The sequence below is a fragment of the Nomascus leucogenys genome, chromosome 13, assembly GCF_006542625.1.
Source record: "Nomascus leucogenys isolate Asia chromosome 13, Asia_NLE_v1, whole genome shotgun sequence".
NCBI lineage: Eukaryota > Metazoa > Chordata > Mammalia > Primates > Hylobatidae > Nomascus > Nomascus leucogenys.
The window spans coordinates 31,694,482-31,764,548 of record NC_044393.1 but is presented as its reverse complement, the minus strand read 5'-3'; the positions used below and the strand labels follow the sequence as shown (position 1 = coordinate 31,764,548).

The following is a 70,067-nucleotide window of genomic DNA, read 5'->3' as shown; positions in this document are numbered from 1 at the left end:
GTTGCCCGGGCTGATCTCAAATCCCTGGGCTCAAGCAATCCTTTTGCCTCAGCCTCCCAAGTAGCTGGGATTATAGGCTCAAGCCAAAATGCACCTGGCTCGAATGTCTCTCTTTATTTTATTTTTATTTATTTATTTGAGACAGGATCTCAATCTGTCACTCAGGCTGGAGCGCAGTGGCAGTGGCATAATCATGGCTCACTGCTGCCTTGACCTCCTGGGTTCACAGTCCTCCCCACTCAGCCTCCCAGGTAGCTGGGACTATAGGCATGCACTGCCATGCCCAGCTAGTTATTTTTGGTCGAGACAGGTCTCCCTATGTGGCCCAGGCTGTTCTCAAACTTCTGGGCTCAAGCAGTCCTCCTGCCTTGGCCTCCCAAATTGCTAGAATTACAGGCATGAGCCTCTGTGCCCAGCTGTGGAGTTGATATCTTAACAATATTAAGTCTTCCAACCCATGAACAAATTCTACCTCTCAATTTAGGTCATCTTTAATTTCTCTCAGCAGTGTTTTGTATCTTCAGTGTCTAGGTCTTTCACTTCTTTTGTCAGATTTATTCCTCAGTGTTTCATATTTTTGATGTTATTGTAAATGGTAATTTTTTATTTTTATTTTTTGAGACAGAGTTTCGCTCTTGTTGCCCAGGCTGGAGTGCAATGGTGTGATCTCGGCTCACTGCAACCTCCGCCTCCCAGGTTCAAGCGATTCTCCTGCCTCAGCTGGGATTACAGGCATGTGCCACCACGCCTGGCTAATTTTGTATTTTTAGTAGAGATGTGGTTTCTCCATGTTGGTCAGGCTGGTCTTGAACTCCCAACCTCAGGTGATCTGCCTGCCTCAGCCTCCCAAAGTGCTGGGATTACAGGCATGAGCCACTACACCCGGTGTAAATGGTGTGTTTTTAAATTTTTATTTATTTATTTATTTAGAGATGGAGTCTTGCTCTGTCACCCATGCTGGAGTGTAGTGGCGGGATCTTGGCCCACTGCAACCTCTGCCTCCTGGGTTCAAGCAATTCTCGTGCCTCAGCCTCCCAAGCAGCTGGGACCACAGGTGCATGCCACCACACCCAGCTAATTTTTACATTTTTCAGTAGAGATGAGATTTCACCATGTTAGCCAGGCTGGTCTCAGACTCCTGACCTCAAGTAATCTGCCTGCTTCAACTTCCAAAAGTGCTGGGATTACAGGTGTGAGTCACCGTGCCTGGCTTGTAAATAGTATGTTTTTATTTCTGATTTTTCATTGCTAGTGTTGAACAGAAATAACAGTTGATTTTTAAAATATTGATCTTATACCCTAAAACCTTGCTAACTTATTAGTTCTAGTAGCTTTTTTAGATCTCATTGGATTTCCTCCATAGATGATCATGTTGTCTGTGAATAAAGACAGTTTTACTTCTTTCTTTCCAATCTGGATGCCTTTCATTTCTGTTTCTTGCCTGATTGCACTGGCTACAATATCCAATACAATACCTGAATGGTGAAAGTAGACATACCTGTCTTTATTTTTGGGGGTTTTTTGTTTATTTGTTTGTTTGTTTGTTTTTTGAGAGAGAGTCTCTCTCTGTCACCCAGGCTGGAGTGCAGTGGTGTGATCTCGGCTCACTGCAACCTCCGCCTCCTGGGTTCAAGTGATTCTCCTGCCTCAGCCTCCCGAGTAGCTGGGGTTATAGGTGCCTGCCACCAGACTTGGCTAATTTTTGTATTTTTAGTAGAGACAGGGTTTTGCCATGTTGTCCAGGCTGGTCTCGAACTCCTGACCTCAGGTGATCCACCTGCTTCAGCCTCCCAAAGTGTGGGATTACAGGCATAAGCCACCACACCCAGCCCATCCCTGTCATTAATTTGCTCTTTTCTAGTGTTTTAAGGTGGAAGCTAGCGCATTTATTTGAGAGCTTTTCTAATGTAGGTGTTTAGTGCTATAAACTTCTTTTAAAGTCTCACTGTAATGGCATCCCAGAAATTCTGCTATGTTGTGTTTTCATTGTCGTTCCATTCAAAATACTTTCTAATTTTCATTTGATTTCTTTTTTTGAGTCATGTGTTATTTAGAAGTGTGTTATTTAGTTCCCAAATATTGGGGAATTTTTTTCAAGGATCCTTAGGTTATTTATGTCTAATTTCTAATTCTATTGTGGGCAGAGACTTTGTATGACTTAGGTCCTTTTGACTTTATTGAGACTTGTTTTATGGCTCAAAATATGATCTATCTTGATAAAGGTTCACGCACAATTGAAAAGAATGGTATTCCGTGTTCTTGGGTACAGCGTTCTATAAATATCAGTCAGGTCAAGTTGATTGATAGTGGTGTTCAAGTATATGATATCTTTACTGATTTTCTGCCTGCGTATTCTATCAATGATTGAGAAAGGGGTACTAAAATCTCTGCCCGTAATTATAGATTTTTATATTTCTCTTTGCAGTTCTATTTTTTGCTATAGGTATTTTGTTAGGTACATACTATCTTTTGGATTAATTTATCCCTAGTAATTTATGTAATTTATCTATTTTGTCACATATTGATATAGCCAATCCCACTTGCTTCTTACTGTTAGCATGGTATATCTTTTCCATCCTTTTACTTTTAACCTATTTCCATTTGTATAGTTAAAATGTGTTTCTTATAGGCAGCATATAGTTTGGTCTTTCTTTCTTTTTTCCAATGATACAATCTCTGCTTTTTAATTGGTATGTTTAGACCGCTTAATTTTTTTTTTTTTTTTTTTTTTAAGACAGAGTCTTGTTCTGTAGCTCAGGCTGGAGTACAGTGGCGCGACCTTGACTCACTGCAACCTTCACCTCCTGGGTTCTGGTTCAAGCAATTCTGCCTCAGCCTCCTGAGTAGCTGGGATTACAGGCATGCACCACCATGCCCAGCTATTTTTGTATTTTTAGTAGAGACGGGATTTCACCATGTTGGCCAGGCTGGTCTTGAACTCCTGACCTTGTGATCTGCCCGTCTTGGCCTCCCAAAGTGCTGGGATTACAGGCGTGAGCCACTGCGCCCGGTTGTCCACCTACATTTAATGTGATCATTGATTTGTCTAGGTTGAAGTCTATAGTCTTGCTGTTTGCTTCCTATCTATTTGTCCCATTATTGTTTCCTTTTTCTTCCTCTTTTGGATAAATCAAGTATGCTTTGTGATCCCATTGTAATCTCTTCCATTTGCTTATTTGCTGTAACCTTTTTTTTTTTTTTTTTTTTTTTGAGACGGAGTCTCACTCTCACCCAGGCTGGAGTGCAGTGGCGTGATCTCGGCTCATTGCAACCTCTGCTGTCCGAGTTCAAGCGATTCTCTTGCCTCAGCCTCCTGAGTAGCTAGGATTACAGGCATGCACCACCAGGCCTGGCTAATTTTTCTATTTTTAGTAGAGACGGGGTTTCACCATCTTGGCCAGACTGGTCTTGAACTCCTGACCTCGTCATCCACCCGCCTCAGCCTCCCAAAGTGCTGGGATTACAGATGTGAGCCACTGTGCCTGGCCCTAACTTTTTGTTTTGTTACTTTAGCATTTGCTTTAGGGTTTATAGTATATAACTTTAACTTATCATAGTCTATCTTCAAGTGATATTATACCACTTCACATATAGTATAAGAACCTCTGCCAGGCGCGCTGGCTCACGCCTGTAATCCCAGCACTTTCGGAAGCCAAGGTGGGCAGATCACCAGGTCAGGAGTTCGAGACCAGCCTGGCCAATATGGTGAAACCCCATCTCTACTAAAAATACTAAAGTTAGCCAGGTGTGGTGGCAGCCGCCAGTAGTCCCAGCTACTCGGGAAGCTGAGGCAGGAGAATTGTTTGAAGTGGGGAGGCGGAGGTTGCAGTGAGCCAAGATCACGCCATTGCACTCCAGCCTGGGCACAGTGGTACCATTTTCCATCTGCCTGAAAGACGTCCCTTAACATTTCTTGTAGTGGGGATCTGATGATGATGAATGCTCTCAGCTTCTGTACATCTAAAATGTTGCCTTCATTATTAAAATATATTTTTGCTGGATAAAAAATTCTAGGTTGATAGTTTTCTGGTACTTTAAAGATGTTACTCCACTGTATTTTTGCTGGATACAGAATTCTAGGTTGATAGTTTTCTGGTACTTTAAAGCTGTTACTCCACTGTCTTCTTACATTGCTTCCAATAGCGAATTTGATATTGTCTTTATCTTTGTTCCCTTTGTATCTAGCAGTCTTTTCTCTCTGGTTGCTTTTAAGGTTTTCTCTGTGTTATTGGTTTTAAGCCATTTGATTATGAGATGATTTAGTGTGGTTTTCTTCATTTCTTGTGCTTAAAATTTGTTGAGCTTCTTGGATATGTGCATTTATAGTTTTCATTAAGCTTGGAAAGTTTTAGGCTATTTCAATTCAAATATTTTTTCTGTCCTTCATCTCTCTTCTTTCCTTCGGGAATCCTGATTACCCATATGTGAGCCTGCTTGAAACTGTCCAGCCGTTGAAGTCCTGCCTACAGATACACTCTTTTCTTTTCCTTTGTTTTGATTCTTTCATCTGTTTTTCATTTTGGATAGTTTCTATTGCTATGCCTTTGCATTCACTAATCTTCTGCCATGTCTAATCTGCCATTAATCCCAACCAGTATATTTTTCTTTTTTTTTTTTTTTTTTTTGAGACAGAGTCTCACTGTCGCCCAGGCTGAAGTGCAGTGGCGCAATCTCAGCTCACTGCAACCCCTGCCTCCTGGGTTCAAGCGATTCTCCTGCCTCAGCCTCCCTAATAGCTGGGACTACAGGCACGTGCCACCACAGCTGGCTAATTTTTGTATTTTTAGTAGAGGCGTGGTTTCACCATGTTGGCCAGGCTGGTCTCGAACTCCTGACTTCAGATGATCCGTCCACCTCGGCCTCCCAAAGTGCTGGGCTTACAGGCGTGAGCCACCGCGCCCGGCCTCCAGTGTATTTTTCATCTCAGACATTGTCTTTTTTTAAAATCTCTACATATTTGATTTGGATCTTTTTTCATATTGTCCATATCTCTACTTTATTTTATGGTGGTAAAATATGTACAACATAAAATTGACTGTGTTAATATTTGTAAGTATACAATTCAGTGGCATCAGGTACAGTCTCAGTGTTGTGCAACTATCACCACTATCTATCTCCAGAATATTTTCATCATCTCAAATTGAAACTGGGCTGGATGTGGTGGCTCACGCCTGTAATCCCAGCACTTTGGGAGGCCGAGGCAGGCAGATCAACTGAGGTCAGGAGTTCGAGACCAGCCTGGCAAACATGGTGAAACCCCATCTCTGCTAAAAATGGAAAAATTAGCTGGGTGTTGTGGCACGTGCCTATAATCCCAGCTCCTCAGGAGGCTGAGGCAGAATTGCTTGAACTCCCGGGAGGGGGAGGTTGCAAGTGAGCTGAGATCACACCACTGCACTCCAGCCTGGGCAACAGAGCAAGACTCTGTCTTAAAAAAAAAAAAAAATTGAAACTGTATACTCATTACACATTAACTCTCCATTCTCCCCTCCCCCAACCCCTGGTAACCACCATTCTACTTTTTGTCTCTGAATTTGACTACTCTAGGTGCCTCATATTAGTGGAATCATACAATATTTGGCCTTTTTGCCTGCCTTATTTTACTTAACATAATGTCTTCCAAGTTGACCCATGTTGTAGCATGTGTCAGAATCTCATTCCAGCCAGGCACGGTGGCTCACACCTGTAATCCCAGCATTTTGGAGGCCAAGGCAGCTGGATCACCTGAAGTCAGGGGTTCGAGACCAGCCTGGCCAACATGGCAGAGACCACCCGGTCTCAACCAAAAAGACAAAAATTAGCCAGGCGTGGTGGCATGCGCCTGTAATCCCAGCTACTTGGGAGGCTGAGGCACAAGAATCACTTGAACCCGGGAGGCAGAGGTTGCAGTGAGCTGAGATCGAGCCCAGCCTGGCCGATAGAGGACAGAGCAAGACTCCATCTCAATTAAAAAAAAAAACTCATTCCTTTTGTAAGGCTAAATTATATTCTGTCATATTTTGTTTATTCATCCATCAATGGACATGTGGGTTGCTTTCACCTTTTTGCTATCGTGAATAATGCTGCACTGGTATAAAAATACCTATTTCAGCCCCTGATTTCAGTTCTTCTAGGTACATACCCAGGTGTAGAATTGTTGAATCATATGGTGATTCTTTGATTTTTTGAGGAACTGCCATATTGTTTTCCACAGTGGCTGTGCCATTTTACATTCCCATCAGCAATGCACAAAGGCTCCGATTTCTCCAAGGCCTTGCCAATACTTATTTTCTTTTTTTTTTTTGATAATACCTATCCTACGGGCGGATCACGAGGTCAGGAGATCGAGACCACGGTGAAATCCCGTCTCTACTAAAAAAAATACAAAAAATTAGCCGGGCGTGGTGGTGGGCGCCTGTAGTCCCAGCTACTCGGAGAGGCTGAGGCAGGAGAATGGCGTGAACCCAGGAGGCGGAGCTTGCAGTGAGCCGAGATTGCGCCACTGCACTCCAGCCTGGGCGACACAGCGAGACTCCATCTCAAAAAAAATAAAATAAAATAAAAAATAATAATAATACCTATCCTAGTGTAGATGAAGTGGTATCTCACTGTGATTTTGATTTGCATTTATCTACTTATTAGTGATGTTGAGCATCTTTTCATGTGCTTATTGAATATTTGTATATCTTCTTTGAATAAATGTCTAATCAAGTTCTTTGCCTGTTCTTTTAATGGAGTTGTTTTCTTGTTGCACTATAGAAGCTATTTGTATACTGTGTATATTAAACCCATATCATGTATCTGATTTGCAAATATTTTCTCCCATTTTGTGGGTTGCCTTTTTACTCTCTTGATAGTGTCCTGTTATGAACAAAAGTTTAATTAATGTATTTAGAGACAGGGCCTTGCTATGTTGCCCAGACTGGAGTACAGTGGCTGTTCACAGATGCAGTGATTGCACACTGCAGCCTCAAACTCCTGAGCTCAAGGGAACCTCTCACCTCAGCCTCCCAAGTAGCTGCAACTGTAGACATGGGCCACCAAGCCTAGCCAAAAGTTTAATTTTGATTAATTCTAATTTATCTATTTTTTCCTCTGTTGCCTGTGCTGTTGGTGTCATATCCAAAAGATCATCACCAAACCCACTGTTATGAAACTTTTCTCCTATGTCTTCTAAGAATATTGTAGTTTTAGCTCTTACATTTAGGTCTTTGATCCATTTTGAGTTGATGTTTGTATGTGGTATATGGTCCAAATTCATTCTTTTGCATGTGGATATTCAGTTCTCCCAACACCATTTGTTAAAAAAGACTGTCCTTTTTCCATTGAATGGTTTTGGCACTCCTGTCAAAAATCTTTTAACCATATATATGAGGGTCTATTTAATTTGTTGAACATGTGGAATCAAATTAGAGTAACTTGTACTTACCTGCCCGTTTTAACATCGGTTTCAGTTGTGGGTTATGCTTGCTTATCTCCCTCATTATGGACTGCATTGCCTGCTACTTTGTAGGACTGATAATCTTTGATCGGGTGTCAGACATTGTGAGTTTCACCTTGTTGGGTGCTGGATATATTTGCAATCTGTAAATCCTCTTGGGCTTTCTTCTGGGACATTTGAGTTACTTGGAAACGGTTTAATCCATTTGGGTCTTGCTCACACAAGATTTTTTTTAGGCAAATCCAACCAGTGCTCATTCTAAAGCTAATTATTTGCCATTAGTGAGGCAAGGCCTCCCTGAGTCCTCTCAACACCCCATGATACTCAGCATGGCTGGTGGGAACAGACACAGTCCCCACCCAGTGAGCAGCGGGCACTGTTCCCTAGATCCTTCCTGATGGGCCTTTCCTTGGCCTTGAGTCCTTCTCTCACACACATGTGCTCATCAGTATCCTGCTGGGTTTCGGGGGTGCCTCCACAGTTCTCCAGGAGTTTCTCTCTAGGCAGCTGTCTCCTCTCTGGCAGTCTGTCCTACACACTTCTGTCCTACACACTTTGGTTACCTTGCCCTGACATTTAGCGCCATCTCCTCAACTCATGGTGTTCCCTGGCTCCACTTTAATTCCCCCTCCCTGTGTTGCAGCCTGAAAACTCTCTCAAAGCTGGGAGCAATCACAGGGCTCACCTTTGTTTCCCATCTGTCTGGAATCTCTGTCCTTTATCGTTCAATGCCCAGAGCCTTGAAAACCACTATTTCATATATTTTGTCTAGTTTTACTTTTGTTTCAGGCGGACGGATATATCTGATCTCTGTTACTCCACCTTGCCTAGAAACAGAAATCTCTGCACTGCCTTTTTTTTTTTTTTTTTTTTTTTGTGAGACAGAGTTTCACTCTTGTTGCCCAGGCTGGAGTGCAATGGCATCATCTCAGCTCACTGCAACCTCCACCTTCTGTGTTCAAGCGATTCTCCTGCCTCAGCCTCACGAGTAGCTGGGATTACAGGCGCCTGCCACCATGCCCAGCTAATTTTTTTTGTATTTTTAGTAAAGACAGGGTTTCGCCAAGTTGGCCAGGCTGGTCTCAAACTCCTGACTTGAGGTGATCCTCCCACCTTGGCCTCCCAAAGTGCTGGGATTACAGGCGTGAGCCACTGCGCCCGGTCTGCACCACCTTTTTTTTTACCTGTAAGATCACAGGGCCTCTGCGAAGCACTGTATGAGGGATTTTTTGTTTTGTTTTGTTTTGAGACAGGGTCTTGCTCTGTTGCCCAGGTCAGAGTGGCACAATCTCAGCTCACTTCAACCTCCACCTCCCAGGTTCAAGCAATCTTCCCACCTCAGCCTCCAAATAGCTGGGACTACAGGCGCCCACGACCACACTCAGATAATTTTTTTTTTTTTTTTGAGAAGGAGTCTCACTCTGTCACCCAGGCTGGAGTGCAGTGGCGCGATCTCAGCTCACTGCAAGCTCCGCCTCCCAGGTTCACGCCATTCTCCTGCCTCAGTCTCCTGAGTAGCTGGGACTACAGGTGCCCGCCACCATGCCCAGCTAATTTTTTTTTTTTTTTTTTGTATTTTCAGTAGAGACGGGGTTTCACCGTGTTAGCCAGGATGGTCTTGATCTTCTGACCTCGTAATCCGCCACCTCGGCCTCCCAAAGTGCTGGGATTACAGGCGTGAGCCACCACACCTGGCCACACTCAGCTAATTTTTATATGTTTTTTGTAGAGACAGGGTTTCACAATGTTGCCCAGGCTGGTCTCGAACTCTTTGACTCAAGCGATGTGCCTGCCTTGGCCTCCCAAAGTGCTGGGATTACAGGTGTCAGCCACCACACCCAGCCAAGTTCTTTGAAGTGAAAGAGACACACAATAGATGCTCAATCCCTCCTCACTCACCAAAGGAGAGTCTAAAGGGCCTGCCTCCTAGGAATCTTAGTTTGGCAGTGACTTGGCTCAACTTAAGGAACTTTCTAGGTCCAGAACCCTTGCAATTGGACCTGTGCTAGCCTAGAAGTCAGCACCCTCTAACCCTGAGGGCCATCATGGGGTGAAAGGGCCAGCTGTGGGGTCTCACGGAAAAGCCAAAGTGTGACTGTGAGCACCTAGAGGCAGTGGTCTTAGCTTGCCTCTAGGCACTGGACATTATGAGCAGACATCCATTCCCCGTCAATGTTTGGTCTACCACTACTCTGCTCCCCCTTGCCAATAACTAATTCAGGACGGGGCATGTGACCCAGTTCTTCAGTAAGGTATAGGACCAGGAAAATCTACAGTGGCTTCTGGGAAAGGCTTCCTCCATCTTAAGAGGAGCCATGGTAAGACACAGTCTCCCTTCTCTGGAGTTGCCATACTCCAGTGTGGACACTTGGGGCTGCTGCCACCATCTTGGCACCAACCTGAGGATGGAACTAACAAGAAGGATGGCAGATCAGAGAAAGCCCGAGCCTGGACGCATCATTGAGGTGATGGATCAAATAGCCCCACTGCCTCGATTCCCCTCTGAATATTCATATAAGGAAAAAAGACTTAATTAGTGGTTCAGTTAGATGCCACCAAAAGCAAAAGCACTGTCACTGAGCTAGCCACCTGGAGGGCTGGAGGTGCATGTGGAGGGGAGCACCTTAAAGGTACTCTTACCTCCTGCTAAGGAGTTCTTTCTCCTTTGGATGAGAAAAGGGCCAATAGCTGTGAAAAGACATGCCCAAGGCCATGTGGGGGGAAGTGGCAAGAGCAGCCCCGCACAGGCTTATCAGCCTTCCATCGGGTGCCTGATGCACTACAGCCCTGTGCCCCAAGATCCTGAGTCAGCTTTGATGGTGGGGCTTGTGGGTGGAGGCCTCAGAGTTCACCGACTCCAGTCAACGTTTAGTTCTCCTGCTGAGCAAGAGCAAGCAAGCACTGGGGACTTCCTTGAATTTTTGTGCTGACATGGTATCCTTGGAGGAAAATATCAAAGTCCCCCGAGCTGTAATCAAGGCAGTTGCAGATTACAAGTAATTGCCATAGTTTCGGGACAGATTTTTCTCGGATTTAAAAGTGCCTGTCCAAAGTTCCTTCCCAGGCCAACAGAACAGAACAGGGCAGGCACCTGAGACAGAGGGGAGCAGAACCCTGGGATCCAAGGCTTGTGTTTGCTCTCCACGCCAGAGCAGGAAGCCCCCTCTGTACCCTGGCCTCCTTCCTCCACGCTTCGAGCATGCGTAGGCCACGTGGCCATCTCTCTGTAGTAGGGGTCGGGAATGGGCTCCGGGACATTTACTGCCTCAATTCCAAGACTGCCTGGAAAAGGGCGGTACTGCCTTGGGCAGTAGAGAGTTCCTATCCCTAGAGATACGAACCCCGGCAGGGCCTTCAGCAGGCATCTGATGCCTTCATACGTGCTGTCGCCTCGCCCGCCAGGAAGACCCTCCTGAACCTCAAAGATGTGACGCATGCATTCATTTCACAAAGAACTACTTGTGCTAGGTGCTGCTCTAGGTAAGGGGGATTTAGCAGTGAATAAAACAAAGTGCCGCTGGGTGTGGTGGCTCACACCTATAATCCCAGCACTTTGGGAGGCCACGATCCCCAGAGGTCAGGAGTTTGAGACCCAGCCCTGGCCCAACATGGAGGGAAACCCCCATCTCTGACTAAAAACTGTGGACGACAGAGAATTAGCCAGGTATGGTGGTGCAGCCTGTAATCCCAGCTACACGGGAGGCCGAGGCACAAGAATCGCTTGAACCCAGGAGGAGGGGGTTGCAGTGAGCTGAGATTATGCCACTGCACTCCAACCTGGGCGACAGATCCAGACTCTGTCTCAAAAAAAAAAAAAAAAAAAAAAAAAAAAAAAAAAAATTCCCGAAGAGTGTAGAGAAAAAAACATAAATAAAATGAATATACAATGTGATATCAGGTGGTCATTAAGTGCTATAACAGAAAGGGGACAGAGAGTGACACGGTGAGTTTTAGAAAGGGTGGTCGGGGAGGGCTTCCCTGGAAGAGGTGTAACTAATGTTTGAACTGATAAACCTTAATGAAGGCAGGAGCCGGCCACGCAAACATCTGGAAAAGCAGCGTCTAGGCAGAGGGAAGAGGAAGCAAGGTCTTCAGCCAGGTTCGAAGACTAGCAAGAGGCTGGTGTAGACCGGGCATGGTGGCTCACGCCTGAAATCCTGCACTTTGAGAGGCCAAGGTGGGCAAATCGCCTGAGCCCAGGAGTTCAAGACCAACCTGGGCAACATGGTGAAACCCTATCTCTACAAAAAATACAAAAATTAGCTGGGCATGGTGGCACACACCTGTAGTTCAGCTACTCAGGAGGCTGAGGTGGGAGGATCACCTGAGCCCTGGGAGGTTGAGGCTGCAGTGAACTTTGATCATGCCACTGCACTCCAGCTTGGGCAACAGAGTGAGACTCTGTCTCAAAAAAAAAAAAAAAGAGGCTTCTGGAGCTGGACAGTGGTCTGGAGGCGGAGAAGCATAGGAGATGAAGTTGGATTGGTGACTGGAAGTCAGATCAGGAGGGTCTTGCAGGCCAGGCAGAGCATGTTGGCTTTTCCTCTATATATCGCAGCCATTGGGTTTGGAGCAGAAGGGCATGGTCTGACTCAGGCTTAGACAGCCACACTCTGCCTGCTGCACCCATATAAAGCCCTGGCACATGGTAGGTGGTTAATAAACATTGGTGATTATTATCAATGTTCTTCAGCTGCAGCATTGGACCCCGGAGCTCACTGAGGGCGGGGACCAGAATGGTCATCTCATGCCTATTATAGTTGGTGCTAAGATGTGTGGATATATCAGTGACTCAGGGCATGAATGAGTGAGCAAGCTTGGAGTGGGTTCTGAGGAGGAGACTCATGCCCCCAGGGCAGGTGGGACATGCCGTCGGTGCCATGTAAAGGAAGCAAGCCACTGGCTATGCCACAGAGAGAACAGGTAAGCAGGTAAGTGCCCATTTTAGAAAAGAACCATTGCCTGGGCCCTAGGGGAATGCAGGATGCAGCTGGGCCCAAGTATGGCTGCAGGAGCCAACGCAGCCTGCAAACCAGCAGGCAAGAGTCAGGCAAACCACATGGGGCACCACCTCCTAGAATCACCAGGATGCTTACAGGCTCACCCTGATCCCCCCGGGAGCATTAGAGGCAGTCATCTGGCACAAAACAGCACCCAGAGGGTGCAGCCTAGACAGGCACTGGTGCCTAGATTCTGGTTTTACGCTGTACATGGGAGGTGGCAGACACTGTTGTGGGCTGGGGCAATCATGGAGGGCTTCCTAGAAGAGCTATAGCCTAGATGGACAGATAAGCTTCAAACTGAAGACACTAGGGGTCTATAACTGCAGACACTCCTCCAGATGTGCCTTGTGAGATCACTCCACCTCTGAACCATGCCTGATACCCCTCCCCACTATCCACAGGATAATGCCTTGGCTTGGCATTCAAGAGTTCCTATCTTCAGAAAGTGGCCTCTTCAGGTATTGCTCTTGAAAAAAATAAGAAAAGATAAATAAAAGAAAAAAAGTGGCCTCAATCTACCCATTCAGCTTTGCCTCTCCCAAGCAGCCAAACCCACGGCACATGCTATACATTAACAACGCCGCACATTTTCCCATCCAGTGCCTTTGCTCACGTTGTTCGCTCTGCCAGGAATTCCCTTCTCTGGCTCCACTTTCTAAACTACTGCCTATTCCTTAACACCCAGCTCGTGACCCAACTTCAGAGAAGTCTCCGCCCTCTGGTCCCACATCATCACATACCTGGTGAACTATAAGCCACGTTGAACGCAGTTGGGTTTTGTCTCCTTGGATGACCATTGGGTACCAGTTACACCTCTTGCCCCAGTGTAATTGTTAGTCGTGACCTTTTCACTCCCAGATATGTTCCAGCTGGATGGCAAATTAAACAGTCACCTTTCATCACCTACACCTTTCTCCACCTAACTCAAATCCTTTGGGCAGGAACCACGCCTTTGTCAGAGCCCAGCACAGTACTCTGTATGCTGGAATAAAGTCAGTCACTCATACCAGTAATCTTTGAGACACTGGACACTAAACTATGGGGAAGCAAAGCAGCAGAAACATGTGTCCCTGTTCTCCTGCCACATGTGAAAGGAGGTGGAAGAAGGTAAGAAAAGATCATTTCAGAGAGGCCGGGTGCGGTGGCTCACGCCTGTAATACCAGCGCTTTGGGAGGCGGAGGCGGTTGGATCACTTGAGGTCAGGAGTTTGGGACCAGCCTGGCCAATGTGGTGAAACCCTGTTTCTACTAAAAATACAAAAATTAGCCGGGTGTGGTGGTGGGCGCCTGTAGTCCCAGCTGCTAGGGAGGCTAAGGCAGGAGAATCGCTTGAACCCGGGAGGCAGAGGCTGCAGTGAGCCAAGATAGCACCACTGCACTCCAGCCTGGGTGACAGAGTGAGACCCTGTCTCAAAAAGGAAAAAAAATCATTTCAGAGAGTTACAAGTGACATGGAAAAAATCATGAAGGGAGGGGTAGAGGCTAATTTTGGACAGGCTGGGCAGGGAAGGCCTCTGAAGTGGCGTTTGAGGTCTGAATGAATTGAGGGAGCCATGAGAAGAGAATATCTGCAGGAGGAAAATCCTAGCTAGGAGACGGAAAAAGGCAAGTGCTAAAATCCTGAGGCTGGAACATGCTTAGTGTGTTTAAAGAACAGGAGAGAGGCCAGTGTTGGGGGAGCAGAGAGAGCAAAGCAGAAGTGGATGGGAGATGCTGGGAGGGACCAGCAAATGCAGGGCTTTGTTGCCTGCAATAAGGAATTTTATATATACACACACACACACACACACACATATATATACATATATATACACACATATATATATATAAATTTTTTTTTTTTTTTTGAGACAGAGTCTTACTCTGTCACCCAGGCTGGAGCGCAATGGCGAATGGCATGGTCTCAGCTTACTGCAACCTCCGCCTCCCGGGCTCAAGCGATTCTCCTGCCTCAGCCTCCTGAGTAGCTGGGACTACAGGCACCCGCCACCATACCCAGCACATTTTTGTATTTTTAGTAGGGACGGGGTTTCACTATGTTGGCCAGGCTGGTCTCGAAATCCTGACCTCGTGATCCACCCGCCTCGGCCTCCCAAAGTGCTGGGATTACGGGCGTGAGCCACCATGCCCAGCCTAGAGATACATATTTTTAACCAGTGTAGGGTTTTGGATGGGGAAGTAACATGATCTAAGTTATTTTTTCCCCAGACAGGCAATTTTTTATTTTTTATCATGCATATAGAAAACAAAAGTGTCACTGATCCCCTTGTAACTGGACAAAGCCACCTCAGGAATATTTCTCTGCTTAAAAGAAGCGTTGTCAGTTACAGTGATGTCAATTACAACCTGGCACAAAATCATCAAGACCATCAGGGTCACAGAATTCTTTCTGGAGGTTATCCTTGCAGAACATGGTCGCAGCTTCCAGTCTGAAGTCCAACAAAACCGGAACTCTGCTTCTAAGTACAAGGTTATGGTAAAGGCCCCAACAACCTGATAACAATTGTGAATAGTCACATAAGTTTCCAAGTGGCATAAAAAATGTACACTGACAATCTTGCAAAAGTTCTCAACTAAAAGCAACAAGCAAGCCTTTACAGCATAATGCCCCAGTGGGCTGAAACACAGGAAAGGATGCATAGGGTCTTACTTAAAAGCAGCAGAAGAAAAGCTTACATTAACTTTCTACACACACAAGGTAGGACCAAGAGAGAAAACCTCTAAAGTTGCAGTGTTCTGTTATTCTTCTAGTTTACAAAACATATTGTTGAATCAAAAATGTTAGCAAGGGCTCACACTTATAATCCCAGCATTTTGGGAGGCCAAGGTGGGAGGATCCCTTGAGCCCAGGAATTAAGACCATCCTGGGCAAGACAGTGAGACCCCCGTCTCTACGAAAATGTTTTAAAAAAAAGCTGGGCATGGTGGCATACACCTGTAGTCCCAGCTACTTGGGAGGCTGAGATGGGAGAATTACTTGAGCCCAGGAGTTCGAGGCTATGATGCAGCACTGCACTCCAGCCTGGGCAACAGAGTGAGACCCTGTCTTGAAGAAAAAAAAAAAAACTGAATGGGCACAGTGGCTCACACCTGTAATTTTAGCACCTTGGGAGGCCAAGGTGGGCAGATCGCTTGAACCCAGGAGTTCAAGACCAGCCTGGGCAACATAGTGAGACCCTGTCTCTATTTATTAATCAAAATCAAGGGCTCTCCTCCTTCCACCATCTCTCAGCCATTCTGTCTTTTCAGCTGGCTCTGGCTCCTTTTGTACTTTCCTGCCAAAAGCACCCTCCACATTATTTTGTGATAAGGCCTCCCCAGGTCCTAGGGAACAGAAGATAAGGCCTTCCATGGGAAGAGGCCTGGGTATGGTCACCACCACCCCTTCCCCTAAAATGAAATGGAGACAGACAGCTCTGCAAGCAGGGGGAGGAGGGGGTGGGCAGCTCAGCTCTTATACCTAGAGGGGTTTGGACTTGGTGGAAGGGTAAGAAAGAGTTGGGGCTAGTGTAAAAGAACACAGCATAGAATGGAATATTAACTATTCCTGCCCTGGGGACTTCCTGGTCTCTCTGTTCAGCAGCCTTGGACTGTCCCCTTTGGAAGATTCTAGGCCTTGCTAAAGAGGGTAAGGTATGGGGGAAGAGAGAATGCTGGCAGTCTACAGGGCAAACCCTCCCTCTCTGGAGATGAAGAGAGGCAAACTCAACACGAAAGGCTTTCTTGTTGAGTTTAAGAAAAAATCTTTTTCTTCAGTTGTTATTGTTTCTAAGCCATCATTTAAAGAAAAAAGTGGTGTGAGATCTGGGTATGGATAGACAGGCCCCAAGACCGGGAAGACCCCCTCCCCAGCACCCACAGCCTGGCAGCCCAACAGGTAGAGGCAGGGGGGCTGGCAGAGCACCTGGATTCTGTGGGGTCCAGTAACCGGGGCTCAGGAGGGGATCCCATCCTTGCCCCTGCCTCACTCACATGCCCAGATAGGCCAGTTTGGCAGAGTTCCTGGGGATTAGGGGCTGTCCTGTGCATTGGCGGGTGGCCCACCTGGGTCCACAAGCGGCTATGGAGGTTCCTGTAGACCTGGGAGCAGGCAACAGGGCTCATGGTGATCTGGGCAAAACTCATGGGAAAGGAGATGGCTAGGCATTGGTGGGGCACGGCACAGACCCTCATAAGCTAGCAGCAGGCGGTGATGTCAGGCCACCGTGGGGCAGGAGGAGCAGTATGATCACAAAGAATGTGCTGTCCACTGCTTCATGCCCTTGACCTCAACCATGCCCAGCAGCCAGCTGTGTGCTCATCCTGCCAGATACCCAAGAGTCCACTTGGTGGTAGCCTGTGGTCTTGAGGCCATGGAATGTCCAAGTCTGGGTGGCACCCGGCACCAAATGAAGCCACTTCATCTTGGGTGATGAGACTCAGTTTGCCACAGCCAGGGTGTAGAGCTACTGTAAGCACGACCAGCACGCATGTGAAGGCCGGCAGGCTGGAGTCTTGAAGCATAGGCCTCAAAGAGGCACTGTCCTCCAAGTAGTGACTTGTGGGTACCCTTGTCAAAAATGGCTGGGATGGCCACGGTCACAGGTCCATGCCATAAAGATTATGGCAGTGCACATCCACAGCACTGGGTGCTTAGTGTAGACGCAGCGGCATGTGACAGCCATGTGATGTTAACACAGAACAGCATGAGGCCATATGGAAACAGTAGAGACTGGCCACGAGGGCCACAATCTGAGAGCTGAGTCCACCGAACATGCAGAGCTGGAGTGCACAGAACAGACAGCAGACAGCAGACAGCAGAGCGCCCACCATGGGCCTGAGCCCAGATCCACCACCCATAGGAGGCACGAGGAAGCCTTATGTAGGCCCCACGTCCCAAGGCAGCACTTAGCCAGACTGGAACCCGTAGGGCCTAGAAGGGGTCTCCGTGGGCCACCTTGCGAGGCCTCCCCTGGCTCTGCAGGGCCTATCCCCCAGCAGGTAGTACTGCAGGGGGTTGGGCCACAGGTCATCTTTAATAATCTGGGCAACTCTGTCGGCCTCTGGGAGGCTGTGCTGTGAAAACCAGCTGAAGAAGCTTCGGACAGTGTCCCGGTTCCTGTGTACGAGGGCCGGGGGTTCCTGGCCCCGGTGCCATCGGATGCGAGTCGCAATAGACACCACTCGGCCTGAGGCTCTGCATTCATACTCCTTCACTATCACCTTGTTCTGGAAGTAGGGGTTGCTCCAAAAGCGGAACTTGAATTTGCAACCTGTCCTGGAGTGCCTGAGCTCCCTCACCTCCAAATTCATCAGGTAGCAGAGCATGTCTTCATCTCGAGGGCTGATCATGGCTGACAGCTGCGGGTGGTTCAGGAAGGCGGTGACCCAGAAGCCCGGAATATTCTGGATGATGAAGCTCCTACGGGCGAGGTGCAACCTGTGCATCCACCCAAACCTGCGCTCGAGCCGGAGGTGGGCCCTGTCGGCCTGGGTGCTCACGGCCTCCGCCTCCCACTGGATGGCCTCCAGTGGGTCCACAATTAGGACACCAAGGTTCAGGAGCCGCGGGCCCTCCTGGGCCTCCGCTCCCACCTCCTGCTTCTCCTCCCCCACCAGCTTCTCTCCCACCTGCTGCTTCTCCACCTCCTCCGCTGGCTCCTTGAAGATGGCGCCCTCCTCCGTGGTCGCGTCGTCTGCCTTCTCGCTGGCTCCCGCCCGAGTCCATAGCCCCTCTGCACCACAGGTTTCTGGGGCTTCGTCCTGGACCGGGCCGTTTTCCAGGCTCGGAGTAGTCCCCGCGGAGGCCGCTTCCCCGCGCCCGGGGGAAGGGAAGGCGGTCCCGGGGTCCGCTGCGGGGTGGAGGGACCCGCGCCCCCCAGCTTCTCGGGCCCGGGCCGCGGGAGCCGTGCGCGCGTCCCCCTCCCGGGCAGGGCCGGGCGGCGGGCGCGCCGCGGCTTCTGGGGTCCCCGCCTTCTTGTCCGCCATCGCCTGCGGAAGCCTCTGGCCTGGAGGGGCTCGGGGCGCGAGGGCGACTGCGGGCTCGGCGACAGGGGCGGCTGGTGGCAGGAGGACAGCGGGCGGAAGGCTCCGCCCCACGCGCCCCCTTCTAGGACGTGATTCGCCGGGGTGTCCCGCAGCCGGGGCGAGCGGCTTGCAGGCCCGGAGGAGGGGTACGGGACTGCCCGATGGGGATGCGACCGCGGGCGCCAGACGAACTGTCCCCAGACTCGTTGGCGCTGGCGGTGGAGGTGGGGAGAAGTGTGTACCAAGCAAGGGTCAGCTCGGAGCAAACACCAGGGCACAGGCCCAGTCGCTGGTCCTGGACAATTAAAACTTTCCCATCACAATCACCACGCCAGGCGATTGCTCAATGTTCCCCATCTGCGGTGGGCAGGCAGGAGTCGCCCGGCTTCCACACTCGAGTGGCGCTTTGGGGCAGTTGTAGGACACTCTCAGCCTTGCACTGGATAAATTACTCAGGCACATGCAGAGGGCTTAAGAGGTATCTCCTGCAAAGACTGACCAGACTCAAACTGGGAGCGGCGGATAATGGTAATCTTCTGACACACAAAGGTGATCAACGCATTCATGTAGGGAAAGCAGGTGCTTGAAATATTCATGTGAGGAAAATAAGCAAGGTCCGAGTGGAAGGATCTGGGGTGAGAAAGGGTCTTAAATGCTACAAACCAGGGAGCGAGTGGGCATCTGCCTGGTTTCTCCAACAGGAGTTGCTTCCTCCTGGGCTGGTTGGCACAAGCGAGGTGGACCTTGCTTCACTTTGTCCTAGGCCCAAATGCTACCCTTCCAAAGGTGGACTCCAGCCTGAAGTGCAGGGACTGTACCTAGCAGACTAAGAGCTGGATTGGCCAGCCCTCTCAGTCCTTGATCCTGCCAATCTGTGTTCCTGTGGTCTCAGCTCCCAAACTGTGGCCTATGGAGGTCAGTACCTCTAATCCCCCCCACCTCTGCCTGGAAGTCCTTGCCACCTCTTCCAGAAAGCTTTCAGCCTTTTCCTGACCAATGGATACAACAGCTCCCTCATCTGAGCCCTCAGACCTATACTGTGGTATACACTCCCCAGGGAACAAGGTGGATTTCCTTAGGGTACTAGCTAGGGTTTTAACCTATTGGGGTGTACAGTGAACATTTGTCAAGTGGAAGGCCAAAGATGAAGGGTCAGCCCACTTCCTCTGTACACAAAACACCTGCACTTGTTAATGGCCCCATAGGCTCTTGGCTGGACTCCAAGTGACTTGCACTGCTTGGCCATAGACACTGGCTCCAGACCACAGAAAAGCCAGTTCAGTATGAGCCCCGATGGGAGGATCTCAGCACAAGGGTTGGCGCCCAGGATGGTGGTAACGACCTTCATTAGAGACCACCAAAGTCATGTGAAGCTATGTAAGCCTCTCAGCAGTCTGCCTGAACCCGGTGGTTGGGCACAAGTATAGGTAAGGTCAGGTCCTAGCTGTCACCAGCTGTGCACTTCGGGCAGTGACTAGGGTGAACATTTGTCCTTTCTTGGACAACCAGCATCAATTCCTCATCTTAAGAGTGCCCCAAATTTCCTTTGAGAAACCACTCCTCCTGTCTCAGCCTTGTTGTCACTGGCATATGGTAACTGGTTTGGGGATGGCACAGAATCCCATCAAGGCCAATGAAACAGGATGCTTATTGGGGCTTCTGTGGCGAGTCCTCTCCTGACAGCCCGGAAAGGGTTGCTTCCTTCTGGTCAGCAATGTGTGAGAATGACAGGTCTGGAATCCAGGCAGCATTCTGCTCACTCCCACACAGAGGGGAAATCTACTTTGTAGGGCCTGTGGATGAAGTCACAACTGCACAAGACAGAGCAGAGAGAAATAGGAATGCTGAGGCCAACCATGTTGGAGCCACTAGATCAAGCCTAACCCAAAGACTGCTCTACATCTGGCATTTTCGTTACATGCAATTTCAGTGTTATTTTGGCTGTCTGACCCTTGCATCCAAGATGATTAACTGATAGAATTATGCCACTTACTTCAAAGACATGCAAATAAGATATTTAACTTAAAAGTACAAAGCTTGTAGGTGCTGATGGGAGGGGTTTTTACTGTCTGCCCTACATTCACCATCATCCTGGATGCTAAAGATGTCTGGAGACTCCAATTCTTCCCAATTCGAGGCTCTCTGCAACCCTTTCCCAATCAGACAGGTTCATAACTCCCAAACACATCATTCAGAAGTTTTTAATAAACAACTTCATTATAAAACCTTTTTTTGAAAATGTAATTCTGTAAAACATTGAAAAATCTACTTTAACAAAGATATGCCCTGTGCATTTTCTAATGGCACTTATACTTTACAATTAAAAACCTTGTTTTATATAAAGCCAAAAATACTCCAAGAGGTTATTCACTGTGTTTACAAAGTGCTAGAAGATTTCTGTCTTGTATTTTTCTCTTTAAATAATCTGGAGTTACAAAAGAGTGGCTCCAAAGCCTTGACCGCTGGTAGGGAGGGAGAAGCATGAGAAGTGGTGTCTCAGGAGTTCTAGTGCCAAATATGCAGAGGTGGAGAGGTGCAAGTGGGAACAATCAGCTAAGGAAGTCAGCTGACACACAAAGAAATCAGACTGAAATTTTTCCAAACCCCTCTATGGAGGCACTAGATTATCATGGTGAACACCCTTTTCCCTCGCCATAGACCCTACTCTCCAGAGGTGAAGGTCACGGCCAATTCCTTCCACAGCAGGTTCAGAGCTCCAGGAGAGGCCAGGGTGGGATCCCAGAGGAATCTGGACTTTTCTGGCCAACACCTGCCTAAGGCAAAGTTTCTTATTACATAAATATCCTTGTTAAAAAGCAAAATATTGATCCTGTACAATATAACCTGTTAAAAAATCGTGCTTACAAACAGCTCCTAGATAAGAGGGGAGGTGGAGAGCGGACGGAGAAAACAGCTACCAAAAAGGGAGGGGGGAATTTAAAGGACTACTAGGGAAAGTTTTAGGGCAGTGGGAGAATTCCAACTTAGGACAATATCTACGAGCAAAAAAGTAATCACACCTGCTTCCCAGATTTCAATTAAGAAAATGCCATTTGTAAAAGGTGGGGCGGGGGTGGGGGTGAGGGGGGTGGTGGTGCAGGGAACCTCATTGGTGCTCCTTTCCCTGCCTCCCACCTCAAGATGATGCAGAGATCCTTTGAGCTGACACCTGGGCATGTCATCCCCTTACCCCCAGGACTGCACTCAGCCCTGACCAGCTACTGTGTAGGGTGGGAGGGGGACAGCTCATTGCTGGCAGAGGCTGGAGGTGACAGGGAAAGGGGACATCACCACTTTTTTTCCTGGTCCCTCACTGGTCTTTGTCATATGCCATGGCTCCTGTCCTGGGCAGATGCCCCTCAGGTTCTCATGGCCTCAGTAAGCATACTGAAGTGAGTTTGGGTACTGAGTGCAGGATAAAGCTATTCTTATCCTTTGAACAACCAGGCCACTAAGGCTTTTCTTTCCCCTCGACCCCCCAGATTTTAGGAAGGGAGGTTTAAGAAATGACTGGCTAGCTATGGTCCAAAAAAAAAAGGTGAAGGCAGATATTATTCCTCTGTACCAGCAAAGTTCACAGTGATAGGAAAATTCCTTGTGGGTGCCGAGGACACTGAGAGAGGAGGAAAGGAAAGACAGGATAGATGGGAGGACACAGGAGTGGGGAAGGCAAGGAGAAAAGGCAGGAGGTGGGGGCAAGGCCCCAGTTACAAGGGTTTAAACAGTTGCTTTGCCAGTCCTATGACTTTCCCAGCATCACTTATGGGGAGAGAGAATTCGAGGGAGGGACAGGAAAGGGCAGGCAGAGAGGAAAGGACCCCTCTAACAGCCCAGGACTTTGTATTCTGCAGCCAGAGGCCCAATGGTCTCTGTAAACTGGGGTGTAGGGAAGGTGGCAGTTAAGGTTGAGAAGGGTTGCTGGGTCTAGTGATGAAAATCAGATACAACAAGGAGGATGGCAACAGCAAGTCCCAACTGGATTCTCACATACCATCGCCTATAATACAAGTCCCAATAACATGCACAGCATGCAGGAGGTGGCTGGGTACCAAGGTAGACACTTTTTAAAATAAACCTTAATTAGTCCCTGGGACTCACTGAAACTAATTTTTAGAAGCAAATCATCTAGTCTGATTCTAACCTTGCCAGACATTTTAATATCTAGTTTTGTTTTTTTAAAAGGTATCCCAAGCTACCCTGCCTAAATCGAAACACACTTACTCCAAATTGCATCCAATCAAGAGCTAGGGAGCTAAATTTTAAGGCTTTTACCTCAAACAAGGAGTACTGGCTTGGGCTGAAGCAGAAGCCTGAGTCCTGGACCTGCTCAGTTCCTGATGACAAACCAAGTGAACCTAGACAGAAGGTGGGTGAGGGAGGACTGGTAGGAGGCTGAGGCAATTCCTTGGTAGTTTGTCCTGAAACCCTAGTGGAGAAGTCAGCACCAGGCACCTACTCAGAGAAGTGCCCAGAAACTGCTGACTGCATCTGTTAAGAGTTAACAGTAAAGAGGTAGAAGTGTGTTTCTGAATCAGAGTGGAAGCATCTCAAGGGTCCCACAATGGAGGTCCCTGAGCTACCTCCCTTCCATGAGTGGGAAGAGTGAAGCCCATGAAGAACTGAGATGAAACAAGGATGGGGTTCCTGGGCTCTGAGCAAGGGCTGTGCTCTCTGCGGCAGGGAGCCCCACGAGTCAGAAGAGAAGAACTAATCATTTGTTGCAAGAAACCTTGCCGGATACTAGCGGAAAACTGGAGGCGGGGGTGGGGGCACAGGAAAGTGGAAGTGATTTGATGGAGAGCAGAGAAGCCTATGCACAGTGGCCGAGTCCACTGTAAAGTGGAAGAGACAGAGGGGACATTGTGGATAAAGAAAATTTTGGTTTGAGACACAACAATGTACCCATAGATTAGGACTTGGCTATCTACCCATTCCTAACTTTCTGCAAACTCTTGCAACAATTCCACAAAACTCTTGCAACAATTCCACAACTTCCCAGAAAAGGGACAGGTGGGAGGAAGACAAATGAGGGGCTCAGACTTCCTCCTTTGCTATCCACACCAACCCAGACTCTGCTTCCAAGACTAATAACAACAGCTCATGATGTTCAAGGTGGGAACTAGGGGATGGGGAGGTGATGGATGTGGGCATGCCTTTCATTTCTTCCCCTCTCCAGTTCAAGAGAAGGATGAGGGGGTCATAATGTACTTGGAGAAAAACAGAATTGCAGACCTGTGAGAAAACTGCTCCAATCTTCTTGCCTGTCTTCTGTGGATACCGCCGAGGCAGGCACGAACAGATGCAGTCATGGAAGATGGCAGACACTGAAGCAGTCCAAAGTCAGTTTATTTCCCCACGGGGGAAAAATGTGACCTCAAATGAAGAGAAGTCAGCAAGACCCGACTCCGCCTTGTAAACAGGACTCCAGTTAACACCAGGTACCAAATGGTTCAGGCTGGTGCCAACTGGAACGGACTGATGGGAATGGATTCACGGTGTGTAAACAGCGTTCACTGCAATCACTCTAAGGCTAACAACTTGGCAAGGGAGGTGAAATGGTGTGTCTGAGGCGACTGTGTAAACGGTACCGTTACTGGACAACACTGACTGAAAACAGAGGTGCTGGTACAGGAGGAATGGGTGAGTGACAAATAAAGGCCTTCTCTCCTGCCCATTGGTTGGAAGCAGGCGATGGAGCCAAGTGACCTTCTACAGCAGGGCCTGACCAACTGACTGCTGTGGGGTCTGCAGGTTGGGACCAGAAGGTGGGCTTCTTGGGCAATTTCTCTTGAGGTCATCCAAGGTGAAACCCTCTGTGTCTCCAAGAGGCCTCCCCATTCTCCAAAGAGGAGGTTCTGGCGCTTTGGAGAGGAAGAGGGCTAAGTGTGGCTCCCGATTCAGGTCAAAAAAATAAAAGTAAAAAATACCTGAAGTCCTACGGTATGAGATCTTTTCACGGGGATGGGGCTCAAGGCTCCTTCTGGAATCGATCCTGGAGCCTGAACCCCCAAACCAAGTGCTCCTGTATACAGACACTGGAATTTTCTTTTTTTTTGAACCCAGCTCTGAAAGCTCAGCTGCCTTCATGGGGGACACGGACGGGGTGGATACTAAGGCTCCCTAACAGAGCCAAAAACTGAGCTGAGGGCCTCTGTGGGGGCTACTGGAATGCTTGGTGGAAACGAGGCAGGGTGGTGCTACTCAGGCCAGACGTGAAGACAGGAGGCAAGGAGTGCAGAGGCCCGAAGTTCAGTGGTCCCCCAGCTCCTGGGGAATCTTGAGGCTGAGCTTGCAAAGTGGTGAGCAGGGGCTGTGCCTCAGCCTGGGAGTAGCCCATGACCAGGCCTCCTGTGGCCCCAGGTGGGTTACACGGGGGCAGGTTGAGTGGAAGAAAGCCCAGCAGGTGGGAGAAGTCCACATTAGCAGCGCAGAGGGCCTCAGAGAGGTTGGCGGGGCTCTTGGCAAGCAGTGCTTCATCTAGGAGGGCCGCAGCTGCCGCCGGCTGAGGTGAGGCGGGCTGGGGTTCAGCGGATGAGAGAGACAGGCTTCCAGGAAGCTCTGCCAGAAAACTATCCACCTCCACTTTGGGCAATTTGTCGGGCAAGTATGAGGTAGATCCAAGCTGGTATTTTGGAGGGAGCTGAGCTGGGGAAGAGATAGGTGAGGATTCCAGAGGGTAGCTCATACCCATGGGCAGCGTGTTGTGCACCAGGGAGTGTGGCACGCCCGTGCTGGGCATGGTAGGGATGTGGGCACCATACATGCCCATGGGCAACATGCCAGGGAAGGCCTTGGTCCCCATTACGTCCCGAGAGGCCATGCACAGCACAGGGCTCAGCTCTTCCTTCACACTGACTGTGGAGCTGCAGCTGAGTAGGCCTAACATGTCCACGGGCTCTGTCTTGATTTTGAGCAGCTCCTGCGAGTGGCTCTTCTTGACATGACGTGTCAGGTGGTCCTTACGGCCAAACCGCTGGGCACAGTACTGGCACAGGAAGTCCTTACGGCCTGTGTGCACCACTAGGTGCCGCCGTACATCCTTGCGAGTATAGAACCGCCGGTCGCAGTGGTCACAGGGGTGCTTCTTCTCCTTGGCACCGCCTGCTACCCGGCGTGAGTGGGCCTTCAGGTGCTCTAGCAGGGCCTGGGTACTCTCAAAGGTCTGCAGGCACACCTTGCAGCTGAGGTCACCGCTGCTGGCAGCATGCATGGCCAGGTGGCGCCGGTAGCCCAGCTTCGTATTGTAATTCTTACCGCACTCAGAGCAGTGGAGGGCCTCTTTGTTAGGATCATGGGTCTGTAGATGGTTCCGCAGATGGTCCTTGCGGTGAAACATCTTATCACAGTACATACACTGGTGGGGTTTCTGGGCTGAGTGGGTGGCCATGTGCCTGGGGGTAGAGACAGGGGAGAGGGGAGAAAGCAGAAAGAGGGGAGATCACAAGGGATGACTGGACAACCAAGGTGTCCATTAACAGGAAACTAGATATAAAAACTATGGTAAAGGCTTGCAATGCAATACCAAACCAATTATATTCTACAGATTTCCTTGCCTATCTGCAAAATAATGTGTACCGATATTCTTTGCAGCATTGCTTGTAGTAGCAAAAAAATCAGAAACAATCTGAATGTCCAATCTATCAATAGGGAACTGGTTACGTAAATTATGATAAGTCCATAAAATGACTCAACTTTTCAAAAATGAGGCTTTTTGTGTACTTACAGGGAACATGCTCCTAAGAGACAGGAAGTAGAAAAAAAGCAAGGAGGCAGAATAGTGGATGTAGAATAGGACTCTATGTGAAAAGGGGAAAAATATATGTACGTTTGCTTGTATATGGCTAAAATACTTCTGGAAGGACATACAAGAAACTGAGGCCAGTGGCTGCCTATGCGAAAAAGAACCGAACAGCTTATGGATGGGTGTCATGGAGAATTTTCATCATTTAAGTTTTGGTACTTTTTGAATTTTGAATTACATGAATGTATTTCGTTTTTTAAACATTACATTTAAATAATTTTAAATGATACGATAAAGGGAAAATGAAATATATCTAAACGTCCAGTCTGGGCACAGTGGTGCATGCCTGTAATCACAGCACTATGGGAGGGCGAGGCAGGAGGATCATTTGAGCCCAGGAGTTTGAGACCAGCCTGAACAACATAGCGAGACCTTGTCTCTACAAATTCTTAAACATTAGATGGGCATGGCAGCACACACCTATAGTCCCAGCTACTCAAGAGGCTAAGGCAGGATTACCTGAGCCCAGGAATTCGAAGTTGCAGTGAGCTATGATTGCACCACTGCACTCCATCCTGGGTGACCGAGCGAGACTCCGTCTCTAAATAAATAAATAAACTTCCTTATCTAGAACAAATTTCCAAGATACATAGGGCTAAGTCAAAAAAGGAAGTTCAATACAGTGCATGTAATACAATCTGTTTTGAAAATAAAAAAGAAAGAGAATATACATGTTTGAATGTCTTAGGAAGGATATACAAAAACCAACCCACCAGCTGCCTTTGGGGAGAGGAATAGTGACTTCGAGTGTGAGGACCATTCATTCTTCACTGCATGCCAGTTTGTACCACTTGAATTGCTTGTCATATAAACCAGTAACACTTCAATAAATGTTTTAATGGTATGGCACTTCAGTGTCCCTTGGTTTACCTGATCCTGTATGGTTGAAAAGTGGCTCAGAATCCAGGAACTGCAATTCACAGCTCCACAGCATATTCAGAATCAACTCAGCACCCACTGCCAGGCTCTGCGTAAGTTGTGTCATTAACCTTGATCTCCAGACAAGGAAAGTAGTCTAAAAAATAAGGCAGCCCCCTCACCCACCAGTTGGTAAGTAGCAAAGGCTGGATTTAAACAGGCCTTCGGAAGACCTATGTTCAGTCAGGTATGCAACAGCTGTCTCTCTCTCATACAGCACTCTGTGATCCTTTCTACCTGGAGGGTATCAAACACACCCACTGCCCACATCCCACATATGCATGCTCAAGAGTGCTCATGACTGTGTGGGTTACTGTCAACCTCCTGTGATGGAACTGATGTGGTAATGTAGAGAGGGAGGTGCTGAGTGATCCACTTTTCATTTCCCTCATTTTGCAGGTGAGGAAACTGAGGCCCAAAGAGGTCTAGTAACTCACCTAAGATCACACAGTAAATTATATGTGATGAGTCAGGGCTCCTGCCTCCTGACCCAGGACCTTTCCTGCAGCCACCCACTGGCATCCAGATCATCATTAAGAAAGTCTAAGAAGGCTGGGTACAGTGGCTCATGCCAGTAATCCCAATACTTCGGGAGGCTAAGGTGGGGGGACTGCTTGAGGCCAGGAGTTTGAGATCACCTTGCACAACACAGGGAAGAGACCCTGTCTCTAGAAAATATACAAAAATTAGCGGGCGTGGTGGTGGTACATGCCTGTGATCCTAGCTACTCAGGAGGCTGAGGCAGGAGGATCACTTGAGCCCAGGAGTTTGAGGCTGCAGTTAGTTATGATCACGCCACTATACTCCAGCTTAGGCAAAAGTGAGCTGTCTCAAAAAAAAAAAAAAGAAAAAAAAGAAAGCCTAAGAGTATGGCCTTGACTGGAGTTCCCTTAACTTATAGGAGCATACAGAGAATCTAAGCACTCCTGAGGACCACAGAACTGTCAAGAGGGCAATCCTGACTACCACACTACCCTGTTGCCTATTTTAGTCCCTTCCTATTAACTGTTTTCCAGACGAGGAACTGAGGCTTTGTGGTCATCTTGTTCATGTATTTACTTGTTTACTGTCTGTACCCACTATTAAGACCATAAACCCAAGGAGGGCCAGCACTCCCATCTGTCTGGCTCACTACTCCGCCCCTTGCACCGACCACTGTGCCCAGTACACAGCAAGAGCTCAATAACGCTGGGTAGATGAATGGATGGTCGGATGACTGTGCATCAGGCCGATCTATCACATTTTTTTTTTTTTGAGACAGAGTCTCGCTCTGTCGCCCAGACTGGAGTGCAGTGGCGCGATCTTGGCTCACTGCAAGCTCCGCCTCCTGGGTTCACACCATTCTCCTGCCTCAGCCTCCTGGTAGCTGGGACTACAGGCGCCTGCCACCGCGCCCGGCTAATTTTTTTTTTGTATTTTTAGTAGAGACGGGGTTTCACCGTGGTTTCGATCTCCTGACCTCGTGATCTGCCCGCCTTGGCCTCCCAAAGTGCTGGGATTACAGGCGTGAGCCACCGCACCCGGCCGATCTATCTCACTTCTAAAGGGCAAGTTCATGGTTCCTCTAATGTGAAAAGGATAAAATCAAAATTGCCCCCCCCCTTTTTTTTTTTTGAGACAGTCTCGCTCTGTCACCCAGGCTGGAGTACAGTGGCACAATCTCAGTTCACTGCAACCTCCTTCTCCTGGGTTCAAGTGATTCTCCTGCCACAGCATCCCAAGTAGCTGAGACTACAGGCACGCACCACCACACCCAGCTAATTTTTTTAAATTTTTAGTAGAGACGGGGTTTCACCATGTTGGCCGGGCTTGCCTCAAACTCCTGGCCTCAAGCGATCCGCCCGCCTCAGCCTCCCAAAGTGCTGGGATTACAAGTGCGAGCCACCACGCCTGGCCCAAAATTGCTTTTGACCATGCCTCCCCATCCTCACCAAAGCAACCAAAGCTGCTCTTCTCTATCTGCCTTATGTCAGGGCTTTTACGTTTAATTTCACTTTAAGTAGGGGTTCTTGGGCTTACAAGTTTCAGAAAAGCAGCTGCTCCAGTGGGCAACAGGGAGACAGACAGAGTTAAGTGAGTAAGTAGCAGCCTGATTTAGTAGAAGAGGCACTGCAGGACTTCTGAAGCTGTGTGACCTTGGGTAAGTTACGTCCCTACTCTGAACTTCTACTTTAAAATTTACAGACTGGGCCAGAAGGTCTACTTTTCCTTCTAAAGTTCAAATACTGATTCCTAACTTCTAGCTAAAATGCTGACCATCACCTGACAAAGGTGAGGAAAGCAATATTTTAAAAAATATGTTCAGGGCTAAGTGCGGTGGCTCATGCCTGTAATCTCACTGCTTTGGGAAGCCAAGGCAGGAGGATCACTTGAGCCCAGGAGTTTGAGACCAGCCTGGGCAACATAGCCAGACCCCTATCTCTACAAAAAATTAAAAACAATCAGGTGCGGTGGTTCAAGCCTGTAATCCTAGTTACCTGGGAGAATGAGTCAAGAGGATCACTTGAGCCCAGGAATTGCAGGCTGCAGTGAGCTGACTGCACCACTGCACTCTAGCCTGGATGACAGAGCAAGACTCCCATCTATTAAAAATAAAAAAATAAAAAAACTCAAGGCTGCCTGACATCGGCACCCAGATCGTCACTAAGAAGGTCTAAGAAGGCCAGGTGCAGTGGCTCACGCCAGCAATCCCAATACTTTGGGAGGCAACCCATCAGATTCTAGTGTCTGAATCAAGCAATCTGAATCATTTTTTAGTGAGTGACTTCAACTGTTTGGCATTCGGGGTGTACTTGTAGGACAAATTAACCTCCACTCTTCTGCCACAGATTAAAAACCCACACTAGGCAGAGTCTCTCTGCTTTTTTCCTCTGGGAACCTCAGGGCAGGAAGAGATATGAGAGTGTCACCTACCTATACAGCTTGTATTTGGAAGCAAAAGCCTTGCCACAGTGCAGCTGAGGGCAGCTATATGGTCTTTGCTCTGGTTGCGGGAGGCTGTGAGGCCTCAGCTTCTCCCCATTTGAGAAAGGTGTCCCCGAAATTTCACATTGGCACTTCACTTGACTCTCCGCCTCCCGGCCCCGAGGCCTGGGAACTAGTTTCCAGCCCACTTCCTCCTCCTGCTTTGCATCTTGAATCCAGGGGGGGACGCTGGTGAAAAATGTGGTCATGGCAAGGCTAATGGCAAAGGGCCATGTTATTGAGAAAGCCTCCCCATCCGCTCCACACAGGCTCTCAGCTCTGTCACAGCCTCCAACGCAGCTTTCAGAAAACAATCTCTTCACCTGAAACATCAGAACACCTGGTGTTAGGGAGCCCAATACCATGAGAACATGGGCTCTGGAGGCAGACAGATCCCGTTCCAATCCCAGCCCTTCCACTTAGAAGCTGTGTGACTTTCAGCCAATTACTTATTTCCCTGAGCTGTTTCCTCATTTATAAAATGGGCATAATAATCTCCTAAATTATAAAAATGTTTTGAGGATTAAATGAGATCATGAATAGAAAGCATTCAGCAGAAGGCTGGGCATCCATTAAGTGCTTAGTGGTAGCTACTATTACTAGTAGCATCTAGGCTAATAAGAAACAAGATAAATTGAGGAACCAAAAGCCCCAAAACTTCAAACTTTTTCTTCTGGACCTCACTTTTATATCCTTTCCATTGAACCTAGAGATAGCGGTTCCTCCTCCTCATTACCCTGGCACCTCCTCGTCCACTACTTTCCACAATTCTCCTCCTCATGGAGGTGCTAAGGAGCAATAAAATGCCCAAAAGGCAAGAGAGGAGGAAGGGGAAGCCTCTACTTAGGAAATTTACATCCTAGATAGTCAGTCCTGGTACCAGATGTGTTTCTTAGCAGTGCATCAACATCAGGAGGATCTGTCTGGGAAGGCAACAGCAGATTCTTAGCATTTCCCCTAAACCAGGACTGGTCCCATCCTGACCACCACCACTTCTCTGGATCACTGTGTCTCAGGGCCCAGACCATCCCTCTTTAGCAAAGCCTGTCCAACACCCCTAGGTGCTGAGGGGCCCCTCCTACAAGCCCTCAGAGTATATATGCACATCTCCTTTAGAAGACGGTAGCGAGCTCGCATTGGAATTTACTCCCCTCCATCAGCCTGATTGTCTGAGGGCTTGCATCATCTCTCTTTCATCTCTATATACCTAATATCTAGAAAAGGAAACTCAACTTTATTTCAGATAGGTAAACTAGTCACTGAATGCAGGTTGATTCTCAGGGACCAACCTAGGCCCAGGTAGTTCTGGTTTAAACTGGGTTCATAGCCATTCCCAAGTGGGGAGCCAAAATCTTAAAGTCTGATTCCTTCTCTTGTTGAATAGAAGGGGAGATGTGCAAGAATGACACAACTCTTTTCCGGATACTAATTCAGAGGAAGAGGATGGGAGTTACCACACTGACTCTCAAAAGGGGACAAGAGACCCACATTCATACTCCCAAGCTTACCACAGATTACCAACCACGATGCAACCTGCTACAACAGGGGGATTCCCTTTGAAGAGATCGTGCCAAAATTTGATCATGAGGCTTTTCCATGTGAAGAGAGAAAAGGGGGTATCTGGGGATTATCCACGAGAATCTGGGGAGGGCTCCAACTGCACAAACTAGCTGTGGGCCACAGAATGCTTGCTCAGCTCATTAGCACCTGCTGCTTACAGTGACCATTCATCCAACAGACTGGCCGTGAACAAGATGATGGGATCAGCGGGTTCATGCCCCAGAGAGCTTTGCTCATCATTAACATGAGCTACGTCCTGTTCAGGAACCATTCCTCTTGTTGAAGAAACACTGCGATATAATATGATAAACACATCCCCATCACGAGTGTAGATTTGTCTAGAAAGATCTGCATTAAGGTGGCTGCATTTTGCATGAATCACATGCTGGGGAGGGGTAGGTAGCACTAAAAACCAGTCCCACTTGAGCCTTCGAGTCATTATGGCATATGTGCCTGATTCACTATAAACCTCAAAGGCCTGTGACGTCTGGCTTTCATTGTTTAAGTCCCCTCCTCCTTTGCAAGGGTGGAATTACCTGTTTGTAATACCAGCGATTACTATGCACCTTGGAATTGAGCAGAGAGTGTGCTCGAGTGTGCACGTTTAGATTGGAGGGAATTACCCCTACCTTCAAAGTCAAATTCTACTCCCCCTTCATTTTGAAATCACGCACCTCAGCCTCTGGAAAGTTGGGAATGGCAGCCAGAAGGAAACAAGTCACATCAGTTTGGCTGATGTGAGAAAGGAGCCTAGCCCTGGAAACTCCACAAAACTCAGAAAGAGAACATTACGTCCCCACCTCCCACACGTCCACCTCATCTGTTCTCCTGAACAAGCACAAACAAGACACAATAGTTTAGTAGGCTGCTACTGAAAGAGTGAGTAATGGGCTTCTAGGAAAGAGGCTGGTGGTGGCTAAGGAGCTTGTACTGATAGAACCAAAGGAGGACAGCAGCAGCCATGTGCTCACCTTGATCTGCTTTTAATGGGGCTATGTCTTCACAAAGAAAAGAGCCAACACCCTGATCCTACTCTCCTACACTTTTCAAAAGGCACAGGAAGTCCCTACCTACAGTCACCAGCAGCCTCTTGGATAATCAAAGCTGCTAGTGTTACCTAGGAACCCTTTTGGGGATCTAGTCTCTCTCTCTCTCTGCCCTTTGTCTGAAAACTTCTCTGATCCAGAAAGATTCCTGGGTTTGTCTTACATGATCAGAAGGCCTGTTCCTTTGGACTTGTCTTTCCTCAGCAAAACTGTGAAAGAATTCTACTTCTCCTTCAAAGCTGCTCTTCTGGTCTCACATTTTAATCTTAACTATAGACTATAGCTGACAGAACCTGTTTCCATAAAACAAACACAATCCTTCCCAGTTACTGGCATAACTCAGTATATTTTCAGCCTAAGATTCTTTCTAGTGCCTGATCTGAAAGGGGAAAGAACCTTGGACTTGCTATCGGAAGAGCTGCCACTTACTGGCTGGGAAACCATAGGCAGGTTACTTTATTTCTCTGAACCTGTTTCCTCAATTTCTAAAATAGGGATTTATTTTCCTTACCTGTAAGATTCGTATAGAGGATTAAGTGAAATAATACTCTTGAAAGTGGCTGATACAAAATGTGTGCTGAATACATGCAGTGCCTTCTCTGAGGTCTCAGCTGTGTCTGCCTCTTTTTCCGCGTGAGGCCTGAATAGTACTTCTTTTTTTTCCTCTTTAATGTTACTTCTCAGGCCTCAGAGTGAGTTTCCTTCCTTTCCCAACATCTCCCCCAGAATGCAGTCTTCCCCTTTTCCCTCACAACTAACCCTCGGCACATCCCCTTTAAAGAGCCCCTTACTTTACCTCCCACCAGGCACCATCTCCTGGGCCAGAGTTCTCTCTTAAGCAGATAGCCACTTTCCTATACTCTCTTCTATTATTAGGGCTCCATATCCCAAACAGGAATGCTTGCTAAAAACTCTGTATGGTCCTCTTTGGAAGCTGAAACTGAGACATATTTCTCCCCAGTCTGTCCATCCCCTGTTATGGGCCATGATGCCTGCTGCCCTCTGATGAAACTATAGTTTTTATGGTGTTACATCATCTCTATAGAAACTGCGTTCTTTCTCCATTATTAGCCTGTTTCCTCATCTGTAAAGCTAAAAATACTTACCTCACAGGCTTGCTGTAAGGATTATTTTAGTGAGGTATGCAAAGGGCTCAGCACAGGGCTTGGTCTGCTAGAAGTACCCAACAAAAGAGAGCTATTATCTTTGTCTTTGTATTGAGTTGCATGTTTCCACCTTCTGCTGCCACATTCAAATTCTCCTCACTCCTCCCTAAAAAACTGTTGAGAGATAACACCCCTGCACAAGGAAAGGGTTAATCTTTGAGTGTTCTTAACTAAAGAGACCCACAGAGGATTAACAGCTCCACTTCAGTGACTACCCTAAAATAGCTTTTATCCTCCTGCCCAAGAGTTACTTGGGGATCTGAAGAACTCAGTTCAACACCTGCCGGAGGAAATAGACCCGGAACGTTCCTTGGGGTAGAATCTTCCCTTAAGCAGAACCCAAAATAGCAACTGGGAAATTATAAATAGACTTAGAGGAAAGAAAAAAAAAAAAAACAACAGATCCTGATCTCGGAACCAGAAACAAATCCTAAAGACACACTGGTTGGCTGGAAAACAGTGAGAAGAGGGGAAATGGGAATGCTGTCGCCCCCTTCCTCCCCCCGCCCACTCCAGAGTTGTGAGAGAATTAAATTACAGGGAGGCTGGAGAGTCTCAATGACTTGCATCATTCCAAGAAACATCAAACAGGATTAACAGAGGTTGGATTTACTCTCGGGCTGCTAATTCTTCTGTCAGTGTAGATGGGCCCTCTTTGGAGTCTCTTTGATTCACTATTTCCTCAGATTCCTGCTGCCTCCCACTCCTGGGGAGGCCTTGAACAAATGGCTGCAACTCATCATAACCCCATTTTCATGGGGAGAAAACCTGATTCGACACCCCCGCCCCCAATCTGGTGGCCTCACCTTAGGAGAGAAAGGTTAGAAACCCAAGGCCAGACTCTAACACAGTCCCATGGCTGACAGGTGGAAAAACACACAAGCCAGGAGACAGGCTATGCTTGCAGGTGAAAGCATCGATTCCCCCACACAGTTGTCCCCATATCCTCCACCTAACAGGGCCCTTTCTCTCCACCAAGGTGGGTCACACAGCCTGGTCCCAGGCTAGCTTTTAGACCACCCCACTGTGGTGTGGGAAAGGTTCAATTCCCCGAGCCTGGGAGAGATGGGAGTGGATGAGGGCTGGAGAAGCAAGGGAAATTCAGGGAGAAGTCTGGAGGGAGTCTCTGGGATGGGAAGGAAGAGCGAGGATGGGAAGGAATCATGAGCAACTTTCCTGGGTCTCTAAGGGATCCCCACAAGAATGAGATGGGGGATTCTAAGGGTTGGAAGGCTGGGGGGATGGGGATAGTCAGAAGTGTATCCTCTGAATTTCAAGAGGGTCTCAAAACGGGTAACGGGATGGAAGATGTCGAAACCTTGGGAGTATGGCCACGAGGAGGGAACTACAGGTGGGGCTTATCCGACTTCTCCAGACCCAGATATTTGAGGGAAGCCTCAAAGGGGGTTATATAAGTCTGGAAAATGAAACAGTACAGAGCGGGCTATCTGGAGCAGGAAAGGGGGTTATGTGGGTCTGGGTAGGCGTGTCGGAGGGAGGGAGCAGGTGCAGCTTATCTGCGTCCCCCAGACCCGGGTCCCTGGTAAGGTCAGCAGCGCGTTATCTGGGTCTCCAGGGAGCCTAGGGGTCGGGAATGGGGGGACCGTCAGGACTGCGTCTCCAGGTCTCGGAAGGGGGGGACCAGTGGCTTCCTCGAGTCCCCCAGACACAGGTATGGGGTCCAGGGAGAGTTTTCGCCACCCCAGGGCCTATCTGGGGCCGGGTTGGCGCAGACCGGGCCCCGGGTTGGGGGTGTGGGCGACCGCGCTGAGGGGCCCGAGATGAGGGGCGCCGCCGCTCCGGGTACAGGGAGCGCGGACGCAGCGAGACGGCCTCCCGCCCCGCTCCCCGCCGTCCCCTGGGGCCCTCGCCGGCACTCACCGCGCTCGGGGCCCCACGCTGCGGGCCGGGCCGCGCTCGGGCTCCGCCAGGCCCGCTCAGGCCCCGGTAGTGGCGGCGGTCGGGCCATTGTGCGGTGCATTGTGGGAGCCGCGCGAGCGGGCGCTCGGGTCGTGGAGGGGGCGGTGCCGCGGGATCTCTATGGTCCCGCCCGCCCGCGGGCTAGAGCGGCCGGGGCGGTGCGCGGGCGACGCGCAGGGACCGCTGGGAGCGGGGCGGGCGCTCGCGTCCCTCCTTCCCTCCCCGACTGTGCGTCGCGGCTGCCTCGGGTTCCCGGGCCGACATGGGCGCCGCCGCGTGGGCACCGCCGCTGCGCATGTCTTTCCTGCTGCTGCTTCTGCCGCTCCCGGGGATGCCCGCGGGCTCCTGGGACCCGGCCGGTTACCTGCTCTACTGTCCCTGCATGGGTAAGGCCTCCCGAGCCCTCTGCTCAAATGGAGAAACTGAGGCCGGGAGCGGAAAAGCCTCTCCTCAGATGCGCCCAGAAACACCTTCACAGGTCCAGGAGAGAACCTCAGAGTGGGACGGGGCATGCTCTTCTCCTCTCTGCCCTAGTTGCAAGGGCACAGAGGGGCCAACGTGTCCAACTTTCCATTTGACAGATGAGAAAACTGAGGCTGGGAGAGGTTACGTGACTTGCTCGAGGTCTAAGCCAGCCCAGGGTCCAGTAAATGGAGTTAGTGGGGCAGGACTTGATGTCACTGACCGACACTGGCTCCTGGTGATTTTTCATTCATTCAGCAAATATTTATGGGGCACCTATTCTGTGCCAGGCCCTGTTCTCTGTGCTGGGAATACCGCAGTGAATAAGATAAACTCCGTGTCCTTGTAGAACCTTCATTTTAGTTGGGGAAGGCAAACAATTGAGAATAAGTAGGCCAGGCGCGGTGGCTCACTTCTGTAATCCCAGCACTTTGAGAGACCGAGGCAGGATCACTTGAAGCCAGGAGCTCGAGATCAGCCTAGGCAACAGTGAAAATACAATCTCAAAAAAAAACAAAAAACAGAGCGTGATATCGTGTGCTTGTAGTCCCAGCTACTTGGGAGGCTGAGGTGGGAGGATCTCTTGAGCCGAGGAATTCGAGGCTGCAGTGAGCTCTGATCGTGCCACCACACTGCCAGCCTGGGTGACAGAGTGAGACCCTGTCCCGAAACAAGCAAACAAACCCAAAAAAGGATAAACATAAAACAATAAGTACATAGTTTCATAGAGGATGATGAATACTAAGGGAAAATAAAGAGAGCAGGGTAAGGGAGAATCTAAGGCCATGCCAGGTGCACAGTTGAAATGGGTGTGGTGGATCATCATTGTGGAAGTGGATGATCTTAAGGGCCCCAGTGGCTTCCAGACTCCTGATCATGGCTTTCAGGGCCCTGAATGATGTGGCCTCCACTGGCCATCTCCACAACTCCCTTCTCTGCTGATCCTCCAGCTGCTGCCACACTTATCTCCTTTGCGTTCCTCACACATGCTCAGGTCTTCCCGTCTGCATTGCTGCAGGTGGCAGTCCCTATGCCTGGAATCCTCTCCTGCATTTCTGCCTGACCAACTGTTTCCCATCCTTTAGGTCTCAGCCTAAATGTCACCAGAAAGGATTTCACTGACCTCTACCCAAGTAATCTCCTCATTACCCTATCACCAAACTTTTTTCATCTCTTTCTGGCAATTATCAACATTTTTCATGTATTTGTTTACATGTTTAGTGTCTCTGCAGTGAACTGTGAGTGCCTTAGGGGCAGAGACCTTGTCCTTCTTGTTCATTCCTGTATCCCAGCACCTAGCACAGAGTCTGGCACATTGTGGCCTCTCAATCATATTTGTGAAATGAATGAACAGGTGCCATGCTGGGATTAACAAAAGGAATCACACAGGGTCCTTGCTTCTGAGGCATTCACAGGCTGAGGAATCAGACAGTACGAAGGCCAGGAAGTGAGCAAAGATATTTGAGGAAAATTGAAGAACTGAAGTAACTCAGAGCCAAGGTGGGAGGTAAAGGAGAGAGAGTGAGTATGGCAGGGGATTGGTGAAAGGAGCCTAGTGAATGAGGCATTCGAGTTGCCCCTCCATGTGCAGGTGAATGGAGATGGAGGTAGAAGCTCTTCTGGCTGAGGGACAGCAAGACCAGAGGCACTGGGTGGGGATGGGAATTGTAGAGCATGTTGGGGAAACAGCAAGAAACCTGGAGTGGCGGAAGCAGTTGTTGCAGGACCTGAAGAGCCTTGGATATCAGACCCAAGAGTCCAGACTTGTTCTTATGCTGCCAGCTCCCCTATTTCTCCTTGGTATCCCTGACTTTCTACCCCTGGCTCCACAACCTTTCTGAGCCCTGCATGCTCTATGCCCTCCATGCCCCAGGCCTCACCTCACCCGCAATGTACCATTTCCAGGGCGCTTTGGGAACCAAGCCGATCACTTCTTGGGCTCTCTGGCATTTGCAAAGCTGCTAAACCGTACCTTGGGTGTCCCTCCTTGGATTGAGTACCAGCATCACAAGCCTCCCTTCACCAACGTGAGTATTTCCCACTGACCTTGGCCCTTCTCCGTCCTTCCTCAGTCTTGCTTACTTACACTTAACCCTCAAGTCCTCTGGGCTTTACCTCCCACTCCTCTGAGATTGCCCTACCTCCAGCCAGAACTGTCTTCACTGCAATAACAATGCCTAACATTTATTTATCCAGCACCTGTTGTGTGCGGCTGCATGAGAATTAGCTCATTTCACCCTCATCACTTGCCTGTGAGGAAACCGGGGTTTACAGAGGTTAGATAACTTGCCCAAGATCACACAGCCTGTGAGTAGGAGAGCTGGAATTCAAAGCTATCTTTGTCCACTCCAGAGCCTGTGACTTGAACCTAAAGCCTCCATTGCCTTCCCTGATTGGTCCTACCCTCTGTGCATTCCATTGGCCAAGGGTGGCGGACGCTATTATCAGTTTTAAAGGAGACATGCAGGCACAGGTTATTTAATGACATGTCCAAGGCCACAACCCAGGTAGTCTGGCTTCAGTGCTGCCTCTCACCCCATCAAGGAGCTCCCTTGTCATGTGATGCTCACCGGCCCCCAGTTCCCTATTCTTTGTGTCTTCCAGTGACCCTGTGTCTTTGTTCGTATTGTATCTCCCGGAGCCTGGCAGTAGGAACTTAATTAGTATTTGATGAATTGACTTAATAATTTTTCAGTAGACATCAGAAATAATACTTAGTGTGAACAAAACACTTAATTTCATTCTTACAACCTTTTCTCTGCATAGATTTTACTTTTTCGTTTGCATGCCAGTATTTACAGAGGTTTTGAACAGCAGTCAAAAGCCAGAGTACCAGAGATCATAGTCTGACTTGGGTTCTTACTAGTTGCATGGCCTGGACAGGGTACTTTACCTCTTTGTGCCTCAGTTTCCTCATTTTAAAAGTAAGCTGGTAATGATTCTTGTTACCCTCTTGTGGTAAGGACTGAATGTGTCAGTGACAGTAACACGCCTTCAGTGTTGTCGTATGCCGCCTCCCTCTTAGAATCAACTGAGCTCATCAACGTACAGATCCTAGAGTCCTCAGTTAATGGAAACCATTGATGTTCTGATAATTTCGCACTCACTATTTTTTTTTTTTTTTTGAGATGGAGTCTTGCTCTCTTGCCAGGCTGGAGTGCAGTGGCACGATCTCAGCTCACTGCATCCTCCGCCTCCCAGGTTCAAGCGATTCTCCCGCTTCAGCCTCCCGATTAGCTGGGACTACAGGCTCACCACCACGCCCAGCTAATTTTTGTATTTTTAGTAGAGACAGGGTTTCACCATGTTGGCCAGGATGGTCTCGATCTCTTGACCTCATGATCTGCCTGCCTTGACCTCCCAAAGTGCTGGGATTATAGGCATAAGCCACTGCGCCTGGCCTCACACTCACTATTACAGTGTAGACATTGTCCATCCATCTCCCTCTGGCTTGCTTGCCTCTGTCTCCTTGCCTTCTCAGCCAGTTGTCTTTCCGAGTCCCCACTTCCTTGCTTTCTGTGGCTTACTAACCTGCTCCAACAAGGCTCTTCTTCGCCACTGTTAGCATTCTCACTGAGGTCACCAGTGACCTCCAAATTGGCAGGGGTTATTTTCCAGTCTTTCTCTCACCTGACCTCCCACTGGCACTTGATCCTGTGAGCCTCTCCTTCCTGAACTTCCCTGTTCCAAGACACCACCTGTCCCTGCTACAATCTAACCTCTCAGCATTTTCCTCTTTACACTGTATCAGGGGCTCCTTTCTCTCCACTCACTGTTTAGATGTTAGTGTTTCTCCTCTTTCTGTTTGCTTATTAGCTATGTGACCTCAGATGTTATCTAGATTCTGTATGCTTGGGTTTCTTCATAAGTAACCTGGAGATGGTTATATTCCTACCTCTTAGGATTAAATGTGCAAATCTATGTAAAGTGGTGAGTGCAGTACCTGGCACTGTGTCAACATGCAATAAATATTAGTTGCTATTATTACCATGCTTTGCTATAAATATCTGTTGACTCCTGTGGCTTTTACTCTTCTCCATATACCTCCCAAATTTATCTGTGGCCCAGACTCAGACTCCCCCCTGATTACAGGCCTGTGTTTCTTTTTTCCTTTTTTTTTTGAGACAAGGTCTCACTGTTGCCCAGGGTGAAGTGCAGTGGCATGATCATTGCTCACTGCAGCCTCCATCTCCTCAAGCAGTCCTTCCACCTCTGCCTCCAAGTAGCTGGGATTACAGGCACCCACCACCACACCCGGCTAATTCTTTGACTTTTAGTAGGGACAAGGTCTCGCTGTGTTTCCCAGGCTGGTCTCAAACTCCTGAGTCTAAGCAGTCCTCCTGACTCAACCTCCCAAAGTGCTAGGATTACAGACATGAGCCACCACACCCTGTAGAAATTTTTTTGGTTTTGTTTGTTTGTTTTTCATTTTTGATGAAGAGTCTCGCTCTGTCACCTAGGGTGAAGTGCAGTGGCACAATCTTGGCTCACTGCACCCTCTGCCTCCCGGGTTCAAGTGATTTTTGTGCCTCTACTCCCGAGTAGCTGGGACTACAGGCATGTGCCACCACACCCGGCCAATTTTTTATATTTTTAGTAAAGACGAGGTTTCGCCATGTTGGCCAGGTTGGTCTCGAACTCCTGGCCTCAAGTATTCTACCTGCCTTGGCCTTGCAAAGTTCTAGGATTACAGGCAAAAGCCACTGCACCCAGCCAGAAATTTTTTTTTTTTTTTCCGAGACAGAGTTTTGCTCTTGTCACCCAGGCTGGAGTGCAGTGGCACGATCTTGGCTCACTGCAACCTCCACCTCCTGGGTTAAAGCGATTCTACTGCCTCAGATCTCCCAAGTAGCTGGGATTACAGGCGCCCACCACCACGCCTAGCTAATTTTTGTATTTTTAGTAGAGATAGGGTTTCACCATGTTGTCCAGAGTGGTCTCCAACTCCTGACCTCAGGTGATCCATCCACCTCAGCCTCCCAAAGTACTGGGATTATAGGCGAGAGCAACCGCACCCAGCCAGAAATTTTTTAAAATCTAGAAAAATACGCCAGGCACAGTGGGAGGCGGGCAAATCACTTGAGATCAGAAGTTCAAGACCAGCCTGGCCAACATGGTGAAACCCCGTCTCTGCTAAAAAGTTAGGTGGGCGTCGTGGCGCCCGTCTGTAATCCCAGCTATTCAGGAGGCTGAGGCAGAAGAATCGCTTGAACCCAGGAGGCGAAGTTTGCAGTGAGCCGAGATTGCATCACTGCACTCTAAGCTGGGAGACAGAGCAAGACTCCATCTCAAAAAAAAAAAAAAAAAAAAAGTAGAAAAATATAAAGATGAGGCCGGGTGCAGTGGTTCACGCCTGTAATCCCAGCACTTTGGAGACCGAGGTGGACAGATCACGAGGTCAGGAGTTTGAGACCAGCCTGGCCAATATGGTGAAACCCCATCTCTACTATAGATACAAAAAATTAGCCGGGCGTGGTGGTGCGTGCCTGCAATCCCAGCTACTCGGGAGGCTGAGGCAGGAGAATCGCTTGAACCTGGGAGGCAGAGGTTGCAGTGAGCTGAGCTCACGCCATTGCACTCCAGCCTGGGTGACAGGGTGAGACTCCATCTCAAAAAAAAAAGAAAATTACACGGATGAATACAACCACCAACCATATACGCACCATTAGAAGTGATAATTGTTAACACTTTCTCATCTTTGTTTCATCTTCTCTTTTTGTTAATAAAAGAAATAAAGCGTTACAGATAAAGTTGGTAAAAGATGAAGTCTCTTTTTGGCTCCTGGGGCTAGCCCTGTTCCCTTAACAAGTGTTGTGGATATAGTGTATTTGGTGTGACTCCTTTGATGTTCCTTCCTATACTTTGATTGTGGCACTGAGCATCCTGGTACTGATCTCCAGGTCCAAAGTGCAAGAACTTCTGTACTTCTCTAGAGCAAATAGTTAGAAGAGGAAGGTACCTGAAAAAAACAAATTTTTTTTTTTTTTTTGAGACAGAGTCTCACTCTGTGGCCCAGGCTAGAGTACAGTGGCACAGTCACACATCACTGAAGCCTCAACCTCTTGGATGCAAGAAATCCTTCCATCTCAGCCTCCCTAGTAGCTGGGACTACAGGTGTGCACCACCATGCCCAGCTAATTTTTTTTTATTTTTTGTAGCGACAGAGTCTCGCTATGTTGTCTAGGCTGGTCTTGAACTCCTGGCCTCAAGTGATCCTTCCACCTTGGCCTCCCAAAGTGCTGAGATTACAGATATGAGCTACCACACCTGGCCAAAAGGAGCATTTTAAATTCTATTAGATATTCGCCGATCGGATCCCAAACTGGTTGCTCCAAAATGTAGACTTCTGCTACCAGCCGTGTACAAGAGTGCCCATTTCCGCACAAGTTAAGCTTTTCAGTTTTTGCTGATCTCATGAGTGAGAAGTAATTGATGCCTTGTTATAATTGTAATTTGCTTTTTCCTAATTACTAATGAGATTAGACATCTTCTGAGTGTGTTGGCTATTTGGGTTTCCTTTGCTGTGAATTGTTTACCCCTAACCTTTGCCTGTGTTTTATCTTGGCATCATTTGTCTTTTTTTGTTGTAGATCAGCAGGTGTTTTTTAACATGAGGGATGTTATTGTTTGTTCTTTAGTTTGCAGACTCTCCTCCTAGCCTGTCTCTATCCTAGCTTTGGTGTCTTTTGATGAAAACTTTTAATTGTCATGTAGTCTGAACTGTCTTGGTCTTGGAGGGTTTTGGTTTTTTTGAGGCGGAGTCTTGCTCTGTTGTCCAAGCTGGAGTGCAGTGGCACAATCTTGGCTCACTGCAAGCAACCCCCACCTCCCGGGTTCAAGCAGTTCTCCTACCTCAGCCTCCCCAGTAGCTGGAACTACAGGTGCTTGCTACCACGCCCAGCTAATTTTCTTGTATTTTTAGTAAGGACAGGGTTTCACCATGTTGGCCAGGCTGGTCTCAAACTCCTGACCTCAAGTGATCAGCCCGCCTTGTCCTCCCAAAGTGCTGGGATTACAGGCGTGAGCACTGCACCTGGCCTGGAGTGTATTGTTTTAATAAATGTCTGAAGTACCCACTGGGGCACTGAGACGGGACCTCTGCTCCTCCTTTTCCTGTAGCTCCATGTGTCCTACCAGAAGTACTTCAAGCTGGAGCCCCTCCAGGCTTACCATCGGGTCATCAGCTTGGAGGATTTCATGGAGAAGCTGGCACCCACCCACTGGCCCCCTGAGAAGCGGGTGGCATACTGCTTTGAGGTGGCAGCCCAGCGAAGCCCAGATAAGAAGACGTGCCCCATGAAGGTGGGTCCTGTGGGTTCGGGGGCCCTTTCTTCCTGTTCCATGTCCTCTAGGCCCCCGAGACTATGTCATGGCAAAATGTGGGGAAAAGCACCAGAAGGACTTAGAGTAGAAAGATGGAGATTTAAGTCCTGTTTCTGGCATTTGTTAGCAAAGCGGCATCACCTTGGGCAGAAGACTTTGCTTCTCTGAACCTTCATTTCTACCTACGAAATAGAGATGCCAGTCCCTGCTCTGTCTCACTCTTAAAGTGTCATGAGGGCCAGGTGAAAAAGTGCTTGTAAACTGCAAAGTGCCACATCAGTAATAATAACTAATATTCACGTAGCACTTACTATATATGTCAGGTACTATGCTAAGAGCTTTACATGTATCAATTCATTTAATACACTATTCCATGAGGAAAATACTTATAATATCCCCGCTTCATAGAGAGGACATCGAGGATGGCACAGAGAGGGTCAGTGTCTTACCCAGGATCACACAGCAAACAAGTGGTAGAGCTGGGATTCAACCTTAGGTAATTTGGCACCATTGTCTACCCACTTAACTTGAATACTTTCCTGCATCTCAGCAGGTAAAAGAGAGGCTGTCATATCTTATTAGAAGAAATTTATACATTTCTGGCACTTTGGAAATAAGGCAACCCCCAAATATGTCTTTTGGTGTATGTGCTAAAGTCTTGGGAAGGTGGTTGGAAGAACTATGAAATTTGAGAAAGGAGACCTGGCTCACAGCCCCAACAGTGCCCTTACTTGCTGTGTAACCTTGGGTAAGTGTCTGACCCTCAGTAGGCCTTGGTTTCTACCTTGAAAATGAAGGCATTGGATTAGCCAGTCTTGAATGTCTCTTGAAGCTCTAGTCCTTGGTTCAAAATCCAAGGTCTGCTTCTCCCCAGACCCTCATCAGTGCTGCTGGATCAGCAGGATGTGACATGTGAACAGGATAGACTCTCCTGCTGGCATCCAGAATTGAAGCCACGGCACTCTCCTCAGCCCCTGGCCTAGGAATTACAGAGTGACATTTCTCCAAGGCCATCCTGTGAGAGTGTTTTGGCCTGAGTCAAATCACCCAGCTTCCCCCACCTACACTTCCCTGGCCCCATTCCCCAGATGGCTTTCCCTCCCTATCAGTAAGCCTTCCACCACTCTCTTTCTGCAGGAAGGAAACCCCTTTGGCCCATTCTGGGATCAGTTTCATGTGAGTTTCAACAAGTCGGAGCTTTTTACAGGCATTTCCTTCAGTGCTTCCTACAGAGAACAATGGAGCCAGAGGTACTTGGAGGGGGTAGTGTTTCTGGGTTTAGGGGAGGCGCATGGAGCTCATGAGCATTCAGCACCTTCTGGCACTCTCCCCGTCTTCCCAACTCTGATGTATGAGACCAAAGGTGCAGGTGCTCTGTCTGCTGAACTTGGAATCCTGTGTGATCTGTTCCCATCTCCATGCCTGACACGGTGGAACATTGACCCGCCATGAGGTTGAGAAAGAGTTTATCGGTTGATAAGGGATGTCATAAAAAGAACATTCCGCAGTCACATGAGTCTCAATTTCCTCCTCTAGGCGTAAGAATCACTCCTGTGTTACCTTACTCTTCCCAAGGTGAAACTGGAAGCAGCTTCTAGAGAACAGCTTCAGGTGCAGACCGAGAAATGATGTCATCCTGATAATTACTGGACGTGTTTATTAATTGCACCCCATTAGCCCCTATTTTTAAAAAAAAATAGGTTAGCAGGGCATGGGTACAGGCCATGAAACATTTATAGGGTGTCTGTCACGTGTGAGACATAATAATCAGAGGCCAATGGTGATGTGTGAAAATGCGGATGACCAGCCCTGGTTTTCTAGGAGCTATGGTCTCATAATGACAATAATCAGCATAGTGTACTTGTCCTTAATGTTATAGCATGGCAGGAAAGATCATGGGCTTAGAAGGCAGACATTGGTTAGGAGGTGCAAGGAACATACTAATTCATGTGTGGTCAAAGCACTTGGCATTTAATAGGCCAAAGGTAAACAGATGTAGAGAAATGAGTCTCACGCCTGTAATCCCAGCACTTTGAGAGGCCAAGGTGGGTGGATCACTTGAGCATAAGAGATCAAGGCTGCAGTGAGCCATGATGGTACCGCTGCACTCCAGCCCAGGTTACAGAGCAAGGGCCTGTCTCAACAAAACAAAACAAGCACAGGCCAAGGAGTGAGATAGTCCTGAGCCCTGAGCCAGCGCTGATGGTATCTGCCTCGTAGTGCGTGAAGTGCATGTCATGCACTAAGCAGCCAGCCAGTGTTGGCTGTCACTGTTATTACTCACATGCTTTATTTTATTTAAGCCTTTGAGATAGTTCATGAAGTGGGTATTATTATCAATTTCCATTTTATAGGTGAGGAAACTGAACCCAGTGAAGTTAAATAACTTCCCAAGGTCATTGAGCTGTTGAGTGGACAGCTTGGGTTTGTTTGTAAATCTTTAATAAATAACAACAGCTAAGATTCATTTAGTGCCTTCAATGTGCCAGACACTGTTCTAAGTCTTCACAGGTATTGACTCACTTAATCTTTCCCTGAGTCTGTGGGTTGTTACTGCCATCTATGCTTTACACTTAGAGAAATTGAAGCAGGAAGGAGTAAGGTCCCTTGCCCAAGGTCATAAAGCTTGAAGTTGCAGAGCTTGGTTTTGAACCCAGGAAGTCTGAATCCAAAGCACCAGTTACTTTATATATTTATATTTGAAATGGGTCTTGCTTGTCTCCCAGGCTGGAGTACAGTAGCATGATCATAACTCACTGTAACCTCAAATCCTCGGGCTCAAGCAATCCTCCCCGCTCAGCCTCCCAAGCAGCTGGGACTGCAGGCATGTGCCACCACGCCTGACGAATATTTTGTTTTGTTTTGTTTTGTAGAAACAGGGTCTTGCTATGTTGCCCAGGCTGGTCTTAAACTCCTGGCCTCAAGTGATCCTCCCACCTCAGCCTCCCAAAGTGCTGGGATTACAAGCATGAGCTGCTGCGCCCAGTCCCAAAGCACCTGTTCTTCATCACCGTGGATTAAATAGCTGTGCCTTTAACAGCTGCCAGTTCCTTTCTGGGACTTGCCTTTGGACCTAGCTTTGGACCTAGTTCATGTGCTACTGAGGATCCTCAGTCATGGCAGATTTAAATCTTCCTCATTGTTGATCCCAGATAGCACACTCCCATTCTCTGCCTGCATGGTTCTCCCCATTCACCTCCGAATGACCTGGAGCTATTGCCAGAAGGCAGACCTGCCCTCAAAGGATGGAGATTTGCCTATATTGACAATATGCCAGGAAAAAAAAAAAAAAAAGTCACCAACTCTAAAAGCAGCTCCAAAAGCAAATTTCCAAAAAGCTAGAAAAAGCACACAATCCTAGTAGGAAGAGACAGGACAATGGTGCATGCGGAGTGTTGTTGAAACACTTGTTTATTGCCCTATAGCTTTGTTTGAGTTCATTGAGTTTTAAGAATTACATGAGGGTTTGAAGAAGTTTGTGTCTTACAGCCAAGTTTTTGGGAAAGGAAAATTAGTAGGGAAGATGAGGTCCCTGGAGGGAGTTTGAGTGAGTTGATGGTCCCTTGGCAGCTGCCTGCCTTCCTTCAACATATATTTAAGAAGCACTTCCTGGGTGTCAAGGGCTGGTTTGGAATGCTGGGGATATAGGCCAGAATAAGGACATGAACAAGGCAGGGAATGAACAAGGCCAGAATAAGGCGGATAAGGTCCCTGCCCCAATGGAACTCACAGTCTAACAGGGGAGATAGCGAATAAACTTTCACATAGGATAGTTCCAGAGTGACATGGTGCTTAGAAGGATGTAAACAGGTGGTATGTGATTGGCAGGGCTAAGACCAGAAGGATGAGAAGGAGCCAGTTGTGTCAGAGTTAGAGGAAAAGTAGTTCACAGCAGGAAGTCAGGAGCAAAGACCCTGAGGCAGGAATAAGCTTGGTATGGTGAAGGGGCAGAAAGAAGGCAGTGTGGTATGGAGTGAGTGAGAGAATGGTAGGATGTTGCTCTCATCTATTGCTGCATAATAAATCACTACAAAACTTAGTAGCATAACAACAAGTTTTTTTTTTTTGTTTTTTTTGAGACGGAGTCTCGCTCTGTCACCAAGGCTGGAGTGCAGTGGCACGGTCTCGGCTCACGCCAGCTCCGCCTCCCGGGTTCATGCCATTCTCCTGCCTCAGCCTCCCAAGTAGCTGGGACTACAGGCGCCTGCCACCAGGCCTGGCTAATTTTTTGTATTTTTAGTAGAGACGGGGTTTCACTGTGTTAGCCAGGATGGTCTCGATCTCTTGACCTCGTGATCCACCTGCCTCGGCCTCCCAAAGTGCTGGGATTACAGGCGTGAGCCACCGCGCCCGGCCAACAACAAGTTATTATTATTTCTCATGGGACTGTGGGTTAACCGGGCTTAGCTGGGCAATTCTTTTGGGTTTTCATTCTTCCATTTTCTTATGGAATCCCTGCTGTACACAGTTTAAATTCAGGTTAAACATCTTATTTCTTGGAACGAATAACCTTTATTCTTGCAATGAATAGCCTCAGTAAATGCTTTTCTACTTTCTGTCTTTGAATTTCTCTAGGTATCTCATAGGTACTTAGGTATCTCATAGAAGTGGAATCATACAATATTTATCTTTTTGTGTCTGGCTTATTTCATGTGACATATTTCATGTGGCAAGATTCATCAGTGTTGTAGCCTGTATCAAAATTTTAGTCCTTTTAAGGCTGAATAATAGTTCCTTGTATGTATATACCACATTTGTGTATCTCTTCATCTATTGATGGACACTTGAGTTAGCTGGGCAGTTATTGCTTGTGGTCTCATGTGGCTGCAGTCAGCTGTCAGCCAGGGCTCAAGTTATCCTTTTTTGGTAGAGATGGGTGGGGATCATGCTCTGTTGCCCAGGTTGGTCTTGATCTCTTGGCCTCAAGTAATTAACCTGCCTTGGTCTCCCAAAGTGCTGGGATTACATCATGAGCCACCATGCCCATCCAGGGCTCAAGTTATCTAAAGGCTTGACCAAGGCTGTGTGCAATGGCTTACACCTGTAATCCCAGCACTTTGGGAGGCTGAGGCGGGTGGATCGCTTGAGCCCAGGAGTTCAAGACCAGCCTGGCCAACATGCCAAAACCCCATCTCTACTAAAAATATAAAAAATTAGCTGGGTGTGGTGGCACACACCTGTAATCCCAGCTACTCAGGAGGCTGAGGCATGAGAATCACTTGAACCTAGGAGGTCGAGGTTGCAGTGAGCCGAGATTGCGCCACTGCATCCCAGCCTGGGCAGCAGAGCGAAACTCTGTCTCAAAAAAAAAAAAAAGGCTTGACCGAGCTACATATCCAGGAAGTCCCTCTCACGTCTGGTGGGTGATGCTGCTGTCATCTGGGAGCCAAACTGGGGCCACCAAGAAACATGTATACACATGACCTCTCCATGTGGCTCGGGCTTCTTACAGCATGGCACCTGTGTTCTGAGAGGGAGCATCCAGGGAGTGAGTGTCCCAAGAGACAGGAAATAGAAACTGCGGGCTCCCTAACAACTGAATCTGGAAACCGGCACAGTGTCACTTCTGTCGGGTGCTATTGGGAGGAGGCAGAGCCCACCTAATGGGAAGGGGTTCAAAGACTTGACCACTTTTAATCTGCCACACAGGAAAAGAGATCAGAGAGGTGCGCAGGGATCAAAACACGCGGGTTTATAGGCCCTGTGAGGCAATCTGCTAAGAAGCCTGTGAATGATTAGTAGGGATGAATTTGAATGTGTATGAACATTTAACATTAAACATTTCTTAAGATACAGGATACTTCCTTGCTATGCAGATTTGTCCTTGGGGAGGAGAGAAGAATGGAATCAGAGAGTGAAGCTCTTCCCAGGCTTGCTGTGCTAAGATTAGGCAGTTGCTCCCCTTCTCTGGCCTCAATGCCCCATCTATAAAATGAAGGGGATGGGCAAGATGAGTGGGTTTGAAACTATCTTCAGAGTTTTCAGGAAGTGCTTGTCAGGCATGGTGGCTCACACCTGTAATCCTAAGGGATTACAGAGAGGCCGAGGCAGGTGATCGCTTGAGTCCAGGAGTTCAAGACCAGCCTGGGCAACGTAGGGGGACCCCATCTCTACAAAAAACAGAAAAAATTAGCCAGGCATGGTGGCGCACACCTGTAGTTCCAGTTACTTGGGAGGCTGAGGTGGGAGGATCAGGTGAGCCTGAGGAAGTCATGGCTGCAGTGAGCCCATGATCTGTCCACTGCACTACAGCCTGGGCAACAGATTGAAACCATCTTAAAAAGAAAAAAAGTGCCTCTAGGGCCTTTATGGAGGGCAGCAGTAGGGGACCAAGTTCCAGGGGCTCAATTCCTCCTCCCTATTGCCTTCAACCAATAATTCTTAAATATATCAGGGCTCTCAGTAAGGCAGAAGAAGTTTGTAGGCCACAAGTCTAGGTGTGTCAGACTTAAGTTAGGCTACAGGTAGCTGGAAGCCCGAAATAAGAGCAGATTGATAGGGTTTATTGTTTTCTTAAGTGAAAGAAGAACTGGGTATGCAGTCCAGAGCTGGATGCCAGCTCCATAGTGTCATCAAGAATCCAGCTGGGTGCAGTGGCTCACACCTGTAATCCCAGCACTTTGGGAGGCAGAGGCAGGCGGATTACTTGAGGTCAGGAGTTCAAGACCAGCCTGGCCAACATGGTGAAACCCCGTCTCTACCAAAAATACCAAAAAAAAATTAGCCATGCATGGTGGCACACACCTGTAATCCCAGCTACTCAGGAGGCCAAGGTAGGAGAATCACTTGAACCCGGGAGGCAGAGGTTGCAGTGAGCAGAGATCCCGCCACTGCACTCTAGCTTGGGTGACAGAGTGAGACTTCACCTCAAAAAAAAAAAGAAAAAGAATCAGGCTTCCACTTCTTTGTTCAGCCATCCAGTATTAGCTTTTGCATCACCTCATGGGCCAAGATGGCAGCTGAAGCTCAAGCCATCACATCCCAACTGGAGGAACAAAAGTTACAAAAGGGCATATCCTCCCTTTTTAAGAAGCCTTCCCGGAAGTCCATTATAACCTTTCTACTTACATCTCATTGGCTAGTACGAGGGCACATGGGCCATACCTAGCTGCCAGAAGTACTTAGAAATGTCTTTCTTTTTCTTCCCCCCCACGCCCGGGGTATGTTTGGCTAATAAGAAGTGTCTTTATTTTAGGCTGCCATGTATCCAGCTGAAAACTGGGTTCTAGGGAAAGAGGATAAGAGGTATTTCTTCTTTACAACGTGATTTCTGAGGATCCTTCTAGCTCTGCTCGTTCTGAGCCTGTGAATAGCCTTGCACAGCTCTAATTCAGCTGACGCTTACTGCACATTGACTATTAGAAGGCAATGCACCATCGTGCCAAACCATTCTCAGGTATAATGGTCCAGGTATTTGAGTGCATGGCTTGTCATTCTCCCAGGCTGCCACCTCCCTGTGGGAACCAGAATGAGACTGGAAGAGTGAGAGGGAGACAGCCATGCAGAGAGCTGGAGGGAAAGGCAGTCCTTCATGGCAGGGACATCCAGAACAAGGCCCTGCCTTGTTCATGTCCCTGGGTCTTCTGTACTCAATATGGGTTTCATCCACTGGTGGTCCCACAGATACATACTGGACACATAAATGGATGCTGTATACAGAGAAGTCCCAGTTTGTTGGAGAATCTCAGCAGCACAGGCATGGTGGTGAAGAACCCCAGAGGTTCACTGGGCCCAGCAGCAGGAAAGCCAGCCAACTTCAGCTGGATAACAATAGGCAAAGGGCCTGACCAAGGGTGAGCAGTTGCCAGGCAGGTGTTGCTGGTCAAGATTTTCTTTCCAGCCAAGAACCCTGTTCCCCCGCTTTCTTTCCAGACAGCACTGTCTTACCTCACCAAGAGTAAGTGAGCAGATCAGCCTTAGCCTCTTGCTGCTTGTTGGGTCTGAGCTGATGTTGTTCCACTGGGACAGCTCTTTGCTGGTCCAGATCCAGGTAGAGGGGACACACATTCCAAGTCTGGAATTCACCGAAGGTCAGCTGCAGGTGCTTTCTAAGAGGTCGGGGGGTGGCAGGAGGCCACAGATCCTGGTTTTATCCTGATGTTCCAGCCCCACTGGGAGATCTACTCTGGCTTTCCTTTGAAAATCCTTTTGAGGTAGCATCTGAAAGATTAGCCGAAGACCTGGCCCATAGTAGGTACTCAGGTAATATGAATTCCTTCCTTCTCTAACCCCTGACAGCCTCATCTGGTCTTTCTGGTGAGGTCCCCAAATCTTTCTCATTTATTCTAAAAATATTTATCATGCCTACCATGTGATAAGGTCCATGCTGGGGCTGGGAATTAGAAGATTAAGCCACAGACTCAGCTCACTGTCAGGGGTGGGGGAGATGGGAGTGAGGGGTAGTAGTTAAGAACATAGGATCTGGAGCACACTGCCTGGATTTAAATCCTGGCTCCACCAATTCCTAGCTGTGCAACCTTGGGCACGTTACTTAACCTCTGTGCCTCAGTTTCTTTACCTGTAAAATGAGAATGACAGTAATACTTCCCTCCCAGGGCTCTTGTGAAAATCAAATGACTTAATATACATAAGCAATCGGAGCATTGCCTATCACATAATGAGGCCCAATATACAATTAACAGTTATGTACATATAAACAAAACTGGAGTCTAGGCCAGGCTCAGTGGCTCACGCCTGTAATCCCAGCACTTTGGGAGGCTGAGTTGGGTGGATCATCTGAGGTCAGGAGTTTGAGACCAGCCTGGGCAACATGGCGAAAACCCGTCTCTACTAAAAATACAAAAATTAGCCGGGCATGGTGGCACGTGCCTGTAATCCCAGCTACTCAGGAGGCTGAGGTAAGAGAATCGCTTGAACCTGGGAGGCGGAGGTTGCAGTGAACCAACATCACACCACTGCACTCCAGCCTGGGCGACAGAGCAAGACTCTATCTCAAAAAAAAAGAAAAACTAGAGTCTAGCAAGATAAGTGTCACATAGCTGGACCATCAAGGAACACTTTCTTGTCACTGGTCCAAGGCCTGTGTAAGTGACACAGGCCTTGGATAGTGTATGTGGGAGCAATGGCAAACAGGTTGCTTGGGTCCCCAGCCTCACCAGCTGACAGTTCCATGGGCAGGCAAAATGGCTGCAGGGCATATCATTGTGCAGAAGGCAGCAAGAGAAGTGGGACAGGGAACACTCCCTAAGGAGGTGAGGCTTGGGAATTGCGACTGACCTTGGAGGTGTGGAAGGTGTTTGCTGAGCAAGCAGTCTGTGTTGGGTGTGGAGAATGAGTGGCGTGTCTGTCACAGCACTGTTGTGTGAGGGAAAGATTGAAACGACCCCACTGTCTAGCAAGAGGGAAATAGGTAGGTAAATTGCAGTTTATTTGTACAAAATGGAAAACTTTTAGAGAAGCTAATACAACCACATGATCCACATGATCAACATGGCCAAGTCTCTGAAACATAAAGTTAAATTTTTAAAAAGTTGATTAGATTTATATGTAACCTTTAACTAGGTTACATGCAGTGTGATGACGATAAGAGCTAGAATTCTTTGAGAGCTTTCTGTGTGCCAAGGTGCTGTTCTAAATGCTTTGCTTTGATTAATACATTAATCCTCTCAGTAGCCCTATAAATGGATATATTAATTAGCTTGGCTGTACTATTCATTTAACTACATACGTGTAGATCAAAATATCATATTGTATATCGTAAATATATACAACCTTTTTTTATTTTTTATTTTTATTATTTTTTGAGATGGAGTCTTGCTCTGTTGCCCAGGCTGGAGTGCAGTGGCACGATCTCGGCTCACTGCAAGCTGTGCCTCACGGGTTCGCCATTCTGCCTCAGCCTCCCAAGTAGCTGGGATTACAGGTGCCTGCTACCACGTGTGGCTAATTTTGTGTATTTTTAGTAGAGACGGGGTTTCACCGTGTTAGCCAGGATGGTCTCGATCTCCCGACTTCGTGATCCACCTACCTTGGCCTCCCAAAGTGCTAGGATTACAGGCGTGAGCCACCGTGCCCTGTCAACTTTTTTTTATTTTTTTTGAGACAAGGTCTCACCCTCTCACCCTGGCTAGAGTGCAGTGGCATGATCATGGCTCACTGCAGCCTCAACCTTCCAGGCTCAAGCAATTTTCCCATGTAGCCTCCTAGGTAGCTGAGACCACAGGCACACACCACAACACTCGGCTAATTTTTTGATATTTTTGGATAGATAGGGTGTTGCCATGTTGCCTAGGCTGGTCTTGAACTCCTGGGCTCAAGTGATCTGCCCACCTCAGCCTCCCAAAGTGCCGGGATTACAGGAGTGCCATCACACCCAACCACAATTTAAAAAAAAAAAAAAAAAAAAAGAAGAAGCTTTATGATGTAGGAACTGTTATCTCTATTATGTGGATGAGGAACTAAGGCACGTAGTGGTAAAGTCACCTGCCCAAGTTAGCTAGTGGCATAGTCAACATTGGAACAAAGCATTCTGGCTTAACCTACATTCTTCATCATTCCACTCCATAGAAAGCATGCAGAAGAATGCTCCCCTCCTTTTTGATGTCTATAGTAAAAGTGTAATCATACATTAAAACACATTACCCTCTGGGAGGGAGGATGGCAGGATGAGCTTGTATTTAGGTGTGTGTTTTTTGTTTTGTTTTGTTTTTTAAACCTGAAACAAAGCAAAGTTTCTGCTGATTTGGGTCATGGGTATATAAATTATTAAATTATTTTCTGTATTTGCCTGGATGGTTTGAAATATTTCATAGTTTTTATTTGAAATTTCATTGAGGTCATTGTACATTTACATGCAGTTGTAAGAAATAAGACAGCAACCTCCCATGTACCCTTTACCCAATTTCCCCCAATGGTAATATTTTGCAAAACTAGAGTACAGTATCACAACCAGGATATTGACATTGATACAATTTATCCATCTTACTCAGTTTTCTTGTACTTACTTCTGAGTGTGCGAGTGCATGCCTGTGTGTGTGTCTGTGTGTGTGTGTGTTTCTGTGCAATTTTATCGTGTGTGGGTTTATGTATCCACTACCATAGTTAATACACTGAACGGTTCCATTATCACAAGGATCCTTGTGTTGCCAGTTTATAACCACACCCACCTCCCTAAACATGTACACCCCATTCCTAACCTCTGCCAACCACTAATCTCTTCTCCATGCCATTGTTTTAAAATGTTTATATAAATGGAACCATACAATACATAACCTTTGAGATTGCCCACCCTCCCTGACCCAAGGATAATTCCCTTGACATCATCCAAATTGTTGCCTGTGTTGATACTGTGTTCCTTTTTTTGATGGGGTTCATATTCCATGATACAGAGGTACTGCGGTTTGTTTAACCGTTTACTTGTGAGTGATGTCTGGGTTGTTTCCAGTTGGGGGCTATTTTATGAAAAAAGCTGCAAGGGACGTTGGTGTATAGGCTTGTGTGAACATAAGTTTTCATTTTTCTTGAATAAATGCCTAAGAGTACAATTGCTGGGTCGTGTAACTGCATGCCTAACTGCCAAACTGTTTTCCAGAATGGCTGTTCCCATTTCATACTTTTAAGGAAAGGATTTTGGCTGGCAGAAGGCACTTCTCCCCTTCAGCTGGAGGGAAGAAGTATACAGAGATCTAGAACTTGAAAGTACATTGTGAACATGGAACAGCAAGGGGTTTCATGTTGCTGAGAGGTAGTCTGGGTTTAGCTGAAGAGGGAACACAGGTTTGCTCCTCATTTGTTCAGTCAAGAAGTATTGACCGGGCGTGGTGGCCCACACCTGTAATCCCAACACTGGGAGGCCTAAGTAGGCAGATCACTTGAGTCCAGGAGTTCGAGGCCAGCCTGGGCAACATGGCGAAACCCTGTCTCTACAAAAAAAAAAATGTAAAAAATTAGCTGAGGCCGGGCGCGGTGGCTCACGCTTGTAATCCCAGCACTTTGGGAGGCCGAGGCGGGCGGATCACGAGGTCAGGAGATCGAGACCACGGTGAAACCCCGTCTCTACTAAAAATACAAAAAAATTAGCCGGGCGTGGTGGCGGGCGTCTGTAGTCCCAGCTACTCGGAGAGGCTGAGGCAGGAGAATGGCATGAACCCGGGAGGCGGAGCTTGCAGAGAGCCGAGATTGCGCCACTGCACTCCAGCCTGGGAGACAGAGCGAGACTCCGTCTCAAAAAAAAAAAAAAAAAAAAAAAAAATTAGCTGGGCCTGGTGGCACTTACCTGTAGTCCCAGCTACTCAGGAGGCTGAGGTGGGAGGGTCTTGTCTTGAGCCTGGAGGCGGAGGTTGCAGTAAGCCGAGATCACGCCACTGCACTCCGGCCTGGGTGACAGCAAGACCCTATCTCAAAAAAGAAAAAGAAAAGAAAAATATTTACCAAGCTCTTGGGTGTGCCAGACACTATTCTGCGCACACTGGAGCACTGCCTTCCCACAGCAAGGACAGATGTGAAATAATTATGAGGTGGACTGTGTATGAGGGGGAAGCAGGGGCTTGGGAGGGCATGATAGGGGCACCTGCAGACCCCTGCTCCCTTCCATAGCGCAGGGACTATGCCTGTCTTGTTTTCCCCCAGACCCCAATACATAGTAGGCAATCAATAAATGTCTTTTAAATGTTGAATGAATGCTTCAAATCCAGTATACATAGTCCCTGTGAGTGTGACCTGGCCGTTGCTTCTGTAAGCAGCTGCATGTCCCAGTCCTGCCATGTAGGTAAAAGGGCAAAGGCTTGGTCCAGACACCCCACCCTGGAATGAATTACCGCACCACAGATTGGAAGCCAATGTGACATATAAAAGGTTGTAATGCTCTACTGTAAAGTTTTAATTGTTCGACAAGCAAAGAGGGTTGTAAATTCCGTGCGGCGGGACAGTATTGCATATTGTGCCTGTTGCCGCCGCCACCAAGGTTCCTTATCAGCCCGTTGGTATTTCACAACCTCTCGTGCTTCTTGCTTGTTACAGGGGCCCCTCCGCAGGGTCTCTGGGGCATGGTGCAACACCATCCTTTTTTCCGTGGGAGTGGCAGCCAGGCTCTCTATGCGTCCTCTGACTTCCCTCATTCCATCTCCTGTTTAGATTCTCTCCAAAGGAACATCCGGTGCTTGCCCTGCCAGGAGCCCCGGCCCAGTTCCCCGTCCTGGAGGAACACAGGCCACTACAGAAGTACATAGTATGGTCAGACGAAATGGTGAAGACGGGAGAGGCCCAGATTCACGCCCACCTCGTCCGGCCCTATGTGGGCATTCATCTGCGCATTGGCTCTGACTGGGTAACTTCCCCCTTCCTCTCTCACTGGCTAACTTGGATGTGTCCCTGAGCATGGCCCCGGCCTGTAGGGATTGGCCGCGCGTCCCAGCCAGAGCAGAGAGCTCTCACTTGGCCTGGTTCGTGGGATTGTGTCCCATCGTCCCACTGCAGCACACATCAAAATGTAACTCCAGAGTGCCTGCCAGCCAGCTCTCACTTTAGCAGCAGCTGTTTTTATCCTCATTTTACAGATGGATAAACTGAGAAATCAAGCCAGACCCCAGGTCAGGCAGCAAGCCATAAAGAGGCCACAGTCCAGGAGTCCCCTGTCCTAGCTCAGTGTCTGGCTAGTAGACTCCGTGTTGAAAAACCAACTATGGAGATGAGGCATGGCTCCCAAGAAATGAAGATGTCATCCTAACAGAATTTGGAGGCTGTTTAAATGTGCAGAATCCTTGTATTCCAACGAGGTTTTCACCTCTGTGTGAAAATAACAAAATCAATATAGACGGTCACCTTAATTTACTTAAGAAGATATATAGATATGTTAGAAATGCTCATTGCAGAAAACTTGAAAAATACTAAAATTAAAATTCACTCATAGCCAATTGATGAGGTAATCTTACATTTACCCACTAAACTCTCCTCTTTCCCCCAACCCCTACAAAGAAAGGGAGCCAGACCCAGGATATTTTATGAGTGGCTCCAACCAAACATTCAAGGAATAGTAATTCCCATCTATACTTTCCTACAACATCAAGAGATATAAGATTCTATTTTTTATAAAGCTAGCATAACATTAATACCAAACTCAGATAAGGTCAGCTGAGAAAATTATAGCCTATTCTTGCTTATGAACACAAATGCATAGACCCTAAGTGAAATATTAACAGGTCAAACCCAATAACATATTAGCATACAACACAAACACGTAAAAATCTATTGCAAGAATGTAACGAAATTTACTATATTAACACCCAAAGAAGAAAAATCATATGATCATCTCAATAGAGGCCAAGAAAGCATTTGATAAAAGTCACCACCTGTTCATGATAAAAACTCATAACTAACCAGGAATAGAATGGACCCACCTTAACTTGATAAAGGCTATCTCTCGAAACCACAGCAGATAGCATACCTCCTGGGGAGCTATTGGAAGTGTTCCCACTGTAGTTGGGAATCAGATAAGGCTGCCCGTTAGCACTGCCACTGTTCAGAATTCAGTGAATGTCCCAGATAATGCAGTAAGACCAAGAAAAGTCATTTTTGTTTCAAAAAGCCAGGCTTTCTGTGCTGTGTCCACCGCCCAGAAATAACCACTGTTAACTCTTTTGATGCATTTTCCTCCTCCTCCAATGCTTTTTTTTTTTTTTTTTTTTTTTTTTTTTGAGACAGGGTTTCACTCCATCGCCGAGGCTGGAGTGCAGTGGCAAAATCACGGTCCACCACATCCTCCACCTTCTGGGCTCAGGTAGTGGTCCTCCCACCTCAGCCTCCTGGGTAGCTGAGACCACAGGCGCACATAACCACACCTGGCTAATTTTTGTATTTTTTGTAGAGATGGGGTTTTTGCCACGTTACCCAGACTGGTCTCCAATTTCTGAGCTCAAGCCATCAGCCTGCCTCAGCCTCCCAAGATGCTGGGATTACAGGTGCGAGGCACTGCACCTGGTCCTCAATGTTTTCTTAAAAAATGTAGTTAGGCCGGGCACGGTGGCTCACGCCTGTAATCCCAGTACTCAGGGAGGCCGAGGCGGGTGGATCACGAGGTCAGGAGATCAAGACCATCCTGGCTAACATGGTGAAACCCCGTCTCTCCTAAAAATACAAAAAATTAGCTGGGTGCGGTGGTGGGCACCTGTAGTCCCAGCTACTTGGGAGGCTGAGGCAGGAGAATGGCGTGAACCCGGGAGGCGGAGCTTGCAGCGAGCAGAGATCACACCACTGCACTCCAGCCTGGGCGACAGAGCAAGACTCCGTCTCAAAAAAAAAAAAAAAAGAAAATGTAGTTAGGCCAGGCACAGCTGCTCATGCCTGTAATCTCAGCACTTTGGGAGGCCAAGGTGGGTGGGTCACCTGAGGTCAGGAGTTCAAGACCAGACTAGCCAACATGGCAAAACCGCATCTCTACTAAAAATACAAAAAGTAGCCAGGCATGGTGGCAGGTGCCTGTAGTTCCAGCTACTTGGGAGGCTGAGGCAGGAGAATTGCTTGAACCCGAGAGGTGGAGGTTGCAGTGAGTGGAGATCACACCACTGCACTCCAGCCTGGGCGACAGAGTGAGACTCCGTCTCAAAAAAAAAAAAAAAAAATGTAGTTAGGTTCTTCCTGTATAGCCTGTCTTTTTCCACTTACCAGGTCTTGCTTCTGGGGTTCCAGGGCAGTTGCCAGTATTTAACCCTGTTCCCCGCTCCCCGTAGAAGAACGCCTGTGCCATGCTGAAGGACGGGACTGCAGGCTCACACTTCATGGCCTCTCCGCAGTGTGTGGGCTATAGCCGCAGCACAGCGGCCCCCCTCACGATGACTATGTGCCTGCCTGACCTGAAGGAGATCCAGAGGGCTGTGAAGCTCTGGGTGAGGTCGCTGGATGCCCAGTCGGTCTACGTTGCTACTGATTCCGAGAGTTATGTGCCTGAGCTCCAACAGCTCTTCAAAGGGAAGGTATGTGTGGGCCAAGTGGGAGTGCAGTAGGAAGGGAATGAAAGGAGGAGCCAGGATGGTCCCACTGCCCACTGCATGCTTCACGGGCTCCCCTACAAGCCTTTTGCCTGGACCTACCATTCCTCTTCAGTTCCTACTCTCCTTCAAACCCCAGCTCAGAGGCCTCCTCCGTAGTCTTTCCAGGTTTTCATCCACTCCTGGAGCTCACATATCCCTGCTGGGACCTTTGCGACCCTGTATCATTTCTTCTCTTGGGCACTTTCTGGACTGTATGAGACTGGTGTAGAAATATGTCTTATTTCCTCCCAGGAGCTGTGGGCTCCTTGAAGGCAGGGTCCAAGGCTGACACACTGTTACATTCCTTGATGTCTAGCCTGGTGCTTCGACCTCTTTGGGACTGAAACCCTGCCTTACCATCACCAGTGTCTAGTACAGTGCCTGACACTTAGTAGGCAGTCAGTTTGTTGAATGAGGATGTAGAGAGTGGGCTCTGGGGAGAGATCCAGTATAGTGGAGGAGTTAATAGCAGAGACTCTGGAGTCAGAGAACTTGAATTTACCCGCTGTGCAGTCTCTGTGCTTCTGTTTCCTCATCTATAAAATGGGATTGAATAGTACCTATCTCATAGGGCAGTTGTGAAGGTCAGATGTAAAGAAATTGAAATAGTTCCTGCTACAAAGTAAGTGCTCAATAAAGTTAGCTATCATCAATAGTAGAAATTGTTGGCTGATGAATGAAGGAAAGGATCTTTGTGCTTAGCAAACCCTTGAAGAAGCCGTGAATAGTGAGTATTCAGTACATGAGTAAATACTAGAATGTTCTTGGTCAGTGCTTACTGTATCAGTGAAGAGTAATACTCAGGCAATGAGTGAGTATGTATTGATAAAATGACTGAATTAGTATTAAGCATTCCATAGGACTTTGTAAGATGTGTGAAAACTGTAAATGCTGTGCAGGCCTTAAGAGGCAGACACTGGGTACTGCTGGCTTTATATCAAGGGCCTCCCCTTCTCTTTCACCCCAGACACACAGGAAGCTCCAGCACAGAGAGGAAGTGCTAAGTCAGCACATTCTAATCTCCTCCCCACCTACTGAACAGAAAATCAGAGCTGGGGCTGGGCAGAGTGGCTCATGCCTGTAATCCCAGGCCAAGGCAGGAGAATTGCTTGAGGCCAGAACTTTGAGACCAGCCTGGCCTAACATAGCGAGACCCCCATCTCTATTTAAAAAAAAGAAAGAAAGAAAAGCAGAAGAAAAATATAATTAAGAGAAAATCAGAGCTGAGAGGTCTCAGGGGTTGTCTAACCCAACCCCTCTATTTTATAGCTGAGGAAACCAAAGTCCTAAGAAAGCATAGAGTTTACCCAAGCAGTCCCAGAGCTAATTATAATGGGCGTGACACAGAGTGGGTAAGTTTCAGAATGTGAATGGAATTGTTTGGGGGATTTTGGCCATGATTAAACTGGTATTATTTCTTTGCTACAATCCAGATAGCAAGATGATGATTTTGGTTACATCAGAAATCTCTGTGGAACAGCAAAGCACTTTCAGCCCCAACTCTGCCCACATTCCCCCCACCTACCTACAACCCCCAACTACCTCTGTACTAAGCTGAAGCATTTGGAGAGTCCCAGGGAGTTTTTTTGTGAGTTTTTGGAGTCAGTGTATCTGTTACACCTTGAACCTCTTGCCATTTTCTATTTCCTGTCCCTGTGCCAGTCTTCTCATCCCTCCCCACCCCTCAACTCCCTTCTCCATGGTTCAGAGGCCACCTTTATCCTGAAATAAGCCTTGCTCCTCCATTAAGCTGGTCCAGTGCTGAGTAGGGGTACCAGTAAATAAGATGTGGTCCCACTCTCCAGGGCTCACATTCTAGACCCAGGAAAAGAGGCTGCAGAGAGCCATAACGTGTGCCACAAAGTGGGTTCAGGAACTTGCTAGAGAGATGGGCAGGTCCATTCATTCACCTGTCCACTCACCAGATTTTTACCGGGGCAGGCTCTGTGCTGGGCCTGGCCAGCAGTGGAGAGCAAACCAACCAGTCAGGGGCAGGAGATGATGCTAATCAGAGAATCACTAAGGACTGGAAACTATAAGCAGAGATGTGTGCTCCAAAGTAGAGCAGCAGGGTTCTGTGAGAGTGAAGAGCAGAGGACACTGGCCTAGGCTAGAGGGCCAGGGAGCGTTTCCCCAAGGAGGCACCACTGAAGCCGAGATGTGAAGGAGAACTAGGAGCTAACCAGGTAAAGGGAGGTGCACCCTGAACATTACAGCACGTGCAAAGGTCCTGAGGAGGGCGGGAGCCTGGGTAGGGGCTGGATGATGGGGGTGGGATAAGAAGAGTCCCAGCGAGGGCCTTGTAGGCCATGTTCACAATTTGTCACCCTTATCTGAAGGGCAATAGGGCATCATTAAAGGGTGTTCCTCTTGGAGGGCGGGAAGGACAGGTGCGAGGTTTGATCCTCCGGAAAAGCTTTCTCGAGCCGACCGGTGAACCTCTCTACAAAAAATACGGCTGGTGGGGCGCTGTAGTCCAGCTACTCGGAGGTGAGGCAGGAGGGTGACCGGGGGGAGCTTGCAGTGAGTCGAGTGCGCACTGCACCCAGCCTGGGCAGAGCGGACTCGTCAAAAAAAAAAAAAAAAAAAAAGTTTCTTCTGGCTGCTCTGTGGTGAGTAGACCAGGAGAGGCAGTGAGGGGACCAGGAAGAGGCTGTTGCAGTCCATCAGGCAAGAGATTGTGATGATTCGGCCCAAGGAGTGGCCCTCCCTCAAGAGAAGGGCTCACCTTTGGGGAATATCTCAGGGGTAGATTGGACGGACCTTGGGCTTGGATTTGGGGTACATGGGAGACGGAGGCATCCAGCCCAGAACTGGAAGGTGTGGAGCTCTCTGTTCCCCTCTCTGGTTTGGTGGGGAAGTCCATCAGACTAGGGCTTTAGGAAAAACAGAATTTGAGCTTAGACTCTTAGTCTGGTCAGGCCAGGCACAGTGGCTCAGGCCTATAATCCCAGCTATTTGGGAGGCTGAGGCAGGAGGATCACTTGAATCTCAGAGTTCAAGACCAGCCTGAGCAACATAGCAAGACCCCTCCTCTAAAAAAATTGTTTTAAATTAACCACGTGTGGTGGTGCACACCTGTAGTCCCAGCTACTTGGGAGGCTGAGGTGGGAGATTGCTTGAGCCTGGAAGGTTAAGACCTGCCTGGGCAGTATAGCAAAAACCCATCTCAAAAAATAAATAAAATAAAAGAGTCTGGTCGGTATTTTAACGGGTGATGAAGCAGCATTCCAGGCAGAGGGAACAGCACAAGTGAAGACATGAAGGTGTGAATGGTGTGTTTGGAGCTGAGGCTCCTGGAGCCGGGAAGGTGGGGTGGGCCTAGGCAGCAGCTGGGCAATGCTTCCTCAGACACTGAACCACATCTTCCTCCTCTCTGCCCCTCCTTTTGTGTCTGTAACTGCAGCCCAGGGAATAAGGTTGGGGGTGTGGATGGCAGGCCTTTGCCTGCAGCCACCCCAGCTTATATGCTCTGCGCTTCCCCCTGCAGGTGAAGGTGGTGAGCCTGAAGCCTGAGGTGGCCCAGGTCGACCTGTACATCCTCGGCCAAGCCGACCACTTTATTGGCAACTGTGTCTCCTCCTTCACTGCCTTTGTGAAGCGGGAGCGGGACCTCCAGGGGAGGCCGTCTTCTTTCTTCGGCATGGACAGGCCCCCTAAGCTGCGGGACGAGTTCTGATTCTGGCCAGAGCACCAGACCCTCTGATCCTGGAGGGACCAGAGTCTGAGCTGGTCCTTCCAGCCAGGCCTGGCAGCCAGAGGTGCTCCGGGATTGCAAACTCCTCTTCTCACCTGCCAAAGATGGAGAAGGGTGCCAGGGACCCCTGGAGGAGGGAGACGTTCCATATCCCAGGGCATAGGACTTCCAGGTTCCTAGGAGCAGGAGCATCTGCCATCGCACGTGCTTTCTGCTCTTCTGGGAATTTCTCACAGCGGCAAAGCAGTCCAGCCTCCGTCTTCTGGTCAGCTCTGCTCTGAGCAGCCTGGAATGCTGAACTCTTCAGAGAGATTTTTTTATAGAGAGATTTCTATAATTTTGATACAAGGTCATGACTATCCTAGAACTCTCTGGTTTTTGAAAATCAGTAAATTCTATTAATGTAGGTACCTAAAGTGACCTTAACTGAATGTGGATGAGGCTGGGGCTGGTGTGGGTCTTTTGGCTGGTTTTCAAGGTGTCCCCCAATGTGGCCCTCAAGAGCCATCCCCACTGCCTGGCCAGAGCCATTGTTGTCCCCCACTTCCTAGGCCATTTCTCGGGCTTGGGGGTTGAATACTGTCCTGTGTTGTAAACACTATGCAAATGGATGTTATCGGTTGTGGTACTGTGCAGCGCTCTGTGGGCGACTAAGCGCCACTCACATAGCATGTTCCTGGCAAGGAACACATACCATCAAGCCACACTATCACGGTATTGTTCTCACAGTCTTTTGGTGGTTGGTGGCCACTGCAAACCTGGCACCATCAGATCTCTTTTGATCTCTTGCCCCAGTGGGGCCTGGTTGGTAGAATGTTGGCATTAGGTTGATATCCAAAGCCTGTTCTCCCAGCCGTCCTCCTGCAGCTGGAGCCTTCAGGCCGTATTCTCACGAAGGAACGTTTGCCAAGGTTCTGACCACATAGAAGATGCCCAGGGCCCAGAAGCCATCAGAATTATCAGTGGAGAAGCACCTTTTGACTCTTCCCTTCCAATGTAATCTCTGCCAACACCATGAGGCTTAAGGTGCTCTAAGTCATGAGTGTTTTGGTCTCAGATGCTGCAGTTTTAATAATCTATGACTCCTGAGAGCCCATGGTTTTTTGACCTTGTGGTTCTAAAATTCCATGTCTGACCCCTGTAGATCTTTTCCTTGCCATGTCACCTCCCTTGGCCTTTGATCCTGGAAAGGTGGCAGAGCCTCCACTGAGCCAGGCCCAGAGCTCCTTGCAGTGCCTTTTCCCTTGTTTACCTGTGGGAGGAAACACTTTTTTTGTCAGGGGCAGCCTGGGTCAGAGCTCAGAGGTCACACTGTATCAAAGATCTCAAACAGCAAAGTCAGCATTTGCTGTATAGAGCTGCCACCCAACTCTAAGCAGGAGAAACTGTACAGAAAGGGCTTTGCTATTTTTCCCTTTTGGGAAAACAATGAAGTGTTTTAAGTCCTGGGTGGACTGAGAGGTGGTTTGCCTGTCCAGACTTGCTCTCAAGCCTCATCCAGAGAAGGAGCTGCAGATGAGGGATCCCGTACACTCCCTGCCGCCACTAGGTTGTAAGCCTGTGGCTGGCTGGCTGATTTCATTTTGGAATTCATTTGCTATCCACAGCCTTACACTAGGCATACACTTTAGAGTCTGGGGCTCCAGTGGGGCCATCCTAGTTTTTTTTTCTCCCAAGACAGGGCCTTGCTCTGTCTCCCAGGCTGGAGTGCAGTGGCATGATCATGGCTTACTGCAGCCTTGATCTCCCAGGCTCAAGTGGTCCTTCCGCTTCAGCCTGTCTGGTAGCTGAGACTGCGTGCCCAGCTCCAAATCACCTTGATTCATATCAGCAGTAATAATGACTTGTGTTCTGAAAGAAAGGGCACCAGAAGTTCTATCAAAATTCAGTTGTGTTCTGTGAGCTAGCACTTTTTCCTCTGACCCAATTTTCTTACCTATAAAATGGTGATAAAAACCAACAGGTTGTTCAAAGGCCCAGATCAGCTAAAGCATGTATATAAGAGCACGTTGTAAACTTGAAAGAGACAAAGGCACAAATGTGGCTGTTGATTAATTTGACTGCCTCTCGTTGCTCATCACCTCCATGCCAGGCACTGTGCTTGCTAAGTGCTTTATGGGCATTCTCTTATTTATTCCCCAGCCCTGGGAAATAGGAGCTGTCATTATCCTTCTCTTTCTGCACAAGGAAAAATTAATGCCCTGAGAATTCTCATAATTTTCCCAAGGCTGCCCAGCTGGTGGTGTTAAGCCAGAATTTGACCTCCCAGAGCCAGTTTCCATTAGCCGCCATGCTCTGCTGCCTCTAATTCACAGAATGCACTTTCTACCCTGTGTGCCATGGAGGCCTCCTATGGAAAAATGATCAGCCATCTTACCTTCTACTGGGTACCTGCTGTGAGTCTGCCTATGCCAGAAGGATTAAGGAGGGGAGGTTAGCCAAGAAACAAAGCTTACATGCCACTTACAGCCCCCATTGGATGGTTACTCAGTACAACAGTCTTTCATTCAGCAGGTGTTTGTTCATCACCTACTATGTGTCAGGCTCTTGCTAGGTACTGGGGATGCAGGAGAGACTCAAGCATAAAGTCTTTGTTCTCAAGGAATTTGCATTCTAGAAAGTAGAAGATGTAATAAATGTACTGTGGGAGGTGTTGATAAATGCTATAAAGAAACATAAAGGGTTTGGGAGCAAAAAGAGGGAGTGGATCTATTTTAGATAAGGAGCCCAGGTAAGACCTCTCTGAAGAGCTGCCATGAAGGAGGGAGGGAGCACATTCCTGGCAGAGAAAACAGCACGTGCAAAGGCCCCGAGACTGGAGTGTGTGCCTGAAGAGCAGCCAGGAGGCCAGCATGGCTGGAGAGGCAGGCATAGGCAGGGAACCGAGCAGCAGGTCAGAGCAGGTGAGCTGACATTCTGCAGCCTGGACGGCCGTGGCAGGAAGCTTTTAGTTGGAGAGATACAGGAAGCCTCCTAGGATTCTGAGCAGAAGAGGGGCATGAGCTGATTCACATTCTGAAGGACCTCTCTAGCTGGCCAGTGCTGAGAAGGTTGGAGAGAGAAAGGGTGAAAGCAGAGAGACCAGTGCAGGGCTGTTAACAGGGTTGCAGGCGAGAGACTGGGGTGCTGGGGTCCCCTAGACTAGGACTCCAGTGCCCTCCTCTCCCAAGAGACAAAGGCCATTGCATTGAAGGAGGTGGGAAATGATTAGATTCTGAACATATATAATTATTTTTCAGTCTTTTTCAAAGATACAAATATTTACATAGTTTTAATCATGCAATATATACAATTTAATGTCCTAGTGTTTTACTTAATAGTGTATCATGTTTTCCCTGTTGGTATGTAGCCTGGATAAATGTTCTTAATTATAAAAAATTCTACTGAGGAGTGTTCCATAGTTTATTGTTTTCCTATTATGAGAATTTAGGCCAAGTGCGGTGGCTCATGCCTGTAATCCCAGCACTTTGAGGGGCCGAGGTGGGCAGATCACTTGAGGTGAGTTCAAGACCAGCCTGGCCAGCATGGTGAATTATCTCTACTAAAAATACAAAAAAATAATAATAATAGCCAGGCATGGTGGCACATGCCTGTATTCCCAGCTACTTGGGAGGCTGAGGCAGGAGAATGGCTTGAACCTGGGAGTTGGAGGTTGCAGTGAGCCGAGATGGTGCCACTGCATTCCAGCCTGGGCAACAGAGCGAGACTCCATCTCAAAAAAAAGGAGACTTAATGTGCCCCCAATTTTTCACTATTGTTATTTGAAAAAATATTTTTATTTGTAAGAGTTTTTCTTTATTTAAAATGTTCATTAATAAAGTTGTTGGACAGGAAGCAAAAAAAAGAATAGTTGATTAAGATAAATTCCCACGGCCGGGCGCGGTGGCTCACGCTTGTAATCCCAGCACTTTGGGAAGCCGTGGCAGGCGGATCACGGTGAAACCTCGTCTCCACTAAAAAAATAAAAAAAAATTAGCCGGGCATGGTGGCGGGCGCCTGTAGTCCCAGCTACTCGGGAGGCTGAGACAGGAGAATGGCGTGAACCCAGGAGGCAGAGCTTGCAGTGAGCCGAGATCGAGCCACTGCACTCCAGCCTGGGCGACAGACGAGACTCCGTCTCAAAAAAAAAAAAAAGATAAATTCTCAGAAGTGAATTTGTTGGATCAAACACTTAAAACTTTTTGTTATGGAAGAATTCAAATATAAATAAAAAATTGTGAGTAATAAAATGAACTCACAGTTTCAACAATGACCCACATTTTACCAGTCTAGTTTCATTTACTCTCCCACACCCAAGTCTGTTTGCTAGAGTCTTATAGAAAACCTAAATGTGTTTTGAAAGAAGAGCCGACAGGATTTGCTGACATGCTGAATGTGGACTGGGAAGGAAAGAGGAGTCCAGGGTGCTCCAAGATTTAGGGCCCAGGCACTAGGGAGTTGTCCCTGACTTGCAGAGTGACCTTGAAGCAAATCCCTTCACCTCCACATTCCTCACCTCAGTATTACAGGTGCTAATGGTCTAGACAGTGCTTCCCAAAGGGTAGTCTTCAGAGGTTCCTTCCAGGGCTGGTTGATAAGGCAGATTCCCAGGAGCCACCCTGAACCTGAGAATCAGAATGTCTCGGGGGTAGTGCCCAGGAATCTGCCTTTCCACAAGCACCTGCCAGTGATTTGGATGCCCAGTGGCCCAAGACCTGAAACTCTGGTCGTCAGACCAGCAGCATCAGCATCACCTGGGGGAACTTGTTAGAAATGCAGAATCCCAGGCCCCCGCCCAGAACCACTGAGTCAGGATCTCTGGGGACGCAGCCCAGGAATCTCTTAAGCTCTCTTGGGGCTAAAACTTGAGCAACACTGATCTGAAGGAAGTGGGGATCTCACTGTGTGGTCAGTCAGCCCACGGTAATGGAAGACCTGCAGCCCCTCCCTGGCAAGCCTCACGAGTTCCACCAGGCGTGGTCAACAAGGTGGCTTTAGGAACTGCCTGCTGCCCAGTTTGTATTGACCTACATCTCCTATTGTATGTTTGTAGGGGCTTTACAACCAGATGATCAAATCTCTCTCGTTGTTTTAGGGTCAGACCAAATTTGTATATAAGAAAAGGAAGGGAAGCCTGGGCGCAGTGGCTTACTCCTATCATCCCAGCATTTTGGGAGGTTGACACAGGCCAATCGCTTGAGCCCAGGAGTTGGAGACCAGTCTGGGCAACATAGGGAAACCCCGTCTCTACAAAAAAATACAAAAATTAGCTGGGCATGTGGCATGCACCTGTAGTCCCAGCTACTCGGGAGGCTGAGGTGGGAGGATCACTTGAGCCCAGGGGGAGGTTGAGGCTACAGTGAGCTGTGATGGCACCACTGCACTCCAGCCTGGACATTGGAGTGGGACCCTGTCTCAAAAGAGAGGGAAAAAAAAGGGAATTCCATTTTTCAAAATCTGCATCTGATTGGAGAAATGGAGAAGCTGGTGTTCAAAGGAACCAAAGCTGGAAACACTGTCCTGAAACATCATAGATCTCCAGAAGTATGGAAGGGAGGGGACAGAGAATAAGAAAATAAAGAAGAAAGAGGAGAAAGGACAGAGGGAGGAAGAAAGAGTTGAGTTCTCATTGCCATTTTCTGTACAAAGAAGCTCAGCAAATAATCTGTTAATAGTAACTACAACAACAATAATAATAAGCTTTCACTGGCCTGAAAATAAAGATCCTTCCTCTCCTCGGTTCTCCTGTCCTTAGTGCAATTGACAAAAAAAACCCATAGCCTGAAGGCAAATCCTGCACTCTGGATTATGTTGTCAAAATGAATTCAAATTCTTGCTTGAAACTTGGTTTATTTCAGGGTTGAGACCTTTCCCTTGAAATAACATTAAGGGCAAGCAGGTTTGGTTTGTTTTTACATCTAATCCTTTATTGATCATCAGCCCAGGACACCAAGCATAACCAGGTAAACAGTGAGAATGGAAGAAACAAAAGGCATTTCCCAGAAACCTCATTCCTCAAGTGCAGTGACTCAGAACAATGCCCACCTGGGGGCGGCACCCCAGGGAGGATACCCCACCCCTTTGAAAAATCTACCTTTCTGAAAAAAAATTGGCAACACATTGATCCATTTGATATTCATCTCCTCCAGTGTGGGGGATGTTTTCCTCTCTCTGACACTGCACAAGCTGGTTTAGGAGGTCCTGGGCAGGCACTGGCAGAAGGCAAGAATTATCTTTTCAGTTTTTCCTCAATCCTGCTAACAATGCCCAAAGAGAAAGTCTCAGTTCAGTGCTATCATGTCATTAACTCCTCTCTACTGCTTGCTAATAATCTGTCCTTGTAACAGAGTAGACCTCAGAGTCAGACAATCTTAGTTTTCTGGAATTTAGTAACACTATTACTAAGTAAATAAATGAATTATTTATTTATTTATTTATTTATTTATTTATTTACTGAGACAGGATCTTACTCTTGCCCAGGATGGAGTACAGTGGCTCGATCTTGGCTCACTGCAGCCTCAACCTCCCAGGCTCAAGCCATTCTTTCACATCAGCCTCCCAAGCAGCTGGGATCATAGGCACGCACCACCACACCAGCTAACTTTTGTATTTTTAGTAGAGATGGGGATTCGCTGTGTTGCCCAGGCTGGCCTCGAACTCCTGGCCTCAAGGGATCCTCCTGCCTCAGCCTCCCAAAGTGCTGGGATTACAGTGAGCCACCGTGCCCTGCCATTTTATTTATTTTTGGTCTTTTGTACTTGTGTTTTTCTGTTTAAAGATGTGATTTAAAGTTTCCTTTTAAGAAACTTAGGTTACAAA

At 48.0% G+C, this 70,067-nt stretch overlaps 3 protein-coding genes across 5 annotated transcripts; 1 reads left to right on the top strand and 2 right to left on the bottom strand.

Moving 5' to 3' along the window:
• Positions 1-14,616: 14,616 nt before the first annotated feature.
• Positions 14,617-18,703, bottom strand: LOC100597026 (putative testis-specific Y-encoded-like protein 3). Its single transcript, XM_030825339.1, has one exon. The coding sequence runs from the start codon at positions 18,388-18,390 to the stop codon at positions 17,311-17,313; it is 1,080 nt and encodes a 359-aa protein (XP_030681199.1). The 5' UTR covers positions 18,391-18,703; the 3' UTR covers positions 14,617-17,310.
• Positions 18,704-20,612: 1,909 nt separating this feature from the next.
• Positions 20,613-35,907, bottom strand: PLAGL2 (PLAG1 like zinc finger 2). 2 transcript variants are annotated; one of them, XM_012511682.2, is made up of 3 exons: positions 35,766-35,907; positions 30,062-30,435; positions 20,613-25,820 (listed from the first exon to the last, which is right to left on the bottom strand). In XM_012511682.2, the coding sequence occupies exons 2-3, from the start codon at positions 30,319-30,321 to the stop codon at positions 24,590-24,592; spliced, it is 1,491 nt and encodes a 496-aa protein (XP_012367136.2). In that variant the 5' UTR covers positions 30,322-30,435; positions 35,766-35,907; the 3' UTR covers positions 20,613-24,589. The 2 variants fall into 2 exon arrangements, with proteins under 2 accessions (XP_012367136.2, XP_030681569.1); XM_030825709.1 differs by lacking the exon at positions 30,062-30,435 and having other exon boundaries at positions 35,766-35,848.
• A 45-nt stretch (positions 35,908-35,952) lies between these two features.
• Positions 35,953-65,324, top strand: POFUT1 (protein O-fucosyltransferase 1). 2 transcript variants are annotated; one of them, XM_012511912.2, is made up of 7 exons: positions 35,953-36,190; positions 38,172-38,293; positions 43,386-43,568; positions 44,727-44,839; positions 56,682-56,874; positions 59,273-59,515; positions 63,063-65,324. In XM_012511912.2, exons 1-7 carry the CDS (start codon positions 36,067-36,069, stop codon positions 63,249-63,251), a joined length of 1,167 nt encoding a protein of 388 aa, XP_012367366.2. In that variant the 5' UTR covers positions 35,953-36,066; the 3' UTR covers positions 63,252-65,324. The 2 variants fall into 2 exon arrangements, with proteins under 2 accessions (XP_012367366.2, XP_030681568.1); XM_030825708.1 differs by lacking the exons at positions 56,682-56,874; positions 59,273-59,515; positions 63,063-65,324 and adding an exon at positions 45,126-46,056.
• The last annotated feature ends 4,743 nt before the right edge of the window (positions 65,325-70,067 follow it).

Bases quoted from the DNA above. Each gene is read 5' to 3' on its own strand.
- LOC100597026 (XM_030825339.1), bottom strand. From the start codon at position 18,390: ATGGCGGACAAGAAGGCGGGGACCCCAGAAGCCGCGGCGCGCCCGCCG.
- POFUT1 (XM_012511912.2), top strand. From the start codon at position 36,067: ATGGGCGCCGCCGCGTGGGCACCGCCGCTGCGCATGTCTTTCCTGCTG. The intron at 36,191-38,171 runs GTAAGGCCTCCC...TACCATTTCCAG, and splicing joins GCTCTACTGTCCCTGCATGG to GGCGCTTTGGGAACCAAGCC. The intron at 44,840-56,681 runs GTACTTGGAGGG...TCTCCTGTTTAG, and splicing joins AGAGAACAATGGAGCCAGAG to ATTCTCTCCAAAGGAACATC.
- PLAGL2 (XM_012511682.2), bottom strand. From the start codon at position 30,321: ATGACCACATTTTTCACCAGCGTCCCCCCCTGGATTCAAGATGCAAAG. The intron at 25,821-30,061 runs GTAGGTGACACT...CTCTACCCCCAG, and splicing joins TCCAAATACAAGCTGTATAG to GCACATGGCCACCCACTCAG.